This window comes from Cannabis sativa, chromosome 9, assembly GCF_029168945.1.
Source record: "Cannabis sativa cultivar Pink pepper isolate KNU-18-1 chromosome 9, ASM2916894v1, whole genome shotgun sequence".
NCBI lineage: Eukaryota > Viridiplantae > Streptophyta > Magnoliopsida > Rosales > Cannabaceae > Cannabis > Cannabis sativa.
The window spans coordinates 42921279-42993367 of NC_083609.1; the positions used below are offsets into that span (position 1 = coordinate 42921279).

General features: G+C 33.8%; 3 protein-coding genes across 3 annotated transcripts; 1 reads left to right on the top strand and 2 right to left on the bottom strand.

The window, feature by feature from the left end:
* The first annotated feature begins 31029 nt into the window (after window positions 1–31029).
* Window positions 31030–31698, top strand: LOC115722593 (small ribosomal subunit protein eS17). The gene has a single exon (XM_030651836.2). It carries the CDS (start codon window positions 31030–31032, stop codon window positions 31459–31461), a length of 432 nt encoding a protein of 143 aa, XP_030507696.1. The 3' UTR covers window positions 31462–31698.
* A 13134-nt stretch (window positions 31699–44832) lies between these two features.
* Window positions 44833–47824, bottom strand: LOC133031407 (uncharacterized). Its single transcript, XM_061104897.1, has 2 exons — window positions 47588–47824; window positions 44833–45129 (listed from the first exon to the last, which is right to left on the bottom strand). The coding sequence occupies exons 1-2, from the start codon at window positions 47822–47824 to the stop codon at window positions 44833–44835; spliced, it is 534 nt and encodes a 177-aa protein (XP_060960880.1).
* A 2080-nt stretch (window positions 47825–49904) lies between these two features.
* Window positions 49905–50933, bottom strand: LOC115723904 (uncharacterized). Its single transcript, XM_030653366.2, has 2 exons — window positions 50502–50933; window positions 49905–50390 (listed from the first exon to the last, which is right to left on the bottom strand). Exons 1-2 carry the CDS (start codon window positions 50931–50933, stop codon window positions 49905–49907), a joined length of 918 nt encoding a protein of 305 aa, XP_030509226.2.
* Between the last annotated feature and the right edge of the window lie 21156 nt (window positions 50934–72089).

Consider the following 72089-nt stretch of genomic DNA (forward strand, 5'->3'; position numbering starts at 1 on the left):
GTTTTGTGCCCTAAATAAAACCCATTTCAATATAATCAGATTTACTTATTAATAAAGATCAGAAATAACATTTTATGTTGCATGGTTCACATGATTTATTTCATGATTATATATATAATGTATGAATTCCATTTAAGTCGAGAACATATGAATTTGTTAAAGATTATAGTATTGTCAGCACAGTGGAATATAATCTTAATTATATGTTCAAAAGTTTATTCCCTGATTTGTCAGAACACTAGATTTAGACTGACATGGTATAATCAGCGATAGGTATTCTTACACCTTGGAAAGGTGTTATGTCCTTTCCAGGACATTGGCAAAGTTTACCAGTATCGGATGTATGGAGTATACATCGAAAAGGACGGATATTGAACTTTGATTAGATATATTAAAACTTACCGTAATATCTATTCAATTCAATATCACCTGTTTATCCTAGATCAAATGACCTTAATCTTGATATGGTTAGGTTCAATCTCAACAGTACTATACATGTTCTTTGATTTGTTAGTTAAGCCTACTTTTGGGTCAGGGTGATACGTACATTTTGGGAACATGATAGTATAATTGAGTGGGAGCGCTACCATAAATATGGAATCTATAACTTCTATAGGAATTTAGAAGTGAAACGATGATATCTTTCGAGCTTGGCTAAACAGAGATAAATGGTGGAGATCTCATTTCACTTTGCTGAAATATCATTTATACGGAGCTAAGTGTTTTAAGGATAAAATACATTGAAGGTGTAACGGTAACTTAGTGCCTTTTCAATGTAGATCATCTATTAGAGGGTCATTGATCACATTAGATTTATACCAATGGATAACTAATGACGTGTCTATATCATGGAACATATAAAGCATTCTATATGACTGAGAGTGCAATTCCAAGTTCTAAGAGTGGATTCAATAAGGAATTAATAAGTTAGGGAATTTACTTGGTAAATTCGGTTCGACTTATTGGAAGCTCGGTTATATAGACCCATAGTCCCCATACTAGTTGAGACCATACTGCTTGTAAGACTCGGTTAATTGATTTTAATTAATCAATTATAATTCTCAAAGTTAGACTATGTCTACTTTGTGAATTTTCACTAAGCAAGGGTAAAACAGTAAATAGAGAGTTTAAAGGGTATATTTATTAATTGGGAAACTTTGATTAGTTTTTATTAATAAATAAAATAAATGACAATATATTATTTAATAATTAATTATAGTTATTAAATAATTAGATTTGACATTTATGTAGTTGAAAGAGAGAATTGGCAATCTTTGAGAAAATGGAAACTAGAAATGATGAAATAGGAAAGTTGGAAAAGTGGAAGGCTTGTTTCCTCAATGTATGGCCGGCCACCTTTGCTTCTATTTCTCATTTTATTTTTCATTTTTAAATGCCAAATAATTCAACTTTAACCCTATGTGGTATTCTATAAATAGAAGGTAAAGGCTTCAGGTTTGCAACACACTTTACTGATTATTTTCTCAAACACTCTGAAGCCGCCACTCTCTCTCTTTTTCTTCTCTGTATTTCGAAATTCCTTGAGTGATGAGTAGTGCCCACACACATCAAGTGGTACCTCAATCATAGTATGTAAGACTATGGAAAATTAGCACCAACAAGAAGGAGAGAAAGAGATCCAGGTTCAGATCTTGATTATGTTCTGCTACAGAAAGGAATCAAGGGCTAGAGATCTGAATGGAAGGAGTCATAATATTCCGCTGCACCCACTGTAAGGTTTTCTTAAACTCTTATGTGTTTATTTCATTGTTTTAGAATTTATATTAGGATGTTAATGAAATATACTTGGTAGTAAATCTAGATCCTGGTAAAATAATTCCAACAATGTGGACCACTAAAAATTTGCCACGTGTACAAGTGTGTTGGAATATTTATTTTACCAGGATCTTAGATCTACTCACAAGTATGTTGTTTAAACACCCTAAATATGAACTTTCTAAAACGATAAATTAAACACATATAAAGTTAAGAAAACCTTACATTGAAGCAGCGGAATTAATGTCTCCTTCCACTCAGATCTCTAACCCTTGTATCCTTTCTCTAGCAGAGTATAATCAAGATCTGAGCCCGAATGTCCTTCTTCTTCAAGTTTGATCCTTCACAGTCTTCCAATCTATGATTGAGTTACTGCTTGCTGTGTGTGGGCACTTACTCTCTCACTAGGGTCACGAAATTGATGAAGGAGAAAAGAGAAAGGGATTTCGGCCAGGTATAGAAAGTGGGGAAGGCTCAGTTTTTCTGAAGAGAGAAATTTCTGTCAGAAGATGATATTCAAAGATGTGTATTTGACTGAGCCATCACTTTCTTTTTATAGGCAACTACTAGGTTTAGGTTAGGAATTATTTGGCATTAAAATAATAAAAATATTAATTTGAAATCCCACATTAAGTGGACGGCCATGGTGTTGTAATGGGCCTCACTTGATTTTGCAGTTTTATCAAATTTTATCTCTATTTTCTCAAAAACACCAATTTTCCAATTCTAACCTTTTAAATGCCAAAACTAATTATTTAATAACTAAAATAGATTATTAAATAATATTGTCATTTAATTTAATTATTAATTAGACATATAAAGTCCATTAATAAATAAATAAACCTAGAATCTCTTTTCTTTACAATTTCACCCCTGCTTAGTGAAAATTCATAAAATTAGACATAGTCTAACTTTAGAATTATAATTGATCAATCACGAATCAATTAATGAGTCTTACAAGCAGAATATTCTCAACTAGAATGGGGACCATGGATCTATATGCTGAGCTTCCAATAAGTGAACCAAATTTACCAAGTAAATTTCTACTTATTAATTCTTCGTTGAATCCACTCTTAGAACTTAGAATTGCACTCTCAGACTTATATAGAGCATATTGTATGTTCCACGATATCAATATACTATCTCATTTAACCATTGTTATAATCTTATTAGGATTTAAAGATCCTCTATATAGATGATCTACATCGAGATGAGATTCTTTACCGTTCTCACCCTCTCAATGTATTTTGCCCCTTAAAACACTTAGCTACCTGTAAATGGTGTTTAGTGATCTAATGATTAGTTAGTTAAACAAGAGCTCATCCATTTACTTCTATTTGCTAAGCTCGAAGGGAATCATCACTTGACTTCTATACACCAGTAGAAGCTATAGATTCCATATTTATGTTCAGCACTCCCACTCAATCATACTATCATGTTCCCAAAATATACGTATCACCCTGACCCAAAAGTAGGCTTAACTAATAAATCTAAGAACATGAATAGCACTCCTGAGTTGAGCCTAAGCATATCAGGATTTAGATTCTTTTAATCTTAAGATCAACTACTGATATTGACTTGGAAAGATATGTATAACGGTAAGTTTGTAATATCTTAACTTAGTTGCAATATCGGTCCAGTCCAATGTATACTCCATACATTCGAAACTAGTATACTTTACTAATGTCCTGGAAAGAACATAACACTTAATCCAAGTGTAAGTACACATCATCGCTGATTATCATATTAGTGTAAATCCAATAACACTGATGAAACAGGGACCAAAATTTTTGATTCATATGATCACAATCACATTCCACTGTGTTGACAATACTGTAATTGTGAATAAACATATGATCTGGATTTAACTGATTTTGTGTGTATAAATAAACATATCAAACATGTTAAACATATTAAACCATTAGCATGTAAAATTCATGCAAACATCAATCACTTCAAATTTCTTATATTGATAACTAATCAGATTGTAAAGAGTTTTATTTAGGGCATAAAACCCAACAAACTCCCACTTGCACTAATATAACACAAACTGTGCAAATAGGTCAATCTGATGTCTTGATCTTCAGATCAAGTGTAGTATATTTGAATCCACCCAAACTTCTGGAAACTGGTTCATAAATACACTTATGAAACATCCTTTACTATATGCTTTACTCATCAAGGGATACTGAAATCTTTACTGTTTTAAAAGTACATCTGAATTAACAGAAGACATATCTCTCATATTTTAAAATATGTAATTGAGATAATACAGTGTAGACTTTTCTTCAGTGATATAACTTTCTGGTATTTTCGAATAGACCAAGTTACAATTCTTCTCTGGTAGAGCTTGAATTATTATTCAATAATTCCTCCACCCCTAAAGTAAGCACCATCTTATAGAAATCGAAATTAGATGGTGAGATACAAGGATAACTGATACACAGTTCCTTAATATCTAACATATAGATCACTTTCATAAATCTTTCTTGAATATCTTCTAATGTTCCCTATTTGATTACATCTCAGATAGCTCCCACTCAATAGCAGATGTCTGGTTAAATAATACTTTTAACCTCTGATTGTTTAGAGAGTTACCTAGTTGTGACTTTTGTATTAGTCTAAAACATTAAGTTAAGACTAAGTCATCAACATAGCAGACTTAGTATTTTGAAGTGAAAAATACATGCCAGAGATAAAGTAATCAAAATTAAGATACCATCAAATTTTATGAGGATTAAGAATTATTGGTTCAAGTCATTCGAATGGACTGAACTAGAGTTCTTTATCTTATTCTCATAATTCTGATAAGCTATACCTATCCATATGAATGGTTAGATTTGCTTTTCAGTAGTGTTCTTAAGTACCTATCACAATTATCAACCTAATGAAGATGGGTATAGAACTTTAAAATTCTCCCACTCAATTAAGGTAGTGTGAAACTTTAACAAAGAACTTTCAAAGGTATCAAACTTTTACTTACAACAGTAAAAACGAAATGGAACATACAATCAAGATCAAGAATTTATATTGACAATAACTGACTCATTATATTACTTCCATGTTTAAACAAGATATGTGTTTCATAGGGAATTGTGGAATGGACTTCACCCTTATGAATATACATATAGGGTACTATGGATAACCTCCACCCCTAAGTATATAGAGATTATGATCTACCCTTAAAGGTTGTAAAGATCATGATTCTCATAGTGTGATAGAGTTTATGTGGAGTTGAATACTATCCAGAGTTCATTAGATATAAAAGATCGTTGAACTGCATAGTTTTCTTAACTTTTCTCCACCCCTATCAGATCAAAAGATCCTTTTATTAAACAAATTCTTAATAATTGTATGAGAATTAACAATTATTGATAAACATAGAAATAATTCTAGTGTTTATTTAATATAACTCTATGAAGAGTTGTAAATATTATAGAATTTGCATCAATAATAAAAACACTTACACATACGAACATACAAATATAATGTGGTAATAGTTGATGAAGATAAAATAAATGAAGCTCAATCTCATAAATTGCAATATTGATTTCGAAAATAAAAGAAACTTTATTAATAATAAAAAAGGTATTGCAACAATATGAGAAAAATAGGGATAAATATCTTTAAACTAAAATTTGAAATCCAAATTGTCTTTAAACTAAAACAATTAATTCAAAAATAATTGAAGAGCTTCATCTTCATCTGGACGATTTCACCCTTTGGTCCAGCTTTCTGATCCAACTCAATTGAGTTCTTGGTCTATAAGAAGAAGAGAACAAATAAACAAAGTTAGTCTAGAATCATAAATCCAATTGGATAATAATTCACTAAAACTCTTAAAGTTTATTAATGGAAATACCTTGTTTCTTTGCAAGAAGTTTAGGACACTGGGGTTTCCAATGACCTTTTTTATTGCAGAAGAAACACTTTCCTTTAAGTGTAGCATCACCAGAAGGAACAGCCTTTTTATTCTTCATGGCTTTTGTTCGCTTCTTGGTGTTCTTCCACTTCCTCTTCGATTTGGGCTTTGAAGCAGAGGCAACATTTGCTTCAGGTTTCATCGTCCCATTACCATTTCCAGGATTATGAGGTTTACTCCCTTTCTTCTTGGGTCCTCCAATCAAATTTTCATAAGTTTGAAGGTCATTGACTAATTCATGAAAGTCAATTTCCTTCTTATTCATGACATAATTTGATGTGTATGGTAGAAATGCTGGAGTCAGGCTATTCAAGATAAGACTTACTTGAGTAGCACTGTCCATTTCAGCACCATGATCCTGGGCTTCTTGGAAATAACTTGACATTAGGAGAACATGGTCACGCACGTTTTGATGAGGTTCTATCCGTGCATTAATGTACTTCTTAGTCGCGTCAAAGCGTGACTGAAGTGATGCCTTACCGAATAGCTCATTTAACTTCGTCATAACTTCAGCAGCCTTCTCGGTTTTAGAAAACCGAGTTTTGAGGGTGTCAACCATGCTAGAAAGCATAAAGTATAGAGCTTTGTCATTTGCTTTCTGCCAACGCTCATACTTTTCTTTCACAGCTTTGGATGCATTATCCCCAGGCACTTCAGGTGACGGCTCAGTTAAAATAAACAAGGCACTTTCTCCTATGAGAGCAATATTAATGTTCTCATTCCACTTATTAAAGTTAGATCCATTCAGCTTGTTTTCAGTCAACAGTGATAACATGGGATTCATTTTGACAAAACAGGATACTACAAAATAATAGAAATCAACAAATAGAAATAAATAATGGTTTAACACAAAATCAATTCAGAAATTATAAGCACATAGCAGGTAGGAATGATATGAGAAATACTTAAAAATTCAATCCTAAATAATTTCCAAGGTTTTTCAACAAACTGATATCAGTGTCCCGTTTAGGCGAGAGTCAAAGCTACCATCCATTGAATAGAGTTGTCAACTCTTCTAAAATGTTAAATATCTAGCAACCTTTTATTCGATCAAGATTGGAATCCAGCGTTGTCCCGTTTAGGCGAGAGTCAAGGCTATTCTATCTCATGAGCTTCTACCATTGTTTCGCAATTTGCAAGTCAAATATGGTCGCCACCATTAGGGTGATCTATACCATATAAAACACTTACAAACCACTTATCGTGCGAGATTAAACGGTGCGAAATTGCTAATGAACGTTCCTCCATTAGGCAGGATTACTCACTAAAACAAACGCGGTGTAAAATGTTGGAAATTATTTTACCAGGATCTTAGATCTACTCACAAGTATGTTTATTAACATCCTAAATATGAACTTTCTAAAACGATAAATTAAACACATATAAAGTTTAAGAAACCTTACATTGGGTGCAGCGGAATAATATGACTCCTTCCGTTCAGATATCTAGCCCTTGATTCCTTTCTGTAGCAGAGCATTATCAATATCTGAACCTGGATCTCTTTCTCTGAATCTTTGATGCTGAAACTCCTTTGTTGATGATCTTTCTTCACGATCTTCCTCACTATGATTGAGGTATCATTTGCTGTGTGTGGGCACTACTCATACACTAAGGATTTCGAAATATTGAAGAAGAAGAGAGGGAGTGGTCAGCCAGATAGGGAGAGAGAAGGCTCAGGTTTTTCTGATTCAGAAAGTGTCAGGAAAAAGTCTTATTTTTCTGAAGCCTTCACTATCTATTTATACCATTCCACTAGGGTTAGGTTTGAATTATATGGCATTAAAATAATGAAAAAATCAACTTAAAATACCTACAATAGGTGGCCGGCCATACACTTAGTGGATTGGGCCTTGCTTTTTGCAATTTTGTAATTTTAACACCTTTTGTATCTGATTTTCTCAAAAATATCAATTTCCTAATTCAACCATTTAAATGCCAATTCTAACTATTTAATAACTATAAATAATTATTAAATAATATTGTCATTTATCATATTTATTAATTGAACCATACAAAGTATCATAATTAACAAATATGCCCCTATAAACTCTTTCTTTACAATTTTGCCCTTACTTAGTGAAAATTTCACAAATAGACATAGTCTAATTTGAGAATTATAATTGATTAATCAAAACCAATTACATGAGTCTTACAAGCAATATCATCTCAACTAGTGGGGGGACCATGGGTCTATATAACCGAGCTTCCAATAAGTAGATCAAGAATTTAGCACTAAAATTCACTAACTTAGTAATTCTTCGTTGAATCCACGCATAGAACTTAGAATTGCACTCTCAGTATATAGAATGCTCTATATGTTCCACCATATAGACACATCATTAGTTATCCATTGTTATAATCCTAATTTGATCAATTATCCTCTATATGAATGATCTACACAGTAAAGGGATTAAATTACCGTAACACCCTACTATGTATTTTATCCTTAAAACACTTGACCCCGTATAAATGATATTTCAGCTTATGTGAAATGAGATCTCCACCATTTATTTTCGTTTGGTCAAGCTCGAAGGAAATCATCCTTTGCTTACTATTTGCCAGATAGAAGCTATAGATTCCATGTTTATGCTAGCGCTCCCACTCAATTGCACTACCGTGTTCCCAAAAAGTACGTATCACCCTGACCTAAAAGTAGGCTTAACTAACAATTCAAGGAACACGAATAGCCTTTCAAGATTGAGCCTAATCATAACAGGATTAAGATCATTTGATCTAGGATCAACTAGGCGATATTGACTTGAATAGATTTTATGGTAAGTTTAATTAAATCTAAGTCAAAGTTCAATATCGGTCGCTTCCGATGCATACTCCATGCATCCAACCTGAGCTTTACTTTAACCAATGCTCTGGAAAGAACATAGTATTTCTCCAAATACAAGTAAACTCTTGTTGTAGATTATCATATCAGTAAAACCCTGTGTCTGATAAATCTAGGAAACTTTATTCACATAGTCATGTTTACTTTCCAATGTGTTGACGGCACAATAAACAGGATCAAGTATGTGAAAAGGGTTTCAGATGAATCTATACATTATGTACATATAATCATGAAATAAATCATGTGAACCATGCAACATTAAATGTTATTTCTGATCTATATTAATAAGTAAATCTGATTATATTGAAATGAGTTTTATTTAGGGCATAAAACCCAACATAAAACCCACAATGGAGATCGAATATCTTAATAATAATAAAGCTCATTCTTTAAAATGTATTTTCTTTATTATTCTAATAAATAAATTCTCATTAAATTCGAAATTAAGAATTGAAATTCAAAAAATAAGAATTTAATATAATATTTATAAAATTATACTTAGATGGTGATTGAAATAAAATAAATTATTTCCATCTTAGTAATAATCTTAAATATAAATATTAAGGAAATTAATTTAAGTTGAATTAAATTAAATAATTAGCAACTTAAAAATTTCCTTTGAGAATATATTTATTGAGTTCGAAAATTTAAAGTATATAAAAAATACAATTTTCGAAACTAATAAAAATAGAAAAGAAATACTTCAAGCAAAAATATCACCTATCTTGATTTTCTTTTGACTAGTTAATTCAATTTCTAATAATATATATATTTTAAATTCATTTATTTTAAATTAATCAATTAAATGAAAAAATCATTGATTGAAGTTGGCCCAAGAATTAATTAAAATAAATAATTAATTTACAACTCAATCTATTTTTCAAAATAAAAAATTCGAAAAATATTGCATAATTAAAATGTAATTTTCGAAATTGATTAAGAAAATAAAGAAAAATATATATTGAAAATTATTTAAATTTAAGTTGAAAAATTAAATTTCAACCTAAAAAATAATTTTCTATTTAATTAAGTGTCATGAAAAATCAATAAATATTTAAGTATCATAATGAAAATCAATTTAGATATTTAAATTTTTCAAGTTAATTAAATGTATTAAATTCAAGAAATAAATAATTAAGTGTAGAGAAGACTTAATTATTAATTTCTATTTAATACTAGGAAAAATATACTTAATAAAATTGTACCGAAATTAATTATTTAAATAATTAATTTCACAAAGTATAATATTTTCCTATTTAAATATTAGAAATAATAAGTAGTCTAGAAATTACTATCTAGAAAATATCTTATTTGACTAAGTATCTTTTCAAAAATTTGAAAAATATCTAATTTAAGTTATATAGAAAAAATCTAAAACTTAAATAATTTCAAATTTAGATTTAATTAAATATTAAAAATTAAGTTATAACCACTTAATTTGAAGATATCTTTTTAAGTTAATATTCGAAAAGATATTAACCTAAAAAATATCTAAAATATTCCATTTTAAGTTAATATTCGAAAAGATATTAACTTAAAAAATATCTTAAGAATCTTTAATAACTAATGTCTAGGATTCCTCAACTTGATTTAAAGTTAAATAAAATATTCAAATTTAAGTTAGATAAGAAAAATCACTTGGTACAACTAATTTATAACTTAAATAGGAATATTTAATTAAATAAGCTCCAGAAAGAATCTAGTTAGTTAAAATTCTATATTTAATTAAAGACAAGAAAAATACAAATAGTTTGTCTAGAATTAATATCTAAACTAAAAGTGTTTTTCTTAAAATTAACTTTAAAATATTAAAATGAAAATAAATTTTCATATATTTTAAAAGTTAATTATGTTGCTAATTCAATTTTATTAGGTCAAACTAATATAATTAACCTAGTACAGTTATTTAAATCAGGCAAATGAGCCTTCACAATTGGGGTAGTTCATGTGAGGGGGTGCTGGGTTCAGTATGTCGTACCCACTTCTATGGCTCCCAACTCTCACACAAGGCCCAAAAGAGAGGAATTTAACCTTAAAATAAATAACTGTTATTAATTGAATAGGTCCAATAACTAGATAGACTTAAATAAAATCTATCATGGTGTGACATTTTATTTAGCAACAACCTATATGCATCTATATCAAAACAAAATAAACATATAGGCTCACACAGGCACACTTTGGATGGATCCTATCATGTTGCTAGGTCATACACAGATGAAAGAAGATTGTAAAATATACCTGTTACAAATTATTAACTTGACCAAGGGAGCCATCAGATCATTAGATCTGGCAAAAAGTAACCATGGCTATTTGCAATCAAGTAATAATAGGTTTTGAAAACTTAACACAAGCTAAAACCACATACTCCTGCAACAAGGTTAGCTGGATAGTTGGAAGTAGGATTTATTTAATTTTAAATAAATAATTTCGAAAAATAAATAATTAAATAAATAAAAAAATATATTTTAATTTTCGAAAAAATAAATTTTTTTTTAAAAAATATATTTAATTTCGAAAAATAAAAAAAATAAATTTAAATTTCAAAATTATTTAAAAAAATATTTAAAATTAAACCTACTATTTTGAAAAATTAGGTTTCAACCAACCTAAATATCATTTCAAAATTTGCTAACTACTTTTAAAAATTAAATATTATTTTAAAAATAAAAATTAAATAAAAATTAGAAAAGATAAATGAAATATCTTTTCAGATTTTAAATTTAATTTAAATAAATAAAATAACAAAATTTAAAAGTTAGCAAAATATCTTACATCTATTTAAAATTACATGATTATAGTTATCTTATTTTAAATTTAAATAAAGTCAAATTATTTAAAAAAAGATTTAATTTAAAAAAATATATAAAATCTGACCTTAAATTTAAAAAATAAGATAAGATATAATCAAATTTAAAAATAAGATAGATAATTAAGCAATAAGATAGATATTTACTAATTTCAAAATTCAAATTACACTAATATCTTAAATTAAATTTAAAAAATATTAAATTAATTCATAATGATAATTAGAATTGAATTAGGAATAGTAAATCTATTAATACAAAACTACACAAAAAATCGGAAGTTAATTCCATGAAAAAGCATGAAAAATCGAAGAAAAACGAAAAAATTGTGAGTTGTACGGACAGTTTTCGCGATCGCAGGAAAATTTCAGCACAACTCCGATTTTGTCGAATCTTCGAAAAATCATAACTAATTTAAATTAAATCGAAATTGAGTTCTGTAAAAAAGTAACTTGCTTAATTTTTTCCATACTATCCAATAAAAATAATTCCAGAAACAGAATCGCAATTATTTTTCACGAAAATTTACAAACATCAATCAATCATCAAATAACACTCAATACAACATGATACCATCCAAAAACAAACAAACAATCGTTTTAAAGTCCAAATTTCTTGCAAGTAAATCAATTACCATGGCTCTGAGGCCAGTTGTTGGAATATTTATTTTACCAGGATCTTAGATCTACTCACAAGTATGTTGTTTAAACACCGTAAATATGAACTTTCTAAAACGATAAATTAAACACATATAAAGTTAAGAAAACCTTACATTGATGCAGCGGAATTAATTTCTCCTTCCACTCAGATCTCTAACCCTTGTATCCTTTCTGTAGCAGAGTATAATCAAGATCTGAGCCCGGATGTCCTTCTTCTTCAAGTTTGATCCTTCAGAGTCTTCCAATCTATGATTGAGTTACTGCTTGCTGTGTGTGGGCACTTACTCTCTCACTAGGGTCACGAAATTGATGAAGGAGAAAAGAGAAAGGGATTTCTACTGCATAGAAAGTGGGGAAGGCTCAGTTTTTCTGAAGAGAGAAATTTCTGTCAGAAGATGATATTCAAAGATGTGTATTTGACTGAGCCATCACTTTCTATTTATAGGCAACTACTAGGTTTAGGTTAGGAATTATTTGGCATTAAAATAATGAAAATATTAATTTGAAATCCCACATTAAGTGGCCGGCCATGGTGTTATAATGGGCCTCACTTGATTTTGCAGTTTTATCAAATTTTATCTCTATTTTCTCAAAAACGCCAATTTTCCAATTCTAACCTTTTAAATGCCAAAACTAATTATTAATAACTAAAATAGATTATTAAATAATATTGTCATTTAATTTAATTATTAATTAGACATATAAAGTCCATTAATAAATAAATAAACCTAGAATCTCTTTTCTTTACAATTTCACCCCTGCTTAGTGAAAATTCATAAAATTAGACATAGTCTAACTTTAGAATTATAATTGATCAATCACGAATCAATTAATGAGTCTTACAAGCAGAATATTCTCAACTAGAATGGGGACCATAAATCTATATGCTGAGCTTCCAATAAGTGAACCAAATTTACCAAGTAAATTTCTACTTATTAATTCTTCGTTGAATCCACTCTTAGAACTTAGAATTGCACTCTCAGACTTATATAGAGCATATTGTATGTTCCACGATATCAATATACTATCTCATTTAACCATTGTTATAATCTTATTGTGATTTAAAGATCCTCTATATAGATGATCTACATCGAGATGGGATTCTTTACCGTTCTCACCCCCTCAATGTATTTTGCCCCTTAAAACACTTAGCTACCTATAAATGGTGTTTAGTGATCTAATGATTAGTTAGTTAAACAAGAGCTCATCCATTTACTTCTATTTGCTAAGCTCGAAGGGAATCATCACTTGACTTCTATACACCAGTAGAAGCTATAGATTCCATATTTATGTTCAGCACTCCCACTCAATCATACTATCATGTTCCCAAAATATACGTATCACCCTGACCCAAAAGTAGGCTTAACTAATAAATCTAAGAACATGAATAGCACTCCTGAGTTGAGCCTAAGCATATCAGGATTTAGATTCTTTTAATCTTAAGATCAACTACTGATATTGACTTGGAAAGATATGTATAACGGTAAGTTTGTAACATCTTAACTTAGTTGCAATATCGGTCCAGTCCAATGTATACTCCATACATTCGAAACTAGTATACTTTACTAATGTCCTGGAAAGAACATAACACTTACTCCAAGTGTAAGTACACATCATCGCTGATTATCACATTAGTGTAAATCCAATAACACTGATGAAACAGGGACCAAAACTTTTGATTCATATGATCACAATCACATTCCACTGTGTTGACGATACTGTAATTGTGAATAAACATATGATCTGGATTTAACTGATTTTGTGTGTATAAATAAACATATCAAACATGTTAAACATATTAAACCATTAGCATGTAAAATTCATGCAAACATCAATCACTTCAAATTTCTTATATTGATAACTAATCAGATTGTAAAGAGTTTTATCTAGGGCATAAAACCCAACAAAGTGTGTACACGTGGACAGTCCACCGTGACACTTAACTATGATTTTTGGACGGAGGTGTGCAGAGCAAAACGAAACCAGGGTTTAGGTAGTTTAGCCGCCAAAAATTCGGTTTTTGTGGTTAAGTGTTACAAACCATAAAGTTCAGGTGGTTTAGCCGCCAATATCCCAATTATAATTGATTGATTAAAATCAATTAATTGAGTCTGCAAGCAGTATTATCTCTATTAGTGAGGGGACCATGGGCCTATATAACCGAGCTTTCAATAAGTAGATCTAGAATTCACCAAGTAAATTCTCAACTTATTAATTCCTCCATGCGCCACTATAGATTTGGAATTGAATAGTACTCTCAGTTATATAGAACGCTCTATATATACCATGATATAGATACGTTATGATTATCCATTATTACAATCCTAATAGTCAAAGATCCTCTATAGATGATCTACACTGAATAGGGACAAATTTACCGTTCTTCCCTTTAATGTATTTTATCCTTAAAACACTTAGCTACCTATAAATGATACTTCAGTAAACTGATATAATTACTGAAATGAGGCCTCGATCATTTATCTCCATTCAGCCAAGCTCGAAGGAGATCATTGTTTCACTTCTGAATACTTATAGAAGCTATAGATTGTTGGATATTTTACCAGGATCTAGATTTACTAACAAGTATGTTATTAACATCCTAAACATGAACTTCTAAAACGATATGAAAAACACATATAAAGTTTCAGGAACCTTACAGTGGTTGCAGCGGAATATAATGTCTCCTTTCACTCAGATCTCTAACCCTTGTATCCTTTTTGTAGCAGGGTATCACCAAGATCTGAGTCCGAATCTCCTTCTCTTGAAACTGGTGAAGCCTTACACACTATGATTGAGTACCACTTGATGTGTGTGGGCGCTCACTCTTTTCACTATAGGGCTTCGGTTTTGAAGAGAGGAAGAGAGAGAGAAGGTTTCGAATAGGAGGGTGAAGGTGGCTCAAAATTTTACTGAAGGAATGAGTTGCATCATCTTTTCCTTTGAAGCCATCACTACCTATTTATAGGAAACCACTTAGGGTTAGGTTAGATTTAATTAGCATTAAAATAATGGAAAATAAAGTGGCAAATTGCTTCCCTAGTAGGCAACCATGAATATGTTGGGTTTTATGCCCTAAATAAAACTCATTTCAATATAATCAGATTTACTTATTAATATAGATCAGAAATAACATTTAATGTTGCATGGTTTACATGATTTATTTCATGATTATATGTACATAATGTATGAATTCATCTGAAACCCTTTTCACATACTTGATCCTGTTTATTATGCTGTCAACACATTGGAAAGTAAACATGACTATGTGAATAAAGTTTCCTAGATTTATCAGGCACAGGGTTTTACTGATATGATAATCTACAACAGAGTTTACTTGCATTTGGAGAAGTGCTATGTTCTTTCCAGAGCATTGGTTAAAGTAAAGCTCAGGTTGGATGCATGGAGTATGCATCGGAAGGGACCGATATTGAACTTTGACTTAGATTTATTAAACTTACCGTAAATCTATTCAAGTCAATATCGCCTAGTTGATCCTAGATCAAATGATCTTAATCCTGTTATGATTAGGCTCAATCTCAAGAGGCTATTCGTGTTCTTTGATTTGTTAGTTAAGCCTACTTTTAGGTCAGGGTGATACGTACATTTTGGGAACACGGTAGTGCAATTGAGTGGGAGCGCTAACATAAACATGGAATCTATAGCTTCTATCTGGCGAATAGTAAGTAAAGGATGATCTCCTTCGAGCTTGACCAAACGAAAATAAATGGTGGAGATCTCATTTCACATAAGCTGAAATATCATTTATACGGGGTTAAGTATTTTAGGGTTTAAATACATTGTAGGGTGTAACGGTAATCTAATCCCTTTACAGTGTAGATCATTCATATAGAGGATCATTGATCAAATTAGGATTATAACAATAGATAACTAATGATGTGTCTATATGGTGGAACATATAGAGCATTCTATATACTGAGAGTGCAATTCTAAGTTATATGCGTGGATTCAACGAAGAATTAATAAGTCAGTGAATTTAGGTTATAAATTCTTGATCTGCTTATTGGAAGCTCGGTTATATAGACCCATGATCCCCGCACTAGTTGAGATAATATTGCTTGTAAGACTCATATAATTGGTTTTGATTAATCAATTATAATTCTCAAATTAGACTATGTCTATTTGTGAATTTTTCACTAAGTAAGGGCGAAATTGTAAAGAAAGAGTTTTAGGGGCATATTTGTTAATTATGATACTTTGTATGGTTCAATTAATAAATATGATAAATGAAAATATTATTTATAGTTATTAAATAGTTAGAATTGGCATTTAAATGGTTGAATTTGAAAATTGGCGTTTTTGAGAAAATGAGATGCAGAAAAGATAAAACTGCAAAATTGCAAAAAGTGAGGCCCAAATCCACTTGTATAGGGCCGTCCACTTTTGTAGGGAATTTAAACTGATATTTTCATTATTTTAATGCCAAATAATTCAAACCTAACTGTAATACCCGGAATTAAGAAAAGGATTAGCAAAACCCTAACTAGATAATTATGAGTTAATTGAGGAATTATATTATTATATAGTTCAACATATGTGAAATTATATGAATTTAACATGTTAAGACCCCGTTGGTGAGCCAGGGGCATTTTGGTAATTATGACCCGAGAAGGGTAAATTGTTGAGATTAATTTAATTACGTGCTTAATAGAACTATTATTATATAGTATGCATGTGTTGTCTTTTCAGGTGTGTTCTGACAGGTTAGCACGGTATAGTCACACCCGGGAATTTCAGGCCGAACCGGGTTCGGGCCCGAAATATAAATTGAATTGATTATTTGGCATTTTATTTGACATGTGATAATCTGGAATTTATTTGGCAATATTTGAGTGTGATTTGGCATTTATGCCCTTGAAAATGAATATGTTGGTTTTATAGCCTTAGGGGCAAAATGGTCATTTGATCATAAATGATTTACATTGGATTAATTGGATTTTTTTTTGGGAAAATGAATTTATTTCTGGGTTCTCTTTTCTCTCACCCTCTCCCTCTCCCTCTCTTACTATATTGAGTTTTTGCAACTTGGAAATTGAGGAAAAGCTTGGGATTTTGGGCTTGAAACTTGGAATTTCCTTGAATTGGCTTGGATTTGGAAGTGAGGTAGATTCTTTACTGAGTTTTAATTGATTTGCTTGCTGAAAATTCTTTTGAGATGAGCATGATTTTTAGGTCAAGTTTGGAGCTTGAAAGTTGTATATGGTTAAATCTGATTTTGGTTGTGGATTTATGCATGAATTTTGTGTTTTTATCCTCTGTTTTGGTTGAGGTTCGAAGTTATGGAAAATTAGCATGTTTAAGACCTTAAAAATGGAGTTTTGGGGTGTTCTAAACCCAGTCGTCGCGACGGGATTTTCGGCCGTCGCGACTGGATCTGGCAGTGAGAAATTCTGCTTTTCTCAATTTTGTTTTGGCCATAACTTTTGACTCGGGACTCCGTTTGGGATGTTCTTTATACCGTTGGAAAGCTCTTTTCGAGCTCTATGTGATTATCTGTATTTGAAATGCCATGAATTTATTTTATGAATGTGAAATCAGGGGTTAACCCTATTTGTGAAAATCCCGGATTGTGTGTGACTAGGATTACCGGCACCTGGTCAGGAGCACCCGGGGATTTGGAATCTCTACTATTGCGGGACAACAGGTAAGACAGTGATTAGCACGTAGAGTATGCGCAGTGGCGCTTATGTTGAGAATGATATGCATGAATGTTTAAGTAACCGGGATTAGGGTTATTACCCTAATAGGAACGGTCTAATAGCCTAGGGTTATTACCCTAGTGATATATGTGTATAAATGCCATGCCATGTTAATTGAAATGAGATTTAAGGATTATGTGCTCAAGGCATAATCAGGTTGGACTCGGTACTCATAACCGAGATGAACCGCTTCTAAGGCCTTAATGTATTTAGACGTGTGAGAGTAACACGTGGGTCTACGTCATGTAGATTTAATTAGATGTGTGAGCGCAACACATAGGTCTATGCCACGTAGACATAAATGGGCATGATGAAATAATGATCAGGTCTGTGCTATACAGACATATGTGAATGAGCATAATATATTTGTTATGATTTATACTGTCTTGCTGGGCTTGGCTCACGGGTGCTCTATTGTGCAGGAAAGGGTAAGGCATTAGCTGATCGGCCTATGAGTTTCGGGAGTGTGGCGAAGAATGTACATGTTCATGCCACTTCAGACCAAGCGGGTTATGGGTCTAACAGTGTTGACTTTTGTATTCTGTTTTGCCGCTTAGGTCGGCTAGTAAGAAAGAACTTGTAATAATTTTGTAAATATTTTTGGGATCCCAACTATGTTTGAAAAAGTTTAAATATATTACAAGTTTATTTTCGTACCGTTTAATATAAAAGTTTAAATTCTGTGTTGTTTTTAATTAGTAATCCCGGTTAGGGGATTAGGGTTTCATAATCATTTTGGGTAGCGTGCCTAATTATTTAGGGCGTTACAATTTGGTATCAGAGCGCCAAGGTTTTTAAACTTCCTGTAGACCGGCTGAACATGTACATTCGTCGTCAGAGATAAGCTCGACTCATGGTGCAGTAAGTATTGAGAGTAAATACTTGACTGTATGTGTGATCATCTATTTACCGCTTTCCATTTTAGGCAGTATGCAAGCATCTAGAGTATGTATGTGTTATGTGATGCCATGCTATAAATGCTAATTGTTTATGTAGATATGTATGAGGTAAATAGATGAGTTAGGGTTTAAGGCAATAAGTGCGTAAGTGTGGTATCGGTGCTTAACTCGCTGGGGTTGTTGATTACAGGGGTACTAGTAATGGACCCTCCGCAATCATCCAGACCACAGGGCGAGCAAGTAGAGCCCGGGGTTACCCGAACCGATCCACCAAACATCAAGCCCACCTCCGCAAAATCCGGGGGATAATGCGGAGGCTGTTAATGCTAATCCTCCTGCTGACTGGCAGCAGATGTTTCATGAAATGCAGAGTGTCATACTTCGTCAAGAAGAAGAGTTGCAACGTTTGAGGCAACAAGCTGTCCCAGCTAACCAAGGGTTACCACCAGCTCCTGTGCTGCAATTGCCGGTGGTGGGTAACCAAGGGTATATTATGCCGCACCGGGACTCTGTGTTCGAGCGGTTTGTGAAGCTACAACCTCCGGCTTTTCTGGGAGGCATTGATATTATTAAGGCCGATCAGTGGATGAGCACTGTTACCCGTATCCTCGATAATATGGGGGTGACGGGAACTGAGAGGGTGAATTGTGCGGCCTTTATGTTTCAAGATCATGCCCGCGTCTGGTGGGACATAGTGAATCAGACTCGAGATATCAGTGTGATGACATGGGATGAGTTTAAGAAACTTTTTGAAGAAAAGTTTTATAATGTGGCTGTACGGACTTCACACCAGGAAGACTTTGTGAAGTTGACTCAAGGGAAGATGTCGGTGGCTGAATATACTCTGGAATTTGACCGATTATCCAAATTTGCTGGTGATTTGGTGCCTACCGATTTTACCAGAAAACAGAAGTATGTTCGAGGACTGAATGCTACAATCAGTCGAGACTTGAAAATTACCACATCCCATGACACTCTGTATAAGAGAGTGGTAGACTTGGCCTTAATTGCTGAAGAGGCCGAGCAGCAAGTGATGAAAGAGCAGGCTGTAAAGGATGCCGCCATGGCATCAAACCCTCCTGCTGGTGGTAATTTCAGTAAGGGGATCGACAGTAGCAACCCTGAGCACAAGCGGAAGGCTGAGGCTTCCGGAGCTTCAGGAGGAAATAGAAAGTTTCGGGGAAACAGAGGTGGCCGTCAAGGCCGCGGGTCCTCATTCCGGTCATACCCTGAGTGTCCTAAATGCAAGAAGCATCATCCTGGTGAGTGCCGAGCCAAGGCATGTTTCCAGTGTGGCATGGTGGGCCACTTTATCAGAGACTGTCCCCAAGCCAAGAAAGAAGAGCCTAAGAAGAATGTTGCTCAGAACCCGGGGCGACTTTTCACTATAACTCAGGCAGATGCTGATGCTAGTCCGTCAGTTGTGACAGGTCAGTTATCTATTAATGGTTGTGCTTATACTGTGTTATTTGATTCGGGAGCTACTCATTCATATGTATCGAGTAGAGTGATAGAAAGTTTACATAAGCCATGTGATATTTATGCTTCGGGGTTTGGAACCCTGTTACCTTCGGGAGACCTGATAGTATCCACAAGGTGGATTCGGTCCTTGTCTTTTTGGATTGACAGTTGTGAATTGACCGCCAATCTAATTGAACTGCAATTATGTGATTTTGACATAATCCTGGGAATGGATTTTTTGTCTAAATATGGAGCAATGATTGATTGTAAGCGAAAGATGGTGGTGTTAGCCCGATAGTGCTAACCCAGCAGTGTTCGTGGGTAAAGTTCAGGGGCACGCATACCGAGAATATCGTTGTTGAAAGCTAAAGACCTGATGGGTAGAGGTTGTCTAGGGTTCATAGTTACTACAGTGGACACTAGCCAACCTGTGACATCAGGGCCTGAGCATACGAGATTGGTATGTGAGTTCCTTGATGTCTTTCCAGAAGATTTGCCGGGATTGCCACCTGTTCGGGAAATTGAATTTGTTATTGAACTGGCTCCGGGAGTGGATCCAGTGTCTAAGGCACCGTACCGAATGGCTCCAGCTGAGTTGAAGGAATTGAAGAAACAGTTGCAAGAATTATTGAATCTGGGATTCATTAGACCGAGCTACTCACCTTGGGGTGCTCCGGTTTTGTTTGTGAAGAAGAAAGACGGAACCCTGCGAATGTGTATTGACTACCGGGAGTTGAACAAGCTTACCATTAAGAACAAGTATCCTTTACCTCGAATTGATGATCTGTTTGATCAACTGAAGGGGAAGACGGTCTTTTCCAAGATCGATCTTCGTTCAGGCTATCATCGACTCGAGAATTCGAGAGGAAGATATCCCAAAAACTGCGTTTCGTACTCGGTATGGACACTATGAATTTCTTGTGATGTCTTTTGGACTCACTAATGCCCCGGCGGCATTCATGGATTTGATGAACCGAGTGTTTAAGGATTACCTGGATAGGTTCGTGATTGTGTTTATCGATGACATTTTGGTGTACTCTGAGACAAAAAAAGATCATGAGTTGCATCTCAGAGCGGTTTTGCAAAGATTACGGGATCACAAGCTTTATGCTAAGTTCAAAAAGTGTGAATTCTGGTTATCCCGTGTCTCATTTCTGGGGCACATAGTGGATAAAGATGGGATCATGGTGGATCCGGCCAAAATTGAAGCTGTTCGGGATTGGCCAGCACCGAAGTCAGCTACAGAGGTCAGAAGTTTTCTGGGTTTGGCTGGTTATTATCGTCGGTTCGTTGAGGGTTTTTCAAAGATTGTTGTACCCTTAACGGAGCTGACCCGAAAGAACCAGAAGTTTGTTTGGACTGATCGGTGTGAGAAAAGTTTCCTGGAGTTAAAGCAACGCTTGATTACCGCTCCTGTACTAACTCTTCCTTCAGATAAGGAAAAGTTTGTGGTATATTGTGATGCCTCGAGACAGGGTCTCGGCTGTGTGCTTATGCAGGCTGGGAGGGTAATAGCTTATGCTTCTCGGCAGTTAAAGGAGTACGAGCAGAGGTACCCTACTCACGATTTAGAACTCGCAGCAGTGGTATTTGCGCTAAAGATTTGGCGGCATTACCTTTATGGCGAGAAATGTGAGATATACACTAATCACAAAAGTCTGAAGTATTTCTTTACCCAGAAAGATTTGAATATGAGACAGAGGCGTTGGCTAGAACTGGTGAAAGATTATGATTGTGAGATTCTTTATCACCCTGGTAAAGCCAATGTAGTTGCTGATGCCCTGAGTAGAAAAGGTCAGAGTCAGCTAAGTTCTATGAAGCAAATCTCTCAACAACTGGCAAATGAAATGACTCGAGCTCAAATTGAGTTGGTTGTGGGGCAATTGGCTAATATTACCCTGCAATCCACTCTTCTCGAGAGAATTAAAGAAGCACAAAAGCAAGATTCAGAATTGATAAAAACCCGAGCTAGGGTTTCTACGGGAAGGCTAGTGATTTTTCAGTAGATGAAACGGGAATGTTGAGATTTGGGAATCGAGTTTGTGTGCCTATGGATGAGAACATCAAGAAAGAGATCATGGATGAGTCTCACACGACTCCTTATTCAGTTCATCCAGGGTCGACAAAGATGTACCAAGACCTGAAAGCCATGTTTTGGTGGCCAAGCATAAAGAATGACATCGCTGAGTATGTTGCAAAGTGCCTTACGTGTCAGCAAGTAAAAGCTGAACACCAGCGACCTGCAGGGTTGCTGCAGCCACTGAAAATACCAGAATGGAAATGGGAAGATATAGCTATGGACTTCGTGGTAGGTATGCCTAGAACCACGGGACAATTTGACTCTGTGTGGGTCATAGTGGACAGGTTTACAAAGTCTGCTCACTTTTTACCTGTTCGGACGAACTTCTCCATTGATCAGTATGCTGAGTTATATGTCAGAGAAATTGTTCGTCTGCATGGTGTCCCAAAGTCCATTGTATCGGATAGAGATCCGAAGTTTACATCAAGATTCTGGGAAAGTCTGCATCGAGCTATGGGAACTCGCTAAAGTTCAAAGATGCTTTTCATCCTCAGACGGATGGACAATCCGAGAGGACCATTCAGATTTTAGAAGACATGCTACGGGCATGTGTGCTTGACTTTGAGGGATCATGGGTAAAGTACCTTCCCCTGATCGAGTTTTCTTATAATAACAGCTATCAGGCAACAATCGGGATGGCTCCTTATGAACTTTTGTATGGAAGAAAATGTAGATCGCCCATTCACTGGGATGAAGTGGGTGAAAGAAAGTTCTTGGGACCCGAAGCTGTTCAGAAAACAAGTGAGGCAGTTGATAAGATTAGAGCGCGAATGCTCGCGGCTCAGAGTAGGCAAAAGAGTTATGCCGATCCAAAGCGTCGAGATATTGATTTTCAAGTCGGGGACATGGTATTTCTCCGAATATCTCCGATGAAAGGCATAAAACGCTTTGGGAAGAAAGGAAAGCTTAGCCCGAGGTTCATTGGACCTTTTGAAATCCTAGAAAGGATAGGGCAAGTAGCGTACAGGTTGGCTATGCCCCCAGCGCTGGCAGCTGTACATAATGTGTTTCATGTTTCAATGCTTCGGAAGTATGTCTCAGACTCGTCCCATGTTCTGAGTTATGAAGCATTGGAACTTCAACCGGACTTATCATACGAGGAACAACCAGTGCAGATACTTGATAGAAGAGAAAAAGTCTTGAGAAGCAAGACTGTGGCACTGGTGAAAGTACTGTGGAGGAACAGTAAAATAGAAGAGGCAACCTGGGAGCTCGAGACGGATATGCAGCAGAAATATCCGGAGTTGTTCAGGTAAATTTCGGGACGAAATTTCTATAAGGAGGGGGTAATTGTAATACCCGGGATTAAGAAAAGGATTAGCAAAACCCTAACTAGATAATTATGAGTTAATTGAGGAATTATATTATTATATAGTTCAACATATGTGAAATTATATGAATTTAACATGTTAAGACCCCGTTGGTGAGCCAGGGGCATTTTGGTAATTATGACCCGAGAAGGGTAAATTGTTGAGATTAATTTAATTACGTGCTTAATAGAACTATATTATTATATAGTATGCATGTGTTGTCTTTTCAGGTGTGTTCTGACAGGTTAGCACGGTATAGTCACACCCGGGAATTTCGGGCCGAACCGGGTTCGGGCCCGAAATGTAAATTGAATTGATTATTTGGCATTTTATTTGACATGTGATAATCTGGAATTTATTTGGCAATATTTGAGTGTGATTTGGCATTTATGCCCTTGAAAATGAATATGTTGGTTTTATAGCCTTAGGGGCAAAATGGTCATTTAACCATAAATGATTTACATTGGATTAATTGGATTTTTTTTTTGGGAAAATGAATTTATTTCTGGGTTCTCTTTTCTCTCACCCGAACCCTCTCCCTCTCTTACTATATTGAGTTTTTGCAACTTGGAAATTGAGGAAAAGCTTGGGATTTTGGGCTTGAAACTTGGAATTTCCTTGAATTGGCTTGGATTTGGAAGTGAGGTAGATTCTTTACTGAGTTTTAATTGATTTGCTTGCTGAAAATTCTTTTGAGATGAGCATGATTTTTAGGTCAAGTTTGGAGCTTGAAAGTTGTATATGGTTAAATCTGATTTTGGTTGTGGATTTATGCATGAATTTTGTGTTTTTATCCTCTGTTTTGGTTGAGGTTCGAAGTTATGGAAAATTAGCATGTTTAAGACCTTAAAAATGGAGTTTTGGGGTGTTCTAAACCCAGTCGTCGCGACGGGATTTTCGGCCGTCGCGACCGGATCCGGGCAAAGGAGAAATTCTGCTTTTCTCAATTTTGTTTTGGCCATAACTTTTGACTCGGGACTCCGTTTGGGACGTTCTTTATACCGTTGGAAAGCTCTTTTCGAGCTCTATGTGATTATCTGTATTTGAAATGCTATGAATTTATTTTATGAATGTGAAATCAGGGGTTAACCCTATTTGTGAAAATCCCGGATTGTGTGTGACTAGGATTACCGGCACCTGGTCAGGAGCACCCGGGGATTTGGAATCTCTACTATTGCGGGACAACAGGTAAGACAGTGATTAGCACGTAGAGTATGCGCAGTGGCGCTTATGTTGAGAATGATATGCATGAATGTTTAAGTAACCGGGATTAGGGTTATTACCCTAATAGGAACGGTCTAATAGCCTAGGGTTATTACCCTAGTGATATATGTGTATAAATGCCATGCCATCTTAATTGAAATGAGATTTAAGGATTATGTGCTCAAGGCATAATCAGGTTGGACTCGGTACTCATAACCGAGATGAACTGCTTCTAAGGCCTTAATGTATTTAGACGTGTGAGAGTAACACGTGGGTCTACGTCATGTAGATTTAATTAGATGTGTGAGCGCAACACATAGGTCTATGCCACGTAGACATAAATGGGCATGATGAAATAATGATCAGGTCTGTGCTATACAGACATATGTGAATGAGCATAATATATTTGTTATGATTTATACTGTCTTGCTGGGCTTGGCTCACGGGTGCTCTACTGTGCAGGAAAGGGTAAGGCATTAGCCGATCGCCTATGAGTTTCGTGAGCAGGGCGAAGAATGTACATGTTCATGCCACTCGTACCAAGCGGGTTATGGGTCTAACAGTGTTGACTTTTGTATTCTGTTTTGCCGCTTAGGTCGGCTAGTAAGAAAGAACTTGTAATAATTTTGTAAATATTTTTGGGATCCCAACTATGTTTGAAAAAGTTTAAATATATTACAAGTTTATTTTCAGTCTGTTTAATATAAAAGTTTAAATTCTGCGCTGTTTTTAATTAGTAATCCCGGTTAGGGGATTAGGGTTTCATAATCATTTTGGGTAGCGTGCCTAATTATTTAGGGCGTTACACTAACCGTAGTGGAATGCTATAAATAGATAGTGAAGGCTTCAAGAAAATTACACTTCTGATTCAGAAAAAACTGAGCCTCTCTCTCTCTCCCTACCTTTGGCCGACCTCTTCTCCTCTTTCTTCTTTCTTGAATTTCGAAATTCTTAGTGTGAGAGTTGTGCCCACACACAGCAAGTGATACCTCAATCATAGTGAGGAAGATCGTGAAGAAAGACTTTCAGCAAGAAGGAGTTTCAGCACTAAAGAATCAGAGAAAGAGATCCAAGTTCAGATATTGATAATGCTCTGCTACAGAAAGGAATCAAGGGCTAGATATCTGAACGGAAGGAGTCATTATATTCCGCTACACCCAATGTAAAGGTTTACTAAACTTTATATGTGTTTATTTCATCGTTTTAGAAAGTTCATATTTACGGTGTTAATCAACATACTTGTGAGTAGATCTAAGATCCTGGTAAAATAATTTCCAACAGGATAGTGGGCCCCCACTTTGCAATTTTGCCATTTTTCTAATTTTTCATCTTATTTTCTCAAAAATGTCATTTTTCCAATTTAACCACTTAAATGCCAAATCTAATTATTTATTAACTAAAATTAATTATTAAATAATATTGCCATTTAATATATTCATTAATTAGACTTAACAAAGTCTCTTAATTAACAAATAAACCCTAGAATCTTTTTTCTTCACAATTAAACCCTAGCTTAGTGAAAATTCATAAACTAGACATAGTCTAATTTTAGAATTATAATTGATTAATTAAAATCAATTAACTGAGTCTTACAAGTAGTATTGTCTCAACTAGTATAGGAATCATGGGCCTATATTCATGTTCTCAAGGTTAACTAACAAATCAAAGAACATGAATAATACTCTTGAGATCGAACATAACCATGTCAGGATTAAGATCATTTGATCTAGGATCAACTAGGTGATATTGAATTGAATAGATATTACGGTAAATTTATCATATCTAATCCAAGTTCAATATCGATCCCTTCCAATGCATACTCCATGCATCCAACCCAAGTTTTACTTTAACTAATGCCCTGGAAAGGACATAGCACTTATCCAAGGTGCAAGTAAACTATGTTGTAGATTATCATATCAGTTAAACCCTGTGTACTGATAAATCTGGGAATATATATTCAATCACACAATCTTGATTACTTTCCACTGTGCTGATGACACAATAAACAAGAATATCAATGTGATAAGGGTTTGGATGAATTTATAAATAAATTAAACATATAAATGATAACATGAACCAAATGACACACTAAATAAGTGATGAAAATACTTCTGTCTCTTTATTGATAATTAAATGATAAAGATTACAATGAAATAGAGTTTTATTTAGGGCACAAAGCCCGATATAGATTTCATATCTATGATTAGCGCTCCCACTCAATTGAACTACCATGTTCCCAAGATGTAAATTGTTGGGGATTATTTTATCAGGATCTAGATTTACTACCTTGTATGTTGTTTAACATCCTAAATATGAATTTATAAAACAATAGAATTTAAACACATATAAAGTTCAAGAAACCTTACATTGGTTGCATCAGAATTAAATGACTCCTTCCGCTCAAATCTCTAACCCTTGTATCCTTTTGTAGCAGAGTATCACCAAGATCTAAGTCCGATTCTCCTTCAATTGAATGGATTCTTCACAGTCTTACACACTATGATTGAGTACCAACTTGCTATGCGTGGGCATGTACTCTATCACTATAGAGTTCGAAAATTGAAGAGAGAAAGAGAGAGGAGGGATTCAAAATAGAGAGAGAAGAGAAGGCTCAAAATTTGACTGAAGGCTAGTGAATGCTTAAGCTGTCAATTTTGAGTTCATCACTATCTATTTATAGGAATCCTTCTAGGTTTAGGTTTGAATTATTTGACATTAAAAAGTGATAAATAAATGGTAAAATAGAGCATTAGTCGCCAGCCATAGGATGTGGGCCCACCACTTGCAATTTTGCCATTTTTCAACTATTTATCCTAATATTTCACAAATGCCATATTTTTGTAAAAAAAAAAATGTAGAAATTCCATATTTATAAAACAATAATAAGTTTCACCAAAAAAGTCACCAGCACCGAAAAAGTCACTGGTACCAGAACAGTCACCAAAAAAGTTATCGCAAAAGTCATCGTTGCGCGGAAAAGTCATCGTCGCCATAAAAGTCACCAGAAGTAGATGTCTCAGATATAAATAAAAATAGAACTAATTTTATAACATAATGAATAAAAACAAATATGGTTAATTGTGGCAAACCCCTAATAGTTTCATTTTACTTGCAATTAACCCCCAAAACCCAAATTTTGGCGGTAAAACTCCCAAAACCAGCATTCTGTTAGCAAAAACACACTTCCTTTCCCTTGACTCCGTTATTTCCCAACGTGGCTCAGTTCAGTTCAGCCAACGTGGACACGATGTACACGTGGCACAATATTATTGGTCCACGTAAATATATATTTTTTTTTAAAAATTAAAATATAAATACAAAATTAATTTACAATTAAAAATAAATTATTTTTTAAAAAAAATTAAAAGGAAAACAATTTTTTTTATTCTACTCTTTTTTTTCCAGTTCTCATCTCTTCTTCTTCATTCCTTCAACCAACAACACTGCCACCACCAAAACAACCACCACCCTACCATCGCAACCACTGCAACCAACACCACAACCAAACCATTGTGTTTATTAGATCCAAATCAACGTAAAAACACAAAATAAAAATTAAATTCATAAGCAATCTCAAATCCATAAAACAATTTTGATTTTACATGATTCTCTCTCCTCAGTTCTTAGATCCAGAAAAAAATTCCCAAGAAAATCAATAAACAAAAAAAGAAAAAGAAAGAAATGAAAAACATCTTACCAAAGCCAAATAAAATACCAAAACGAGATCTAGGAGCTCCGCATCGAGGTTGGTTTTTGGAGTTCGGTGGCTTCGGATGAACGAGATTTGAGATTTTGAATCTCCTTCTAGCACCGGCGTGTGCGCAGACGAGAGAGAGAGAGATAAAAAGAGTGAGGATGGAGTTTTTGGGCCATGTTCTCATCGTGGCAAGCAAACGGATGCCGATGAGTCTTCTCCTAACGCTGCTCCATCGTGGTACTGGTTCGAGAATGGCGCAGGCGAGAGAGAATAGAGAGAATTGTATGGGAATCAATACCATACTATTAATTTCCAAAATAACTTTACTAAAACATAATAGCAGACCACTCTTTTATATGGTAGTTAATAGATTAATAAAGTATTGAATTAATAAGAAAATTTTAAATAAATAATATACATATACATAAAATATTAAAATAAACGTATATATTACTCTTTTAGTAATTAGATAAATAATAGTAATTAAATTTAGGAATTTTTTTTTTAAAAATTACAAAATTAAGGTTGTACAAAATTTTAAATATTTTTATAATTTTATTTACAAAAAATATGGTATTTTAATATATTTTTATATTGTAATATTATTAATTTGTTGTTGATTTTTTGTTATTTGTATGTTATTTTTTAGTGTTAATTTAATATTATTTGGATGTTATTTTTCTATTAGCTCTTTTTTTGTTATTTTTCGTGTTTTTTTGCTTAAATAAAAAAGAAATACAAAAATAACAAAAAAAAAAAGAACTAGGGACTAGGATTAGGGTAAATTATCTCAATCCTATGTTTGGTGGTAATAGTTGACTGAAAAAAAAAAATCTTTTGACTAAAAAATAATCCAACTCTTATGGGATAAATAGTCCTAACAAATACATGGGATTAAGTAGGATAAAGCTCACTGATCACTCCTCTTCTTCCAAAACCCAACAACCTCAATGCCATATTTGGATGGGTTCTTTCTTTTTTTATATTTTTTCTCTTGTAAGGGGTGGTTTTTTAAATATGTGTGATGTTTTTATTAATATATACAAGTAAATTATTTAAATAAATTTATTAAATGATAATAACTATTTTTTCTTGCATATAAAAAATATTTTAATATTTTTTTCCTTTCAAAACAAATATTTTAATGTATAGATAATACAAAGAAAAAAAAATAATAAAATGATAAACCCATTTTTCTTTAAAAAATATATGTATATTTTATATGTTAATTGTAAAATTTAATTAGTTTAAGAAAAAATTATAATTCAAATTTTTTTAATTTGTTATTTTCTTAAAAAAATTTATCTTTTTTAATTTTATATTTTTACTAATAAAATATAAATTTTATTCAATTAAATTTTTTAATTTCTTTTTTTTTTAATACAAAAAAAAAATTAATCCAACTCATAACCAAACACATTACTGGATTCAGCATAATCTTATCGAGTCCAATCCAATCCAATCCAATCCTTTCTAATCCAATCCAATTCAATCCTGTGTACCAAACGGACCCTAATAGAAAAATAACATGTAATGAATTATCCATTTAATTTATCAAAAAAAATTATAACACAATTACACAAATTAGTTAAAAAAAAGATAAAAAAAAGTAAGCTTTTCATTTTGATTGTGTGGGCTTTCACATTGGATCCAGCCCAGAGACTTGGCCCAAAGTGGTGGTGAGCGGGCTACCGAAAAGTGATGATAGTGTGTGTTCGTGGAGCCCTCCTTACGGAAACCCTAATAAGTCTTCATATTTAACGCATCCCTCTCTCCCAATTCTTCACCTTCAGTCCGGCGCTCCCATTCTGCGATTTCATCTCTTCCCTCGTTTGCTTGTAAGCTCTCTTCCTTCCTTACCTGTTGACGCTCCACACTTTTCTTTTCTTTCACAATACATTCTCTCGGTAATCAAACTAGTCGAATAGGTTGCATCTTATTTTATATGTTTTCATCTCGTGAAGCGACTCATTTATGCGTTTTATTATTTGGCATGTTCGTCTTCGTTTGCTGAACACTTTCACTTGTGCTTTTTAGGTTTTCAGGTTGTTCTTTTTGATTTTGTAGATGTTTCAGATTTTTGCTTGGATCTATTGTTAAATGTTTGGTTTTGTTTAATTTGTCCATTCTGAAATAAGTTGAAAAAGAATTGAAGTTGTGAATAAAATGTGTATCTTGTAATTAGTGGTTCTATATAGTTTGTAGAATAATGTTTTCTGAGTTCATATATATATATATGCTTTTTGATGAAGTCACTATGTGAAATTTTTTTTCCTAATTATGTTGTTAAGAACTGTACTTATAATACATATTGCATCCTGTGAGAGTTGTTTTTCCTTGGCTTCAAATTATCTCTGTAGTTTTGGGAATATTGCTCACTGATAATGTTGTATGCTGATATCCTCTTGTTTCATCGCTAAATACTTATCGAAAATTTTGGTATATATAATACATTACTTCATTAGTTGTAGTATTTTGAGATCATGATCTTATTTTTGAAATAAGTTGTTTGAATATAGAAAAGTACACTTGTTTCTCAGTTTTGTTTAAACTCTTGCCTTTTTTTTTTCTGTTGATCGATCCTATGTAACATAATTCCTTATTCACTTTTTTTTTTCCATTGTAATTTAGCTGCAGAGGTTGCTTGTAATTCTCTAAAATGGGTCGTGTTCGTACTAAGACTGTGAAGAAGTCCTCTCGCCAGGTGATCGAGAGATACTACTCTCGCATGACCTTGGATTTTCACACAAATAAAAAGATCTTGGAAGAGGTTGCCCTTATCCCCACAAAGAGGCTGAGGAATAAGATTGCCGGGTTCTCCACTCACTTAATGAAGAGGATCCAGAAGGGTCCAGTCAGGGGCATCTCACTGAAGCTTCAAGAAGAGGAGCGTGAGAGGCGTATGGACTTTGTCCCCGACGAGTCAGCTATCAAGACTGATGAAATCAAGGTTGACAAAGAGACCATTGATATGCTTGCCGCTCTTGGTATGTCAGACCTTCCTGGGCTTACTGAAGTTGAGCCACAGGTTGTCATTCCCACCCAAGGTTTTGGCCGAGGTGGTGGTGGCGGCCCTGGAAGGAAATACTGAAATGGTATTTGAGTTTTTTGTTTGCATTTTTAAAGTGTACTTGAAGATTGTTTGTTTGCAATTCGGTAGTTTTCCTTTTGATATCTGCTCTAGTAATATGTTAAGTGGAACTTTTTTTTTTCGTTTAGTTTGGATGTTTGATTTGAAGACAGTAGATTATTAAATCGATCCTCCTACAGATATTAAAGTTTTGTCATTTAATTAACTTTTGTTATTATCAACTTAAATCTTTTCGTCTAATTCTTCTAGTATGCAATCTAGATTAATGGTGCTTCTGTCCTAGTTTTTGTCATAATTATTTTAAACTTTGGTGCAAGGACAGTGGTATTTGGTTTCAATATAAATGCTCAAAACGAGAGAAGTCGATTTGAAAGTCGATTGAGTATGCCAATCAGAACAATCTTACATGTATTTGGGCATATTTTACCAAAATGAAATATCGTTTTCTAGGAAAGAAATAACTACAATTCCTTTACCATTTCTATTAATCTAATTTTGGATTAGATTGGAAAATATAAATTCATTAGGAACATAGCTCTTAATGAAAAATATATTTTAACGAATAGCTCTTAATTTCATTAGGAACATTAAAGTAGAGAGAGACATATAGTAAAAAGTGAGATATACTTGCACTTTATTAAATATGTAAATGTCTGTTAGATCGGCCTGACTCATATTTTCAAAAGCATAATATGGGTTGTGTCGAGTTTGGACTGTGCTTTATTTGATCGGTCCATTTGTCACAAATAGGTCAGCCACTTTTTTATACAGGCTCGAAATTTCATTTTTGGGATCTTTTCAATAATATACTTAAAATATAAATTATTTACAAAAATACCTTAATAAATCTCAATTACAATAATACCTTGCCACGTCATTAAAAAAATACCTTAATTCTAAAATAATATGCCTAAAACGAAATTAATCTCAAATTCCATTTTTTTTTTATTATTTTCCTGAATTTTCAAAATTAACCTTTTGGTTACTTATGATACTGATAAGAAACTAATCAGTTACTTTTAAATTATATAATTTAAAATACAATTTGGTTACATTTAAAATCTTATTTGTAAACATCTTAATAATCAATAGCTATTTTTAAGTTATATTGTGCTATCTTATTATTTAAAATACATTTGGGTAACTTTAAAATTTATTTTCGAAACTAATGAGTTTGTCATATAATATAATAAGCTACTATTTTTATTTATCAATTATTTTATATACCTTTTTTAAAATAGTAAACATATATATGAAATAGTTTTTTTAGTATACTTCATAGTAATATTCAATTAAAACAATGTAATATACATTTAGTCACTCATATTTTTTTTTTATTATATAAGTATTTTGAATTTTAAAAATAAATTTGATTTGTTAACTAAATAGTATATAATTTGAGATACATTTTTGGTTTCTTCTAAAATTTATTTGTATGTATCTTAATATTAAGTTAGTTATTTTTATGTAATATTATAATATTTTATTATTTAAAATACATTTGAATAACCTTCAAGTTTATTTTATTGTAGAAAGAGTAGAAACTAATTACAAATTAAATTTTCTTTAATATATAATATAATTTAATAGTAACCAATCAGTATATGATTGGTATCATGGCCACCTCAATAGTTTTTTTTTTTTTTTTGAAATAATAAAAAATTATATGTTCTCATATCTTAAAATAATCACATTAAAGAGTAGATCACGATAATATTTTTTTTTAATTTAAGTGAGCAATGATATGGTCGAAAAAATAGTTTTAAAAATCTAGTTACTTTTTGATTAACTAAATGAAAAAAGAAAGGGATTTTTTAAAAAAATATACGTAAAATGTAATCTAATTACAAAAATAATAACTTAACAAATCTCAATTACTTACCTTACTTTTAAACTAATATATCTGAAATGAAACTAATCTCGAAATTTATTTTTTTTGTTTTCCTGCGTTTCAAAAGTAACATTTTGGTTACTTATGATGTTGATAAGAAACCAATAAGTTAATTTTCATAAAAAGTTATTATTTTTATATTACATAATTTGAGATACATTTTGGCTAGCCCTAAAACTTATATTTATACACCTTAATAATCAATTAATTATTTAGGTTATATTAATACATTTGAGTAACCTTCAAGTTTATTTTCGAAAATATAATAAGTTGTCATGGAGTAAACTACCATTTTAGTAAAACGTATTTAAAAAAAAATATCATATATGTTTAAGCTACCCATATTTTTTAAATGTAAATTATATATGCATTTTGATTAATTAAATAAATAATGAAGTTACAAATAACTTTTAAAACATTACAAACAAGACACATTATTCTGGACCAATTGATTATTATTTCGATAAGATACTAATTGGTTACTTTTCATAAAATGATCTATTTTAAAATAAAAATATCTCATATAGATAACTTTTGATTTTTAGATTAGTTACTTTTAAAACTATATGTTATTATTAGTTTATATTATATTATTTAAAAGATATATACTTTTAGGTTACTTTAGTGTAACATTTATGTTACCTTTAATCTTATTGAAGAAACTAACGTGTTACAATATTATTTAAGATACATTTTGATAACCTTAAATTTATTGTAGAAACTAATTAGTTATCATATAATAACTTTTGAATATGAATAACAAAGTATATTTTAGTAACCCATGAATTTAGTTTGCATATTAAATTTTGTTTATTTATAAAATTTGGTTACTTTTTGGTTAATTAAATAGAAAAAGAAACTATTGTTTATTGTGGTTAATTTAATACGTAATTCCATCGTTACTATAGTAAAAAGTAACTATTTAGTTAATTATGATACCTAAAATGTAAAGTAACTAGGAAGTTACCTTTCCACACACAACACAAAAATAATTCATTCATTTATTAATATGCACTTCTTTATCAGGAATAAAAATAATAATAATTATTTACGATGCTAATAAAAAGCGTTGTAATGTTAGATTTTTAGTGGCGACTCATGATATTTTAATTAGTAAACTAACGCAATACCAATAGGTTAATTGTTTAAAAAATTTATATTTTTATAATTATATATTGTTGAAATGTAACTAATGAGTATATAATTGATATGGTAAACAACTAAATAGTTACTTTGATTTTAAAAAGGTGAAAAAACATATGCTTCCCATATTTTGAAATGATCACATTGAAAAGTACGTCGCAATAATATTATTTTTGAGGCCAAACAACTAGCAATGTGGTTGAAATTTTATTTTAAAGTTGAAAATAAGAGAAAAAATATATATTTTTTTTATTTTAACTTTCTCTATATAATTGTAAAACCTACGTTCAAATAAAAAAAAAAGACAAAAAAAAAAAAAAAAGTATTTGTCAATTTATCAATTAAAAAACGGTACAATAACATTAATAACGGTACAAAAAATATTGCTACGTTATTATTAATAATAAAATACAATTTACCTTTGTAAATGTAAATTTTCACTATTTTTTTTAGGGTAAGTAACAAAAATACTGGATTTTGATTCTATTTTTACAAAAATACTGCCATGCGGCCAAAATAATTTTTATAATGTCTTAGGATTTTTTTTTTCTTTTATACTGTAAACACCGAAAATAAAAACGAGATCTTAATCTTCTACACCTAGACAGAACTATCACAGCAACACCAAAACAGTCGAAAAATAACCATTAAAATTTGGTGAGATGAATCAGAAACATTAAAACTATTAATATTGGGGCTGTCATGGTCTTTCTAATGTTATTTTTGGGTTGTTCTACTATTGTTTTGTATGTTTAACAAATATTGGTTTTAAATCACACATATTAAACCAACTACTAAATATTTGTTTGAGATAACCATATTTGTTTGAGGTAACCAACAGTAATAGTCTTATCTTCCATTAAAGTGGTGAAATTTAGAAGACCAAAAAAAATAAAAAAAGAGGATGGAAGCTGGTTGGAAAAAAAAACAACATAACAAATACAACAAATGTAGAAAGCTAGGGCACAACAAGAGAACATACAAGAGACGACATCAAAAATGAAAAGAAGGAGAACAACTAAAAAACAACAGTAAAACAACAAAGGAAAATTGAACCTTTATTGGAGTATATGATATTGAAGAAAATATACAAGATTCATTATTTTCCTATTGCTATTAAAAATAGAGTAATACAATAATATTTAGAAAAAATGTGATAAAAAAATTAAAGAAAATAATAACAAAATAAGCCATAAAAGCCATCAAACGATACAAACCACTCACAAAATCAGAGCTCACTATGACCCCAAAAAAGAAAAAAAAAACATAATTAGTAAAAACAACAAAAACACAGTAAAGTTTATGTCGTTTTTAAAAAAATAAATAAAGAAAAAAAGAGATTTTTTTACTTAAAAAATTTGAGTTGTTTGCTGTTCTTCTTCTTCCTCTGTATTGTTCTTTTTGAAGATATTCCCACGGGATGGACCCTCTGTCTACTGGTCTCTCTCTCTCTCTCTCTCTCTCTCTCTCTCTCTCTCTCTCTCTCTCTCTCTCTCTCTCTCTCTCTCTCTCTCTCTCTCTCTCTCTCTCTCTCTCTCTCTCATCAAGCACATCTTCAGGGCTAAAGTCTAAACAAGTGCATGGATTTGTAAACAAAAAAATAAATAAAATAAAGAAGAACATGAAGAAGAAGATGAACATGAGAGAGAGATGAATAGCTTAAGAATAAAGATAATGATGAAAAAATATGAAATGATGAAATGTGAAATGAGGGGTAACGCGTGATTGCAAAACAAATATAATATATTAATTTTTTTTTCTTTAATTTGTTACTCTTTTTTTTTTTTTAAAAAAAATGTGAGCTGCCATGATTTGATCATGAATATCACATTAGATTTTTTTTTATAAAAATTAATTAATAAAAAAATAGAGAAGGACATGCAAAATAACACGTGGCATGCAAAAGACAGTATAAACCGTACAATATTTTTGTAATTTCTGCCGTGTGGCAGTATAAAAGTAATAAAATATCAAAATATAATATACCATGTAAAAATTCCTTTTTTTTTATGAGAAATTACACTTACTATGTGATTTTAAAAGTTCTTATGTTAAATATACTTTTAAGTTTGACCAATTTATATGGTATTTTTTTGTTTTTAGATCTTTTTATGATATTTGATATGTCATATATATGTAAATTAGGCTTTCAAATTCCATATTTAATGTTTTATTTGTTTAGATAGTTTTATTTGTCACTGATGCCGGAAAAATCGTCGGAGTTTGCTGCCGGTGCCGGAACAATCATCTGAGTAGCTGTCTGTGACGGAAAAATCGTCGAAGTTGCTGTCGATGTGGAAAACTCGTCGGATCATCATTGTCGCCAGAAAAATCACTAAAAATTTCACCAAGAACTAATTTCTTGATGAAGAAATTAGTTTCTTGATGAAGAAATCACTTTCTTGGTGATTTTTCCGGTGACAATGCCAATTTTGACTAGGGGTGTACATCAAACTGCTCAAACTGCCCGCAAAGCAAAAAAATACGATTTGAAATTCTTCGCGGTGCGGTTTACGGTTTGAATTTTTTCCAAACCGCACAGTGCGGTGCGGTTTGCGGTTTTGAATTATTAAACCGCGATTCAAACTGCACCGCACCACATGTTTTAAAATTTTAATTTTTATATTTATTTTATTAAGCCCATACATATGAGCCCAACCCAAGGCTATAAATCTTAGGGCAAAATCCATAACTCTTCACAAACCCTCTCTTCTTAACAACAAACCCAATCCCATACATGTGTATTAAAATTTGGAGTTGGAAATTTGTGTTTGTTTTATTTTTAATCTATTGCTGAAAGTATGTTAGTTTTACATTTATATTGTTGTTGGAATTTAATTAGTTTCAAGTTTGTTATTTTGATTTAGGTGTCTTGTTGAAACTTTAAAAAGATTATTGACTTATTGTTGTTGTTATTATTTTTATTAGTCTCAAGTTTGTTGTATTATCTTAAGTGTTTTGGAATAATTATATTAATGATAGTTTAATAATTTTATGATGATTTTAAAAAAAAATTGTGATAGTTCAAACCACATAAATCGCAGAAACCGCACCGCACCGCATCATTTTTTGCGGTGCAGTTTTTGCGGTATTTTAGTATCGCGGTGCGGGTGCGGTTTAGAAAATTGGAAAAACTGCATGTGTGGGTTGGTTTGAAAAAATGGTTAAAAACCGCACCACCCGCACCGCGAACACCCCTAATTCTGACAACTTTTCTGACAGTGGTAGTTACTCTGACGACTTTTTCGACACCAGCAGCTACTCCAGCGACTTTTTCGGTACCGACATCAAACTCTAAAAAATTCGTCGGAATTGGTATTGTCGCTAGAAAAATTATCGAAAAAATCACCAAGAAAGTGATTTTTTGGTAATTTTTTTGACGATGATGCCAATTAAGATGAATTTTCCAGTGCTGGCAGCAACTCCAACGACTGCCCAGTGCCGGCACCAACTCCGACGACTTTTTCGGCGCCGACAGCAAACTTTGGTGCCTTTTCCAGCATTGGTGACAACTCCGGTGATCACTGTAATTTCATTTGTTTTATTTTTTTCAAAAAAATATGAAGGAAATTTTAATATCTTTTATGGTAATTCAATCCCATGTATGTTAAGTTTTTATTTTAAATGCTATATTTTTTCCTATTAAGTTTCCTTACCATATTTATCAAAACTTGCTTTATTTTTTCTATATTTATGGAATTACCCCTTTTTTATTGGGATAATTATATTTTTACGGGTTTTTATAAAAACAATAAAAAAATAACATAAACGTAACACGAAAATAACATCTAAATAACATCAAAACAACAACAAAAAATAACATACAAATAATAAAAAATCAACAACAAATTAACAAGAGTACAACAAAGACAGAGACGAGGAAATTATATTATATGTCCACTTTATTTTACTTGTTTTAATTTTTATTTATATTCTTTAAGATATACTCACTTAGACTTAAGTAGAGAGTAAGAGTATATTTTGTAACCTACTCATAAGAGTATGTATATTTCAATAACATATAATATAAGGGTACTTTTGATTAATATATACAAAAAAGAGGTATTTCTCAACTTATCCAAAGACCGTATTTTCTGTAAATAAAATAAAAAAAATTATAAAATATTTAAAATTCCGTGAAACTGTATTTTTCTATTGTTTTTGTGTATTTGTGAAATAATTCTTTTTTACTGATAATTTATTAATTATTAAATTATATGTATTTTTCATAATTTTAATTATCTTTATATAATTTTTCAATAATCATATAATTTTTTTTTTTGATTAAAATGATTAAAATTTGAATATTTATAAGGAAATTATTATTATTATTATAAGAATAATGTCTCTGTACACGATTTAGAGAAAGTAAAAAAATTTAGGAAAATTTACATTTTGGAGCCTCTCTTTTTTGATCTAATTTCCTTTTTTGCCATAATCTTTTATTTTGGTTAAGTTTATCGTTTTTACATATCATATTTATTTTAATTGATTTTTTTTTGATCCACGCATTTGCAGGTGACGTCATCCCTAGTCTTGTCATGTATTGTCCATCTTCCCACATCTTATACCTCACACGCGTTAGGTTTGTCACGTTTTTTGCTACTTTTGATAATTGCTCCAAAGTTTGTAGACTTCTCAGTATATTATATAGTTAGAGGGAGCGAGCGATTTATAGTGGTTTTAGTGAGTTTCATTGTTTTCAAGTTCAGAAGTTTCTAGTGTGAGAGTATTTTAGAGAGAGTTTTGAAATTCAAATTTTCTCTCCTAGGTTTCATAGAGGGTTTTTCATTTCAAAATTTCTCAAGTAAAAACATATTGTAAATGGTTAAAACTCGTTCTTCGCTTTCTCCCTCTGGTTCCTCGAAGCTTCTTCTTGACAAGAAGAAAATGAAGAAAATAATTTTTGAAGATGAGAACGAAAATCTTTCTAGTGGTTCCGATGGTTCTGGTGATGTATCTGTTAAGGAAGTTAAGAGGAAGCAATATAATCGTGGAAACAAGAAGATTACTGAGAATCAACCTTTGAAAAAGTTAAAACAAGTTGTGGAATATGATGAAGATTTGTACGACAGTGATGATCTACAAGTTGAGAACAATGAATCAATAAAGGTATGTGTTATTTTCTAGTTTATTTTTAATTTTTATTTTTCAATTTTTTTTTTTCTGTGATTTTCTTGATTAGGTATTCTTTTTAATTTTTCAATTTTTATTTTATTAATTTCCTTATGTTTGTTATTTATTACTTTTTCTTTATTTTCTTTATTTTTCTTTTTATTTTGTAGGTTTTTTCTTTTCTTTTTATTTTTTGTTTTTACTTGTCTGAGATTTCAATCTTGTTTACATTAGGATTTGTTTCTTTTACATTTACATTTTTGTTTACATAAGGGTTTGTTTCTTTAAGATCTAATTTTTTCATTATACTTTTTGTATTTTTAGTTTTTTTATTTAATTTCTTTTAGGTGTGTAATCTGTTTAAATATATTTTTGTATATGATTTAGTTTACTTATTTTTTTTGTTTTTTTTTTAAATTTTTTTAAAAATATTTGTAACTTTTTTTTTTCTTTATTTATTGTCTTATTTTTTCAGTTTTATGTTATTTTCTTATTATATACTTTACTATTTTTAAGTTTAAATTTGCAAGAAATTATTTGTTTGTATATTTTTGTTGTAGTTTATGTATGTGTGTTGTTAATCTGATTTCTATATAGTATTGTTTTTTTTTAATTTTATTTTTGTTGATGATTTTGTTTATGTTAATATGTTTATTGTTATCATTTATTGATTCATTTACAATAAACAGTGATGTTCTGTTTTATTCAATATTTTTGACATGGTAAACTGGTTTTTACATTATTGTTTATTTGTAATATTATTTTATTTTTGTATGTCAATAATGTTTCTCATTTTTAAGAGTGGGAGTTATATTTCAAGCATGAGGATAGGGTTGGTGGAAGAATAATGTTTTTCCTAATCATGAAAATCATGTTATTGCCAATATCAATAGTAAATTGACTCATTCTCAAGCAAAACTATTTTGGAAGACATGTTTTGGACATGAATCCAATTGCAATGCAAACTCAGTTGATTCACAATGCTTTGCATAGGGAGGTGCACTAGAAAAATCCTTCTGAAATGTGGTTCAAATTTGGTTCTCAAAATTTCAGGTTCAGTTTGGCTAAGTTTGCTGTTGTGACCGGTTTATTATGTGTTGGTGATTATGATATGAGTGCTTATGCAAAGAAGGAGAATGCATTTGTGGACAAGTATTTTAGTGATCAGCAAGTAACAGTTAGCTGTTGAGGAGAGGTTTAGGTATAGTTATTTTAAGTTGGATGAATATGCTGTTAAGATGGCGGTATTGTATTTTGTTTCTAATTGCTTGTTTAGCAGCTCTAATTCCAAGAAGGTTCCTAATGAAATACTCAATATTGTTGGGATTGGTGATTATGAGAGTTTTCCTTGGGGGAAATTAGTTTTTAAGAAAACTTTACACAACTTGAGGATTGGTTTGAGGGGTGTACCAAAGAAAAAAACAGGGAAAGATATTGGTTCCAATCTTATTGATAAGTGTAAAGGGAAAGTGAAGGTTATTGATAAAGATTCTTTGAGGACTTATAAGTTGCCTTGTTTTCCTTATGCATTTCTTGTTTGGATTTATAAAACTATTCCTCTTTGTCAGAAGGCTAGTTTTTGTGAATATGATAGTGACCCAGAATATAGGATTTATAGATGGTTGAATATGGGTCTTCCCAATAATAGTGCTGTTGAGAAGAAAGTTTTTTCATCTCCTAAGGTACATTTTTTATTAATTTTTTTTTTATATTTTGTTGTTTACATTTTAGTTTATTTTTTTTTTTAATTTACTGATTACTAATTGTGTTTACACTTTTTGTTGTTTTTTGATAGCTGAAAGGTGAATATATATTTCTGTTAACGCAGATTTTCGTTAACCAAAATTTGAGCCTAACAGTGATAATTTCACATAGAAAAATTAAAAGTAGTAAAGTAAGAGGTATGAACACAAGGGATTTTTTACGTGGTTTTGCAGTTAAAATTCTGCATAGTCCATGAGTCAATCTTATTAGATTTATGATAGCTTTTCAAGGCCTTTTTTGTATGATTTTTTTGTCCCGTTTTTGATCTAACCTACCACTATTTATAATCACATAGTAGGCAGTTAATTGCAAAGTTGACTGTGATCTTTACAACGCTTCTCCCCTAAAATCATGGGGTTTGATTACATAACACGTAGTATAAATGCGTTTATTATTTAAAAATCACACAGCTGCGATTCTCCCGCTTTTACTGGGTCAAAATGATCGTGTGTTTAAACACATCTTTAATTGTAGCATTTTGGGATGTCTCGACAAGAACTTGGTTCTAGTGACCTTGATAGTGAGCTGGAGCCTTTTTTCCTATCTTTCCGAGGTCGATAATGTACGCCTCGTTTCTTCTTCGTTTGAAAGCTTAATGCTTCCTTGTGACAATGGCAGTTCTTATTAATAGAGAGTTTTTCAAGGCTCATTTGAATGTTATCTTCTTACTCGTCAAGATTATAAGTCTCACTGAAAAGATGTCTGAAGTTAATTGGTTAAAGAAACAAAGATGCGCCTTCCTATAGCGAATTTCGGGTATAACAATTGCCCTTTAAAAAGTTCTTTTTTTAATAAAAAGTGCTTTTTAATAATTACAGGTGGCATTTTCGTCATAATCTCTTTTTGGAAAAACGCGTTCTTTGATTCTGGCGGTTGTACAGTTTTGAGGGTCATTATAAATCGTCTTTTCATCTTCTGCCCCACTCCCAACCGTTAGATTTCCCAACCTTTGGCCTTCTTGTCACTGGACTTTGAGTATAAAATGGTGGCTTAAGCTTGACATATTCCACAAACTTCTGGTTTTTTGGTGAGATTCATCTTGAGATTAGATTGTCATTTTCTTGTTAAAATGTCCCATCTGAGTTCAGAAACTTACCCCTCAAAATTCATAACACCAAAATGCACCAACCAATTTTCTTCTCTGTACATTCCCAAGAACTTCAAACCTCAATTTGAATTGGAAACGAAGGATTCCAAGGCTGAGGAGCTTCCGATCAATCCAAACCAATGGGACCTCGTTGATCCTTATGGGTAGGGGTGTGCATAAATTGATCCAATCCAATGAGAACCGACCGATCGAATTACAACCGACCGCCAAATATTGGATATTCAATTGTGATTGGATCAGATTGGATGCTATTTTTAAATATCCAATTGGACCAGATCGGATGGTGGATGGGGTGTCTAAAAATCCAATACATTAAACATCCAATCGAACTAATTAGTCTTTTCATTTAGTTTGGATGAGTAATTAGATTTTATATTGTTATACGTCAAATCTACATGTATATATGAAAATTAACATTAAAATTTTACTTTTTTTTTTCTTGGATTGGATGGATCCAGTCCAATCCAATACATACTGGACCTATAATATTGGATGGATCCAATCCGATCCAAAAAATTCTAGGTTTAAAATATTGGATAAACCAAAATTAAACCAATTAACATATATGAAATACATCCAATGGATAGAACCGATCCAATCCAACATCCAGTGGATGTTGGATCAATTGGATGACTGAAATTAATTGGATCGGATCAGATGGTAAAATCTAATATCCAATATATGATTGGATCGGATTTGGATAGGCCTAAAAACATTGGATGTGATCCAATGAATACCCCTAATTATGGGCGATCCTCACAAGTGATTTTCGAGGGTAAGTATTATCCCTTGTAAATGGTGGTTTGATCTGGATTATACATGTTATTATTTTTTGTTGCTCCATTGACCTTTTATCTCTGTCTCCACCGAAATAGACATAGATTTTGCAAGCGATCTTAGAGGTCCTCCTCAGGCTGACAAGGAATCCAAGAAGAAAGTAGTCCTGGTTGGCGTGGTCTCGGATTGTGCTAAAGAACCCAACCAGCCAAAGACCCAAGCTTGCACAAGAAGACCTTTGTGCCAACCTCTCTCTGTTATCGAGAAATTTCTTGAGGCTGGGAATGAGGTCTCGGCTGTAGGAAATGGGATCTTTTGATGTGGAGAATGAGGTCTACGAGACCTTCTATAGGTAGACGGTCTTTCTCAAGCTATGTGTAGCCAATCTTTCTCCAAGCTATGTGTATATGGTCTTTCTCGAGTTTATTAACCCCCCTTGTATTCTTTGTTTAGGAAGATGACTTAATGGTTTGCCCCTAGTGACATTTTTGTAAAGATAAGTTTGTAAACCAACTTGGGTTTTCTCTTATCTTAAATGCCTCGTACTCTTTTCATTCGAACTTAATATAATTGTGTTCGCTTGCGTTTATATTCACAATGTAAACAAATATATTTTGATTAAATGTAAAGTACTTTTTAGTTTTTCCATTGCTCGTAATCTTCCTGTTTATGTATTAGTTATCTACCAAACTTTTTGATTTTTGAGCAGTTGTCAATTCTGCCTCGCTATGGAAGTTATAATTTGCCTTAAGCAAACTTGAATATAATTTTAATTATTTTATCACTTTGTATATTTTAGATTTGCTCGTATGAATAGTTTGGTTATCTATCTATTTTCTAGGTTCAAATACTTTTATCAAGACGTCTTGATGTCTCATTTAGCACTTTCCTTGTTTGCGGGAACCGTTAATATTTAGCTTTATATGCGAGTTATGAGTTATATCTCATTTATAAATTTTGATTTTCCTTTCCCGTCAGATAGGTTTTTAATAAAAAATTATAGTTGTTTGATCCCTTCTTCGTCAAAAAGGTTTGATTAGGATGTTATAACAATTTGACCCCTCTCTTGTCAAAAAGGTTTGGTCAGGAAGTTATAACAGTTCAACCCCTCTTTCGTCAAAGAGGTTTAGTCGAGAACCTTTAAATTTCATTTTTTTTATTTTTGAAATGGTGGGTTTGCATTATACCATATATTTCCAGATGAATTCTGGTTAATCATACATAAATGCCCCTTAAGTAATTTTTAAGAGTAAAACTTTGTAATTACTTAAATAATAGAAATGATTCTCTTTATTCATAACTGAAGTTAAAATTTTACATCAGCAATGTGAGTTACATCATTTATTTATTGGTAGTAGGGTCGCAAATGTTCCACGTTCCAATAGTTCTTCATTAGCGAGCCATTGAGTCGAGCCAATTTGTAAACCCCAATTCCAACTACTGCTTCAATGACATATGGACCCTCCTAGTTTGAGTTGAACACTCCTGCAGATGCATCTCTCGTATTTGCAAATATTCTCCTTAGCACCAAGTCTCCAACATTGAATAGTCTTTTCTTGACTCTTTAGTTGAATTATCTTGTAACTCGGTGTTGATATGCTGCGTTGGTGATTTGCGACTCAGCTCGTTTTTCATCAAGTAGATCCAAGGACAATTTTAGAAGTTCCTGGTTTTCTTCTTGATTATAAAATTCTCTTCTGTGAGTCGATATGTTCACTTTAACAGGCAGCATTTCTTCCGAGCCAAATGCTAGTGAGAAAGGAGTGTGTCCCGTTATCGTCTTCTCAGTAGTTCTGTGAGCCCAGAGTACTTGAGGTAGCTCGTCAACCCACTTGCCTTTGGCAGCATCTAACTTCTTCTTGATAGTATCCTTTAAGGTTTTATTAATAGTTCCACTTGTCCATTCGCCTGAGGCTTGGATATTGACGAAAAGCTCTTGATAATTTTGTTCCTCTCGCAGAACTCAGTGAACAAGTCGCCATCAAATTGGGTTCCATTATCGGACACTATCTTCATGGGAATTCCAAACTTACAAACAATGTTCTTGACAAAAAAGTCGAGGACTTTCTTCCAGGTTATGGAAACGAGAGGCTCGACCTCAGTCCATTTGGTGAATAAGTCGACTGCTACTACCACATATTTAGCTCCTCCTCGCCCAGTGGGTAATGCCCCAATTAGGTCAATTCCCCATATAACAAATGGGTAGGGTGAGGTCATCATTCTTAGTTTTGTTGGCGGTACGGAGGTATATGTGAAAACTGTTAGGTTTTATGCCCTAAATAAAACTCCATCTCAATGTAATCTATTTTATTCAACATCAATAAAGAAACAGAAGTATTTTTCATTCATTTTGTGTATGTTTTGGCTCACTTTATCAATTGTTTTTCTAATTGATTTATAAATTCATCTTAAACCCTTTTCACATACTTGATCATGTTTATTGTGCTGTCATCACATTGGAAAGTAAACATGACTATGTGAATAAAGTTTCCTAGATTTATCAGACACAGGATTTTACTGATATGATAATCTACAATAAGAGTTTACTTGTATTTGGAGAAATACTATGTTCTTTCCAGAACATTGGTTAAAGTAAAGCTCAGGTTGGATGCATGGAGTATGCATCGGAAGGGACCGATATTGAACTTTGAATTAGATTTAATTAAACTTACCGTAAAATCTATTCAAGTCAATATCGCCAAGTTGATCCTAGATCAAATGATCTTAAATCCTGTTATGATTAGGCTCAATCTTGAAAGGCTATTCGTGTTCCTTTGAATTGTTAGTTAAGCCTACTTTTAGGTCAGGGTGATACATGCTTTTTGGGAACACGGTAGTGCAATTGAGTAGGAGCGCTAGCATAAACATGGAATCTATAGCTTCTACCTGGCGAATAGTAAGCAAAGGATGATCTCCTTCGAGCTTGACCAAACGAAAATAAATGGTGGAGATCTCATTTCACATAAGCTGAAATATCATTTATACGGGGTCAAGTGTTTTAAGGATAAAATACATAGTAGGGTGTTACGGTAATTTAATCCCTTTACTGTGTAGATCATTCATATAGAGGATCATTGATCACATTAGGATTATAAGAATGGATAACTTATGATGTGTCTATATGGTGGAACATATAGAGCATTCTATATACTGAGAGTGCAATTCTAAGTTCTATGCGTGGATTCAACGAAAAATTAATAAGTTAGTGAATTTTAGTACTAAATTCTTGATCTACTTATTGGAAGCTCGGTTATATAGACCCATGGTCACCCCACTAGTTGAGATAATATTGTTTGTAAGACTCATGTAATTGGTTTTGATTAATCAATTATAATTCACGAATTAGACTATGTCTATTTGTGAAATTTTCACTAAGTAAGGGCGAAATTGCAAAGAAAGAGTTAATAGGGGCATATTTGTTAATTATGATACTTTGTATGGTTCAATTAATAAATATGATAAATGAAAATATTATTTAATAATTATTTATAGTTATTAAATAGTTAGAATTGGCATTTAAATGATTGAATTAGGAAATTGGCATTTTTGAGAAAATCAGATACAAAAGGTGTTAAAATTGCAAAATTGCAAAAATCAAGGCCCAGTCCACCTAAGCCATGACCGGCCACCTTTATAGGTATTTTAAGTTTATTTTTTCATTATTTTAATGCCATATAATTCAAATCTAACCCTAGTGGAATGCTATAAATAGATAGTGAAGGCTTCAGGAAAATTACACTTTCTGAATCAGAAAAAACCTGAGCCTCCACTCTCTTCTCTAGCCGCCACTCTCTCTCTCTCTCTCTCTCTCTCTCTCTCTCTCTCTCTCTCTCTCTCTCTCTCTCTCTCTCTCTCTCTCTCTCTCTCTATTCTTCCTTCATATTTCGAACCTCTCTTAGTGATTAGAGTAGTGCCCACACACATCAAGCAATACCTCAATCATAGTGAGGAAGATCGTGAAGAAAGACATCAGCAAAGGAGATTCAGCATCAAGGATTCAGAGAAGAAGATCCAGGTTCAGATCTTGATAATACTCTGCTACAGAAAGGATTCAAGGGTTAGAGATCTGAACGGAAGGAGTCAATTAATTCCGCTGCACCCAATGTAAGGTTTCTTAAACTTTATATGTGTTTAATTTATCGTTTTAGAAAGTTCATATTTAGGATGTTAATAAACATACTTGTGAGTAGATCTAAGATCCTGGTAAAATAATATCCAACAACACCTCTGACACTTATCACATTTCCTGACAAACTCATGGGTGTCCTTATTGATTGTTGGCCAGTAATATCCTTGTCTAATGATCTTTTTAGATAGACTTTACCAACCTGCATGGTCCCCACAAAAGCCTTCATGAATTTCTTTGATGATTTCATTCGCTTCTGTAGGGAGAACACACCGAAGTAGAGGCATCGAGTACCCTCTTTATATAGCTTGCCTTCAATTATTGTGTAGCGAGGCACTGAATACAATAGTTTTTGCGCCTCATTTTTGTCATTTGGAAGTTGTCCGTTGAGTAAATAATTGATAATAGGAGTCATCCATGTAGGAGAGCTATCTATCATCTCTACGTCTTCCGTTTCACATATACTTGGCTCGCTTAGCATCTCCACCAGAACTAAGTTCAATTCATCCAAGTCTCTTTGCGAGGCCAGTTTTGCTAAGGCATCGACGTTGGAGTTTTGGTCTCTCACAATTTGTTCGATTTTAAAGTAATCGAATCTTTCCAAGTTCTTCCGAACCTTTTATAAATACTTCACCATTTTTAAGCCTTTGGCCTGGTATTCCCCGAGGACCTGGTTCACAATTAGCTGCGAATCACTATGGCAAATGAGGTTTTTCACTTTCAATACTTCGACTATCTTTAACTCAGCAATTAAGGCTTCATACTCAGCCTCGTTATTTGATGTGTCGAATTGAAATCTCAAAGCATAGTGAAACTTAAAGCCTTATGGTGATATTAATATTACCCCTCCACCCGAACCTTGCTCGTTGGACACACCATCCACGTATAACTTCCAAGTTTCCGCTTCTCGGTGTACATGCAGAATATCTTATGGAGTTATACCTTCTATTAAGAAGTCATCCCAGGCTTGGCCCTTGATGGATGTTCATGGGTGGTATGTTATGTCAAACTACCCCAGTTCGATTGACCATTTTATCAATCTTCCAGAAGCATCTGGTTTTGATAAAACTAGTCTCAAAGGCTGATCGGTTAACACTTTTATGGGATGTGCGTGGAAGTACGACCGTAGCTTATGAGACGGGTGGACTAGGCATAAAGCGAGTTATTTCTAGAGGGGGATATATAGATTCTTCCCCTAGTAACCTTTTACTTACGTAGTAAATAGGTTGCTGGTGCCTACCCTCTTGTCGTACTATAGCTACACTAATCACATCTTCCGAGATAGCCAAATAGAGAAGTAGCGTCTCTCTAGTTATTGGTTTTACCAAAACTAGAGGCATTGATAGATGCCTTTTTATGTTTTGAAAGGCCTCTTCACAATCTTTTGTCCACTTGAACCTCTTGTTGCATTGCAATACATTGAAGAATGGAAAGCACTTATTAGTTGACTTTGAAATGAATCTGTTAAGTTCAGCCATCCTTCCTGTCAGGGTTTGCACTTCCTTAGGCTTTGTCGGTGATGGCATGTCTATTAATGCCTTGATTTTCTTGGGATTCGCTTCGATACCCCTCGTGTTGACTATGAATCCCCAAAAATTTTCCTAAGGAAACTCCAAAGGAACATTTTTTTTGGGTTTAACTTCATGTTATACTTCTTTAATATTTTGAAGCATTCTGCGAGGTCTGCGGTATGATCCTCACTTTTTATTGATTAAACCAAACATATCATCGACGTAAACCTCCATATTCCACCCGAACTGGTTTGCAAACATTTCGTTCACCAGTCGCTGATATGTTGCCCCAGCATTCTTCAGCCCAAACAGCATGACTTTATAACAATAGAGTCCCATGTTGGTTACGAAGCTTCTATGCTCTTGATCTGGGACGCATTTTTATCTGGTTATATCCAGGATATGCATCCATAAATGACATAAGCTCGTGCCCAGCAGTTGCATCCACTAACCGGTCGATCCTGGGTAGTGGAAAACAATCTTTTAGGCACACCTTATTCAGATCAAAAAAATTAATACAAGTTCTCCAAGTTCTGTTAGGCTTTGGGACGAGAACAAGATTGGCTATTCACGAGGAGGGATAAAACACCTCGCGAATAAAGTCATGAACTAATAACTTGTCCACATCCTGTTTTAGTGCCCCATGTCTCTCAGAATCCAAGGGTCCCCTTTTTTGCCTCTTTGCTTGGTAGTTTGGATCAACATTTAAATGATGGCAGATAATGTTAGGGTCGATCCCTATCATATCTCCATGGCTCTAGGCGAATCGATCCTAGTTTGCCTTTAAGAAACTTATTAGCTGCTATTTTAGGTGCTCTTCCAGGTTCTTCCCAATGTAAACACACTTTGTGGGATTTATTGGGTCGAGGATAACTTCTTCCAATTCTTCAATTAGTTTTAAATAGTTTCTTTCATCTTGAACCCGGGGGTCAAGATCCTCGTCCTTCTTTTCACTTTCTTCTGCCAAGATCGCCATTAACTGATGATCGACTTTCCTATTTAGCAACTCTATGTGATAGCAATCGCGAGCCAGCATGTGGTCACCCGCACCACTCCCACACCTTCTGGTGTTTGGAACTTCAAGGATAGGTGCTTGATTGAACTAACTGCCCCTAGTTCGATCAATGCTGGACAACCTAACAATATGTTGTAAGCCGATGGCAGGTCGACAACTAGGAAATCTTGCATAACAGTGGCCAATAGGCGTGCCTCGCCCGAGGTTAATCCAAGCTCGATTATGCCCAGATTGGAAATGCTGTCTCCAGTGAAGCCGCAAAGATTTACCATACAAGGCTTCAATTTGGCCTTTTTGAGCCCCATTTTCCTCAACATTTCCTTATAAAGGATGTTTACTGAGCTTCCGTTGTCTATTAAAACCCTCTTTATTCTTTTATTGGCGAGTTGAATGGTAATCGTCAATGGATCGACGTGAGGATATCTCACATTTTTCTCGTCTTCCCACGTGAATATGATTGAAGGTTCCTCAGTTTTCACCTTCTTAGAAGGTTATGGGGCAAATGTCGAATGCTCGTTCTTTATCTCTTTCACACATCTTTTTTGGGCGTTATTGCTCTCCCCCACGATATGTGGCCCTCCCGAAATAACCAGGATGTCCTCTCCTTCAACAGGAAGAGGTTGTAATCCCTGGTTGTTTGGGTTATTGGGCAGACTGGGCTGGTCGTGTCCATTGCCCTGTCTCTTTACATACTGTTTAAAGTGGCCTCGAGCGATGAGACTTTCTATCTCATCTTTCAATTGGCGACATTCATCGGTCGTGTGCCCAATATCCTTATGGAATTTACAATACCTGTTAGGATCTCGTTTGTTCCTTGCATGCCTCATGGGCTCAGGCTTGCCAAAGGCAACCTTTTGCTCATGCGCGAGGTAAATATTCTCCCGAGTTTCATTAAGCTCGGTATAAATAGTATACACTGGCACATACTTATCATGCTTCTTCTGTTTCTTTTTATCCTTTGATGGTTCCTTAGAACCGTCCTTTCTCTTTGAGCCAGAAGCCCCCGAGTTATCGATTCTCATTGAGACAATACTTGTCGAAACGTTGATGGGTTTGCCTCCCGAGCCTGTTTTCAACAAATTCAATTCTTTTCGGGCTTCTCTTTTCGAATGAATTCCTGAGCCCTTTCATTGAACTCAGTGATGTTGCTTATTGGACGACCTTGTAAGTCGTCCCACAGCTCACCCCCAGCGATTGATGGATCAGTTGAGATCCCCGCCTGAAGGGTTGTAAGTTGTGTACTATCATCCAAATTTCTAACCTTAGCAGCAGCCATGCTAAATCAACTTAAGTATGCCTTAAGTGTCTCGCCGGGCTATTGCTTTACATTGGTTAGCGAGGCCGCTTCAGGTCGTCTATCCCTAGCAGCATGGAACTGTTTCTTGAAATCCCTAGACAACTATTCCGAGGAAGTTATTGAATGGTGAGTAAACTTGTTAAACCAACTGCTTGCTGCTCCAACAAGTGAGGTGGGGAACAAGATACAACGTAAATTGTTCGTTACATTACTTGCTCGCATTATTGTATTAAAGTTGTTCAAATGTGCGACCGGATCAGTGGTTCCATCATACAATTAGACATGCAGGTTTTAAATCCCGAAGGAAAAGGGGTATTCATGATATATAGGTGATACGGCTCAAGTTCCTCGTCTGAGTCGTATCAAGATCGTCTCCTTAGTTCCCCCACTTGATATCTCTTGAACTTGTCCTCCAACTCGTCTATTCGCAATTGGATGGGATCCTCTTGCTTTGGACCGAGTTGTTGGCGAAGGTCAGGTTTCTTTCGATTCAAGTGCTCTCGCAGATCTGGTTCGGAGTAGCTCCTGACAGACATCGTTTTACTCGTAGATTGTGTCTTACTCATGGACCTTGTTCTGCTCATGGACTTCGTCCTTCAGTGGCTCACGGATTTTCTGGTTCCCATACATTCTGGATCATTAGCTCGTCGAGTATTTTCTCCTCTTCGAGTTGATCGACTGTGGGTCCTTGACCGTTCTGAGGTCACACTTGCTTCTTCACGCTTTGTTCTTTCCCCCTGAGTGTGGTTTGTCGTATTTCCCCCATTAGAGTTTGTACGTGCCCTCTCTCTATGGGTTTGGGAAGAATGCTGGTGAGTTCTCGCAGGTGACCTGCATTCTCCAGGTTGAGTCCCAAGATCTTCCTCATCTTCATGGGAAATTTCTCGTTCATTAGTTTCTAGTTGCCTCCCATTTTCATTTCTGTGAGAGGGTTCTGGCTGGTCATTCTGATTTTTAGGGGAAATCTCATTTTCCCTAGGTTATTCTTCCTGGGCATTTTCCTGTCTCCTGGTTCGTGAGCCACGAGGTCTGCCTCATGGTCTTCTCACGCTAGGTTCAGGTTGATTTTGAGTGTTAGCCCCTGCGCCGCCCTAGCTGCGGCTGCATCGCGTTTTAACTTAGCGTCCCGTCGTTGTGCCTCCTCCAGGCAGCGTCTAAGGCGACGGGTGTCCATTTCATAAGTGCCTTCTCCCATAGGCTGGGTACCTCCACGAATGGGCTTCTCATCTCTAGTTCTAGGATTTTGGCCATTCTCACGCTGAGTTCTCCTCGAGCGTGTTGTTCGCGTACTGGGACCAACGTCAGGTTGGGTCCTCTCGGAATGTGTGGTCCGAGTGCTAGGGCCACCCTCAGGTTGAGCCATTCTGGAGTGGGTGGTCCATGTGGACTGTGGATCGGAAGACCTTCTGGTGCCCATGGGCTCTTTCCCAGAACGGTGATGAGTTTCCTCATGTGGTGTATTAACATCTTTTGGGTTTTCAGCCATGAAGGAGATGGTTTTTCTTCAAAAGAAAGGAGAGTTTTTTCAGAGTTTTTTCACAAAGGCTCTCAATGAAAGCACCAAACTATTAATGCAGATTTTTGTCAACCAAAATTTGAGCCTAACAGTGATAATTTCTCACTGAAAAAAATGAAAGCAGTAAAGTAAGAGGTATGAACACAAAGGGATTTTTTACGTGGTTTTGCAGTTAAAATTCTGCATAGTCCATGAGTCAATCTTATTATATTTCTGATAGCATTTAAGCACCTTTTTTGCATGATTTTTTGTCTCTATTTTGATCTAACCTGCCACTATTTATAATCACATAGTGGGCAGTTTATTACAAAGTTAACTTTGATCTTTACAACATTTCTCCCCTGAAAGCATGGGGTTTGATTACATAACACGTAGTATAAATGCGATTATTATTTGAAAATCACACAGTTGTGATTCTCCCGCTTTTACTAGGTCAAAATGATCGTGTGTTTAAACACGTCTTTAATTGTAGCGTTTTGGGATGTCTCGAAAGGAACTTGGTTTTGTTGGAAATATTTTACCAAGATCTAGATTTACTACCAAGTATGTTTCATTAACATCCTAATATGAATTCTAAAACAATGAAATAAACACATATAAAGTTTAGTAAACCTTACATTGGGTGCAGCAGAATATAATGACTCCTTCCATTCAGATCTCTAGCCCTTGATTCCTTTCTGTAGCAGAGCATCACAAGGATCTGAACCTGGATCTCTTTCTCTCCTTCCTTTGATGCTAATTCTCCTTCTTGTTGTTTGGATTCTCCTACAACCTTACACACTATGATTGAGATACCACTTGATGTGTGTGGGCACTACTCTATCACTCAAGGAATTTCGAAATTTGAAGAGAGGAAAAGAGAGAGAGGGGCAGCTATGGTTTTTTCTGAAAGAAACAATGTGCAAGTCATGAGTTTCCTGAAGCCAACACTTTCTATTTATAGAATGCCATCTAGGTTTAGGTTAGAATTGTATGACATTAAAATAATGGAAAAATAAAATGGTAAAAGCTTGCATAGTGGCCGACCATATAAGGAAATTGGGCCTCACTTTGCAACTTTCCCATTTTGTTATTTTTCAATCCCATTTTCTCAAAAATGCCAATTTTCCAGTTTAACCATTTAAATGCTAATTCTAATTATTTAATAACTAAAAATTAATTATTATATAATATTTCCATTTAATATATTTATTAATTTAGACATGTAAAGTCTCTTAATTAATAAATAAACCTAGAATCTCTTTTCTTTACAATTTTGCCCTTACTTAGTGAAAATTCATAAGATAGACATAGTCTAACTTTAGAATTATAATTGATTAATTAAAATCAATTAACTGAGTCTTACAAGCAGTATGGTCTCAACTAGTATGGGGACCATGGGCCTATATAACCGAGCTTCCAATAAGTCGAACCGAATTTACCAAGTAAATTCCCTAACTTATTAATTCCTTATTGAATCCACACTTAGAACTTGGAATTGCACTCTCAGTCATATAGAACGCTCTATATGTTCCACGATATAGATACACTATTAGTTATCCATTGTTATAATCCTAATTTGATCAATGACCCTCTAATTGATGATCTACATTGAATATGCACTAAATTACCGTTACACCTTCAATGTATTTTATCCTTAAAACACTTAGCTCCGTATAAATGATATTTCAGCGAAGTGAAATGAGATCTCCACCATTTATCTCTGTTTAGCCAAGCTCGAAGGATATCATCATTTCACCTCTAAATTCCTAAAGAAGTTATAGACTCCATATTTATGTTAGCGCTCCCACTCAATTATACTATCATGTTCCCAAAATGTACGTATCACCCTGACCTAAAAGTAGGCTTAACTAACAAATCAAAGAACATGTATAATACTCTTGAGATCGAACATAATCATATCAGGATTAAGATCATTTGATCTAGGATCAACGGGTGATATTGAATTGAATATATATTATGGTAAATTTTAATATATCTAATCAAAGTTCAATATTGGTCCCTTTCGATGTATACTCCATACATCCGATACTGGTATACTTTTCCAATGCCCTGTAAAGGACATAACACTTATCCAAGGTGTAAGAATACCTATCGCTGATTATCATGTCAGTCTAAATCAGTGAACTGACAAATCAGGGAATAAACTTTCGAACATATAATTAAGATTATATTCCACTGTGCTGACAACACTATAATCATTAACAAATTCATATGTTCTAGACTTAAATAGAATTCATACATTATATACATATAATCATGAAATAAATCATGTGAACCATGCAACATAAAATGTTATTTCTGTTCTTTATTAATAAGTAAATCTGATTATATTGAAATGGGTTTTATTTAGGTAAAACCCAAAAAACTCCAACTTGCACTAATATAAAACAAAATGTGCATTTCAAATAATCTCAACACCTTGATATATAAATCAAGTGTAGTAGTAGTAAACTTCTCGTAATAGGATCTGACAGGTTGAATTAAACACAACCTCTTCTCCACCATTACTCTTCCTTAATCACAAAATCCTTAATAATGTGAAATTCCTCTCTATATGTCTACTCTCTTGGGATACTGGATTCTATACTTTTGGCAACTACTTTTTGGTTATTCAGGAAGTAACACTAGTAGTTAAGATAAGTTGGAATGGTGCCACAAATGTATAGAACTTTCCTTAGACTGAATAAGTACCTTTCATGCATCTTTAACATTCAGTCTCTCTCTGGTAGACTTAGAGACTTCAGATAGGTTTTTACACTTCTCCAAAATCACTACTCCACCCCAGAGTAATCACCATCTTATCAGCAAACTTTCTAGCATAAAGGCAAGTCTCGAAATCTGATGTGGTGTAGTCTAAGAGTCTTAAACACACCCTTATCGACTAACATATAGTTTCTCTTCTTAATCTTAAGATTTATTTGATTGTCTTCCAATGTTCCTCTCCTGGATTAATCTGATACCTACTCATTACTCCCACTCAACAACAGGTGTCTGGTCTAAGGCATACTAAAGCATATTTGAGACCTGTCACTGTTGATTTAAGAAATTCTTTCATGATTTTATCTTTTCTGGAATAGTTGAGACTTTTCCTTAGGTAAATAAAATCTATGTCTAGAAGTTGTGAAGCTTCTATAGATTGTCATTAGAAAGAAAATGCTTCAGCGTCTTACTTAAAGTAAACTGTTTGCACTAGAGTAAGTAATTAACCAGGTATACCATGAGCCATAGGTTTAGATAAACTCAAACCTATAATACTAGGACCAGGAAGTTTTGTTAAGTCCATTGAATAGACTTATTAACGAAAATTTTCTTTCATGTCCTTGTAATATAAAACTTTAGGTTATTCCATGTGAATGGATTAAATCATAGTTCTCTTGGCTTTTCTTCTTAGTTTCTTATTTTGACAATCCATTACTTGTTTAAACTCACAATGGATTTTAATCACTAGTGTCTTCCAAGTCATAATAAGTGAAGTTCCTTGAAACTCTCCCACTACGACAAGGTACCGTGAATTATGTCTAAGAAAACTAAATGGTATTGACCTCTTCGGTTGTGTCAAGACAATAGAGGTTGTGGGATCATCTTGTAGAATAAGATGATAGAACACTTTTGGAATCAAGAAAAATTATCGCCTTTATTTGCTACTTTATTTTCAGACTTAGTCATTCTCTTAGAAAATTGGTTTTTGTTTAAACAAACACTTTCTTATCTAATGACTATGGGATGGTCCACCCCTAATCACTTAGAATAGCTAACAAACATGCAAACAGTTCTAGCTTTTCTTAAGATTTCGATTAGGTCATCCATGAATCTAGTCATGATTTACATTAAGTATACAACCATTGCATCATTCTGAAATTGTATTACCATAGAAGGATTTAGGCAACGACTAGTAACTAATCATCAATATGCAAATCGAATTTCTGGGGAGGTAAGTTTGGATATAATTCAAAAAATCAATTTAATTATCTTTGAACTGCATATCTACTAACTATTTCTCCACCCCTATCAGTTCGCAAGATCTTTAACCACTTACCTTAATGGTTTTTCACCATTGCTAGAAATTCATGAAATTTTTTAAACATTTCAAATTTCTTTTGCTTAAGGTAAAATCTAGAGTGATCGTTTTAAGAATACAACGATAACTCATATCCACCCATGAATGTACATCCATCTGCGAATGAGATGAACTACTTTCAGTGGATATAGGCATATTAACTCTTCGCAGAGAATGATCTTGTCAAAACCACTATGAACAAGATAAAAATGCCATAGATTTATAAAATATGGTTGTGTCTTTTGATGACTTAGGTTTAGTTACATCAAAGAGTTCTTAGAATAGTGCAAGTGGATTATGGTCACAAAATACTAAACTCATACAGATTGAATCCATTGAAAGAAAATGGTTATGAAACACTTGTGAACGTGTAACTGTATAATGAGTAATTCTTTCTTGGACCACCACTACATTTAATATTAAGTGTGATTTTCCCATACAAGTAGAAGATTTCTAAGATTGAGGATTGATATCATTTTGGGATAGAATTTCGGGAATATAATCATATGCGTCATTTAATTTCTTAAGAGAAAATATAGAATGACATGAAATGATTTATAGACCATTCATCCAATGATATGTTATTGAGCTAATTCAAAATGAATAAGCTAAGAGGAATTAGGATAATTTCGTATTTAAATAAGAATCCAACAATGCTTCGAGAGTCAAAGTAATCTTTTTTATACAATCTTGTTTCATATTGTAAATACTAGTCTAAGGTGTCATCAATTGATGAACCGCTAGATGTTGCATTTACAATATTTATCTTCCGAGATCTAACACTATTATGTTTGTCTAATGGTGACAATCCATTAGGGATTTATCCCATTAGAACAACAAACCAAGTTAGACCAATAATGAAGATTTGAAATTAAACTACAATTTAATAACAGAAAATAACATGGTTCAATATAAATTCATACACAATTTAGAAATTATTAATCACATAGCAAGTAGGAATGACAAGTGAAAATACTAAAACATACAATCCTAAATAATTTCCAAGGTCTTCAACAAACTGATATCAGTGTCCCGTTTAGGCGAGAGTCAGTGATACCATCCATTGAATAGAGTTGTCAGCTCATCTAAAATGATAAACATTCTAGCAACCTTTTATTCGATCAAGATTGGAATCCAGCGTTGTTTCGTTTAGGCGAGAGTCAAGGCTATTCTATCTTATGAGCTTCCACCATTGTTTCATACTTTTGTAAGTCAAATACAGTCGCCACCATTAGGGTGATCAATACTATATAAAACACTTACAAATAATATTATCTTTCGAGATTCTACGACGTTAAATTGCTAATGAACGTTCCTCCATTAGGGAGGATTACTCACTAAAACAAGAACTATGTAAAACTAACAATGGAGATTGAATATCCTAATAATAATAAAGCTCATTATTTAAAGTGTATTTTCTTCTAATATTTACTTTAATCAATTTATTTTAAATATATATTTATTTAATTAAAATTTCCAATTTAGAATGAAAAATTCTAAATATAAATTTTAATTTAATATTTATAAATTATACTTAGATGGATATGAAAATAACATGAATTATTTCCATCTTAGTAATAATTTCCAATAAATATTTAGAAAAATATTCAATTTAAGTTGTTTCAAAATTAATTTAAATTAACTTACAACTGAAATTTAATTTTCTATAAATATATATTGCATTTCAAAAATTGAAGTATTTAAGAATACAATTTTCAAAAAAATTCTTTAAAATAAAATAAAAATAAATCTTGGAAAAATTATCTTAATTTTATGTTGGCCCAAAATTAATTTATAAAATTAATTTACAACAAAAATATATTTTTCCTATTTAATTAAATATTTAAGAAAAATTTCAAATATTTAAGTATCATGATGAATAATGAACTTAAATATTAATTTTCTACTTAATTAAATATCACTAGAGAAATACTTCAAGCAAAACAGATAATATCTATCTAGACTTTCATTGAGTAATTAATTCAATTTCTAATTATAATATATTTTAGTTCATTTATTTTAATTAATCATTAAATGAAAAAAATCATTGATTTAAGTTGGTCCAAAATTAAAATAAATAATTTTCAACTTTAATCTATTTTTCAAATTAAAATTCAAAATTTCTACATTAAAGAAATGCAATTTCGAAATTGTGGGAAAAAGATTAATAAAATAAAATAAATATATTTTTAAAATTATTCAGATTTAAGTTATTCTGAAATAAGATTCCAAACTTAAGATAATTTTCAACTTTAATTAAATAACATGAAAATAACAATATTTAAGTATCATGATGAAAATCAACTTAGATATTGAAATTTTTAATTTAATTAAATGTATTAAATGCAAGAAATAAATAATTAAGTATAGAGGAAACTTAATTATTAATTCTAGTTTAATACTAGGAAAATATTCTAAACTTAGATTGTACCAAAATTAATTATTAAACAATTAATTTCACAATCAATGACATTTTTCCTATTTAATATTAGAAATAATAACTAGTATAGAAATAACTACCTAGAATATATATCATTAACTAAGTGTTTTTTCTAAAATTAACTTTAAAATATTAAAATGAAAAATAAATTTCATATATTTTAAAAGTTAATTATGTTGCTAATTCAATTTTAATTAGGTTAGACTAATATAATTAACCTAATACAATTATTTAAATAAGGCAGATGGGCCTTCACAATTGGGGTAGTTCATGTGAGGGGGAGCTGGGTTCAGTATGTCGTACCCACTTCTATTGGCCCCCAACTCTCACAAAAGGCCCAAAAGAGAGGAATTTAACCTTTAAATAAACAACTGTTATTCATTGAATAAGCCCAAATCTAATTGGGTCTAAATAAAATTACTTATGTCAAATTTTATTTTAGCAACCTAGTCCATTTATGTAACGCCCTAAATAATTAGGCACGCTACCCAAAATGCTTATGAAACCCTAATCCCCTAATCGGGATTACTAATTAAAATAGCGCAGAATTTAAACTTTTATATTAAACTGACTGAAAATAAACTTGTAATATATTTAAACTTTTCAAAATAGTTGGGATCCCAAAAATATTTACAAACTTATTACAAGTTCTTTCTTTCTAGCCGACCTAAGCGGAAAAATAGAATACAAAAGTCAACACTGTTAGACCCATAACCCGCTTGGTCTGAAGTGGCATGAACATGTAGTTTCTTCCCCCTGCTCCTGAAACTCATGGCTGATCAGCTAATGCCTTACCCTTTCCTGCACAGTAGAGCACCCGTGAGCCAAGCCCAGCAAGAAAGTATAAATCATAACAAATATAATATGCTCATTTACATATGTCTGTATAGCACAGACCTGATCACTATATCAACATGCCCATTTATGTCTACGTGGCGTAGACCTATGTGTTGCGCTCACACATCTAATTAAATCTACGTGACATAGACCCACGTGTTGCTCTCACACGTCTAAATACATTAAGGCCTTAGAAGTGGTTCATCTCGGTTATGTGTACCGAGTCCAACCTGATTATGCCTTGAGCGCATAATCCCTAAATTTCATTTCAATTTACATGGCATGGCATTTATACACATATTTCACTAGGGTAATAACCCTAGGCTAACAAACCATTCCTATTAGGGTAATAACCCTAATTCCGGTTACAATAATTCACATATATCATATTCAACATAAGCGCCACTGCGCATACTCTACGTGCAAACTACTGTCTTACCTGTTGTCTAGCAAATTGAAAGAGATCCCGAATCCCCGAGTGCTCCTGATCAAGTGCCGGTAATCCTAGTCACACAAATCCGAGATAATTCACACTTAGGGTTAACCCCTGACTTTTAACTCAATAAAATTCAAGCATGGCATTTACAATTCAGATAATCATACAGAGCTCGGAACGAGCTTTCCAACGATATAAAGAACTCCCAAATCGAAGTTCGAAATCAAAAGTTACGAACTTTCGAAAATCAACTCAAAACTGCCAAAAAACACGAGGGCGGGCCGCGGCATGCCTAGACCATGCTGCGACACCTGGGACAAATTCCCAGGTCCACTCAAAGGAGTGGGCCGCGGCATGCTCAGAGCATGCCGCGACATCTGGGTGCAGAACCCAGAAAACCAGCAGCCCTTCATCGAATTTTCAGCCCAAAACCCAACCTTTTCATTCCAATTTCACAACCAAACCACAAATTAACCAAATATTGATGCTAACAATCAACAAGGATTTAAAACTCATACATCAAACATTAACTTCCAGCAGTAGCTAAGAATTTCAGATAGCATGATATCACAAAGAAATCAAGTTAAACTAAGCCATCATCAAGCTCAAAAGCTTGAGCTTAACTCACTCAATTCAAATACTTTTCAACAGCAACAACACTAAAAATACCTCCAAAATCTCAGCCCATGCTCAATTACAATACTAAGCATCAAACATACAAAGGTTTATTCAATATCATGCTCAAATTAATCTCAAGAACACAACATGCAATTATAAGACCAAATCATTTTTTTCCAAGTTTTTCCAACATAAAATTCAGCAAGAGAATCACCAACAATTTCTACATAAACTCAGCAACAAATTACCTAATTCCAAGCTCAAGAATCCACAATTCCAAAGCTTCAATCCACACCCAACTTCAAGCAATTTCTCAACAATTAACTTAGAAAATCAAAAGGGTTTTAGGGGAAAAGAGGGTTCGGGTGAGAGAGAGATAGAACCAAAAAAATAAATCCTTTTCCTTTCAAAAATCATTTAATTCAAAGTAAATCACTTATGGTCAAATGACCATTTTGCCCTTAGGGCTATAAAACAAACATAAGCATTTTCAAGGGCATAAATGCCATTTCACACTCAATTATATCCAAATAAATTTCAGATTATCACATGTCAGATAAAATGCCAAATAATCAATTCAATTTACATTTCGGGGCCGAACCCGGTCCGGCCCGAAATTCCCGGTCGTGACTATACCGCGCTAACCTGTCAGAACACACATGAAAAGACAACACAGGTATACTATATAATAATATAATTCTATTAAGCACGTAATTAAATTAACTTCATCAATTTACCCCTCTCGGGTCATAATGACCAAAATGCCCCTGGCTCACCAATGGGGTCTTTAACATATTAAAATTCATAAAATTTCACATATATTGAACTATATAATAATATAATTTCACAATTATTCATAATTATCTAATTAGGGTTTTGCTAATCCTTTTCTATATTCCGGGTATTACAATTTACTTAGTAAAACTTAAATGGGCTTCCTATATGCATCTAAGCCCAATAGCAAACATATAGGCTCATACAGGTCAAATGATTTGGATGGGCCCTATCATGTTACTAGGTTTACACAGATGAAAGAAGTACAAAATTTACCTGTTACAAATTTTTCATAAGATCTTTTGACAATTGAACTATGATTAAAATCAGATCATTGGATCTGTCAACAAGTTAATCATAGCAATTTAGATCAAATAAATAATAGATTTGTTAATTTTTTTTTAATAAACAATATAAATAAATAAAAAAATATTGTCCATGTAACAAATGTGAAATAAGATATTAATATAATTAAATTATTATTCTTAAACTAACCAACTAAATTTTGGAAGAATTTAGGGTTGTTAAAAACAAACCTCAAGAAACTCAAAAATTAGAAACTAATTTTAAAATATCTAGGTTTATTTGAATCAAATTAAATTAAATATCAAATAAGATCAATGATTTGAAAGAAAGAATCTTCAATATCACTTTCAAATCTTATTATTTAATTAAAATAAACCAATTTTTAAAATAGATATGGTTAGATAGTTATTATTTTAGGAATAAAATAATAAATAAATAATAATTACCACAATTATATGTCAAAATATCTCAAATTAAGCAATATTCAAATTTCTACAAAAAATATCTAAGTTATTTAAATATTTAAAATATAATTCATAAATTTCCAATAAGGAAAAAAATGATATATATAGAAAAATATCATTTTTAAACTTATAATTTATAGATAATTAAATATTTAACAAAATAACAAACTTTTGAATTTGAAAATATTATGGTAAGTGTATCTATAAAGATATCTATGTTAATTTCAAATTTATTAATTATTTAATTTGTCATATAAGATAATTTTAATATAATATTTTAAATAAAAAGACAAAGTTATCTTTTAATTTAAAATATGTTAAATATCAAAATATCTAATCTTATAATTAAATAATATATAAATATTAAAGAAGTTAATAAATTTTTAAATCTTACCATAATTGGAAATATTTAAAATTGGAAATATTTTAAATTGGAAAAATCGAATTTTGGGAAACAATCCCATAAAAAATCAAATTCTGGGGAAAAATCCCACAAAATTCGAGTATTGTGGGTTGGCACCCCAGTAGGCTGCACCTGTAGCCCAGGAGAGGCTGCTAGCAGCCCTTACGCGCGCGGAGTAGGGGAAGCTGGGCGAGAAATCTCGGCGCCAGCAGGGTGATCGTGGGCGGACAACAGGGGTGACATGGGCGTGATGCACGACTCACGCGCGCGCATGGGTTCCATGTCCGAAGCACCTGGTGCACTCGTGCACCTAGCTTCGACAGCCATGATTTCCAATCTTCCAAAATTCATAACTTTCTCAATTTTTATCGGAATCGAGTTCCGTAAAAAACAAAATTGCTTAAATTTTTCACAAGAAATCCAAATAAAATATTTTCAAAAAAAGTAAAAATATTTTTCATGGAAAAATTTCGTACAACACAAACATTCATCACATAAGCACATAAACCAACATGAAACCATCCAAATGAACACAAAACATCGTTTTAATTCATATTTTATGAAAGTAAATCATTACCATGGCTCTGGGGCCAGTTGTTGAAAATATTTTACTAGGATCTAGATTTACTACCAAGTATGTTTCATTAACATCCTAATATGAATTCTAAAACAATGAAATAAACACATATAAAGTTTAGTAAACCTTACATAGGGTGCAGCGGAATATAATGACTCCTTCCATTCAGATCTCTAGCCCTTGATTCCTTTCTGTAGTAGAGCATCACCAAGATCTGAACCTGGATCTCTTTCTCTCCTTCCTTTGATGCTGATTCTCCTTCTTGCTGTTCGGATTCTCCTAACACTATGATTGAGATACCACTTGATGTGTGTGGGCACTACTCTATCACTCAAGGAATTTCAAAATTTGAAGAGAGGAAAAGAGAGAGGGGCGGCTATGGCTTTTTCTGAAAGAAACAATGTGCAAGTCATGAGTTTCCTGAAGCCAACACTTTCTATTTATAGAATGCCATCTAGGTTTAGGTTAGAATTGTATGTCATTAAAATAATGGAAAAATAAAATGGTAAAAGCTTGCATAGTGGCTGGCCATATAAGGAAATTGGGCCTCACTTTGCAACTTTCCCATTTTGTTATTTTTCATTCCCATTTTCTCAAAAATGCCAATTTTCCAATTTAACCATTTAAATGCCAATTCTAATTATTTAATAACTAAAAATTAATTATTAAATAATATTTCCATTTAATATATTTATTAATTTAGACATGTAAAGTCTCTTAATTAATAGATAAACCTAGAATCTCTTTTCTTTACAATTTTGCCCTTACTTAGTGAAAATTCATAAGATAGAAATAGTCTAACTTTAGAATTATAATTGATTAATTAAAATCAATTAACTGAGTCTTACAAGCAGTATGGTCTCAACTAATATGGGGACCATGGGCCTATATAACCAAGCTTCCAATAAGTCGAACCGAATTTACCAAGTAAATTCCCTAACTTATTAATTCCTTATTGAATCCACACTTAGAACTTGGAATTGCACTCTCAGTCATATAGAACGCTCTATATGTTCCACGATATAGATACACTATTAGTTATCCATTGTTATAATCCTAATTTGATCAATGACCCTCTAATAGATGATTTACATTGAATAGGCACTAAATTACCGTTACACCTTCAATATATTTTATCCTTAAGACACTTAGCTCCGTATAAATGATATTTCAGCGAAGTGAAATGAGATATCCACCATTTATCTCTGTTTAGCCAAGCTCAAAGAATATCATCGTTTCACTTCTAAATTCCTATAGAAGTTATAGACTCCATATTTATGTTAGCGCTCCCACTCAATTATACTATCATGTTCCCAAAATGTACGTATCACCCTGACCCAAAAGTAGGCTTAACTAACAAATCAAAGAACATGTATAATACTCTTGAGATCGAACATAATCATATCAGGATTAAGATCATTTGATCTAGGATCAATAGGTGATATTGAATTGAATAGATCTTACGGTAAATTTTAATATATCTAATCAAAGTTCAATATCGGTCCCTTCTGATGTATACTCCATACATCCGATACTGGTAAACTTTGCCAATGCCCTGGAAAGGACATAACACTTATCCAAGGTGTAAGAATACCTATCGCTGATTATCATGTCAGTCTAAATCCAGTGAACTGACAAATCAGGAAATAAACTTTCGAACATATAATTAAGATTATATTCCACTGTGCTGACAACACTATAATCATTAACAAATTCATACGTTCTGGACTTAAATAGAATTCATACATTATATACATATAATCATGAAATAAATCATGTGAACCATGCAACATAAAATATTATTTCTGATCTTTATTAATAACTAAATCTGATTATATTGAAATAGATTTTATTTTGGGCACAAAACCCAACAGGTTCCAGTGACCTTGATAGCGAGCTTGAGCCTTTTTTCCTATCTTTCCAAGGTCGATAATGTACGCCTCGTTTCTTCTTTGTTTGAAAGCTTAACGCTTCCTTGTGACAATGGCAGTTTTTATTAATAGAGAGTTTTTCGAGGCTCATTTGAATGTTAGCTTCTTACTCGTCAAGATTATAAGTCTCACTGAAAAGATGTCTGAAGTTAACTAGTTAAAGAAACAAAGATGTGCCTTCCTATAGCGAGATAGGGGTCTCGCTTACTAGGTCTCGAGCCCACCCGACTGTTATACTTAGTTTGTACATTATATGCTAAGTGTTCTTACGGTTGATATGCGGCGTTGCTTTCATCTTCCCAGATGTAACAGAGTTGATGCCTCGCTTTATGCATTAAATGACATATGGTTTCTCGTTAATACACTAAACAAGAGTCTGTATATCTTTTCCTTGCATAAGATCTTAGAGTCGCCGAGTTACAAGTATACTCTGCTACTTACACAATAAATGAGTTATTCCATTAAAAGTGATTTCATCGATCCATATTTCCTTTATCTTGACACGTGTCCTCCACTAAAATGGTAGCCGAATGTCGGGTATAACACCCGTACTTGAAATCTAATTAATTGTAGATTTAAAAATGTTTAACTAATTATAACCATATATAAATATACCATATATATTTACATACCATATATATTTATATAATTTATTTTTTTTCAAGCCACACGACGACAACAAAAGATGATCCAAAATACAGTAAGACCGAAACCCTCTAGGTTGCACTGCCGCGATATGTACAATCCTTGCTGAGCCCCAACTCACTGCTCCTCCACTTTAGCCTTACCCTTACCTACACATGGTAGCAAACTAATGAGTCGACAGACTCAGTAATATATGCATAAAATATATATAAACAATGCAATAATGGCTTGTACTTAGGCCACCTGAGCCTAAGTGCAAGGCTTACCAAATAGTTAAGAATGTTCTTAATAGAAGTACGACCATTGTACTACATGCACTGAAGTACCATCTTCGTACTAGTGTTGGTAGGGCAAAATTGTACTTTCAGGTGCTACTGGGTGTTGTACCACATGCATTCCGTACCCACTTGTACTCGTGTTGTTAACACTGTAAATTACCCTTAAACACCATACATTATACTAACACACTTAGTTCTACAAATATTCCAGTTTTAGTAGTGTAAACAACAATAACATGCATTCATTCACACACATACATACTTTATGCTATTCTTACCTTGTTTCCGAGTTAAGGTATGCCAGTAAACCTGAGTGGAATAGCATCTCGATGCTTTACAGGGCCCTATATCACAATATTCGTAAATTTGATGAGAGATACACTAACACACTTTTCGGGGACTTAAAATCAAAATTAGAGATTTCCCCATCGATAGATAACATGGCATACCCTAAATATCACAAAAGCAGAAAAAACTAGGGTTCACAAAATTGCCCCAATCGGCAGACCGGTTCCTCAACTAGAAGACCGGTTCTGTGGGGTTTCGTGGGGACCAACTGAATTTTGATTCCTACAGGTCCTTCTAAACTAGTCGACCGGTTCAGTGTAGGAAACACCAAAAACACTCCCAACACCTCAATTCAAGCCCAAACTTCTCGAAAACTTCCAAAACACCTGTATATACCACAATAAACTCAAAACAAGCAATAAACCTCAACAATTATCACAGAAGCCCAAATCACCATTAAAGATCAAAGTTTGAGTTCTTAAACTCAAACCTTGCTCAAACACCACCAAAATCAACAAGCTTCACATAATTCAACTTAAGTCACCTCAATTTAACTTCAGAACACAAATTCAAACATCGATTCCCAACACAGAACGCTAACTCAGAATTCACACACTAAAACCTTGCTTGAACTTAGGAAAATCAAAAGAAGAGAGACTAAGAGGTTATACCTTGAATTAAAGCACTCAAATTCTTCTAGGATTCACTGAAATGAGTTGAAAAATGCACAATCCCTAGCTGGTTTCTTGATGGTTCAAAAGAGAGAGAATTGATGAGAGAGAGTGAATTTTTTAGGTTTTTCCTAACTTTCTCTTTTTCAAAAGATTAATAAAAACTTAATATTCAATAAATAAAATCCTTAAAATCAGAGTACTTATGCCCACTAAAAGACAAGATAAGGACTCTAAAGAAAATGACTATTTTGCCCCTTAACACAAAATCAAAAACATACACGCTATCTAAGGGTAATTTGGTCATTTCCAAAACCCCGACTATTCCCAACATTTCTTGAAGTCTATAAGGATTGCCCCGCTACTATAAAAATACTAAACCATACGAAAATGTGACTCTCTACCGGCCCAACGCTGCGTTCCACTGTTACCAGTTACAAATACGAAAAACAAGAAATTTTACACATAACATAGATAACACATTTTGAATTCAATTAAATCTCCATAAATGCATAAATCATGATTAATAACATAATTTCATAATTACACCCTAATTATCTAATAATCTATCGTATTAAAATTAAGCGGTCTTTACAATTATCCCCACATTAAAAAGATTTTGTGCACAAAATCTAACCTGAATAGCTCTGGATATTGAGTTCTCATGTCAGACTCCAACCCCTAAGTGGCCTCTTCCACTTTAATATTCCTCCAGAGAACTTTAACCAACCCTATGGTTTTGTTTTGAAGAACTTTTTCCTTTCTATTGAGGATTTGCACAGGTTGTTGATCATAAGACAGATCCGGTTGCAACTCCAGGGCTTCATAACTTAAAATATGCGCCAGGTAAGATACATATTTCCTCAACATCGAAACACGGTATAAGTTATGCACAACTGATAGTGTTGGTGGCAAAACCAACCGATATGAAACCTGTCTGATCTTCTCGAGTATTTTGAAGGGCCCTATAAACCTAGGGCTTAGCTTGCCTTTCTTTCCAAAGTGTCTAATGCCCTTCATTGGTGACACTCGCAGGAAAACATGCTGCCTTGATTGAAATGTAACATCTCTACGCTTGGGATTTGCATAACTTTTTTGCCTGCTTTGCAAAGCAAGCATTCAAGCTTTAATCTCATCTATTTCCTCATTTGTCCTCTGAACTAATTCAGGGTCGTTATACTTTTGCTCTCCAATATCGTCCCAATGAATTGGGGAACGATACTTTCTGTCATAAAGCAACTCACAAGGGCTAGTAAGCTTGGGGAGGAAGAGTTTCCCCTCTCGTTACAATGCGTATAAATAGAAAGATCGTGGGATCAATGCTGAATGCAAGGATCGTGGGATTGAGGCTGAATACAGTGATAGTGGGATTGTGTGTATGCCATATCCACGTAGATTGATCCTTGAGTCATAGGGATTGTGCTGATGACTCACGATGCGAAAGCTAAATTCGCTAAGTGTTGGTCGCTCTGCGTGGATTGCTGAATACCTTACTCTGGGCATGCTAGCGAGGCATCCTGCTTGGACTATTCTTCCAGAGCAGATGTTCCAAGTGGATTCCACGTGTCACCATTCATGTGATGCCACGTCAGAGTGCAAAAATTAGGATAACATTTGCCCCCAAGTCTGTGTGTGACTTCTGAAGTTGCGTGTAGACTTTATTCGAGCTGCTTCTGCCTTTGGATGGGCACACGTGTCGAGCGTGACCGTCCGAGACTGGATGTGAGGCTAACTGGGCGTCCCTACGGTTTTTGGCTAATAAATGCTCTGACAATTAATATTTCAAAATCCGATTTTCTCTCTCCACGGCTGACGGCTGCACTTGATTATTTTTGATTTCCCATATTCGCTTTTAAGGAGGGAAACTGAGGCGTTGAGGTTCCTTTGAGATGATTACCTCTTTTCGTGACTTACCTATAAATATCAAACAACATTGGCACATAAACTCATTTTCATCACCCTTCTTTGCTAAGTAAGCTTCAGAGCGAAAAGAGAGATTCTTGGCTTCAAAGTTGCCGAAGTGCCTTCATACAAACTGCTTGTTGGATTGACGTTGCTCGAACCCAGACATCTGACTCTCGAGTAAGTTTCTGATTTCCTTTATGCTTATCTTTGCATGTTTATATGTCAAACGCACTCTCTACTTTGTTGTAGAAAATGTTTAGGAAGCCCTAGGCTCAGAAACCTCTGCGATTCTTCTTTATCATGTCTTCGTGCGATTTTACAGTCATAATGCTTGTTTGTGAACTGCGTAACGTCTGTCTTTCATCTTGCTTATTCTAAGCTTCATGAACTTTTTTGCCCTAACTCAATAAAATTTTTGACTTCTTGAGTTGTGACTTTTCTTCAAACATTATCGTTCTTTAATTTGTTGAGTACTCCTGGTCGGCATATTTTCTTTTTTATCGTTCAATATTCCGACCAAACACTCATCTTCTGTGTTGCCTTTTGTAGATGAACTCAAGTGAGTCTTGGGAAAACGGACATCGGATCGACCAGGACCTGCTTCAACTTCTGCACGTGGATCATCCTCGTCTTTGTTCTACTCCACCTTCCTCTAGCGAAGGACATTCTTCAAACCCTGTACCCAGTCATAAAATGATGGCTCGTACAAAGAAAACCACGCGTCTGGCTGATGCATCTGACCCTCAAGTGGTTCGGCACGCTACTTTGCCCAGCGCCGAACAGGATCCAGTCGTCCAGATGGAGGGGGATCATGAAGGGGACGCTGAGGTCCAAGAGATTGAGGGGCAGGACGATGTACTTCCTGGCAGTTCCTCCGAGGAGGAGGAAGAGGCAGAGGTTGAACCCCCAAACTATGGGGAGTACAACGAGGCTGGGGAGCTAGTTGATGCTGATGGAGATGTCCTGGTTGAGGGCGTGGATTACGTCAGTGAGGAACTTACTGCTGCGGTTCCTCATAGAAGGCAAGGTGCCTTGGGCGCTAGGTGGGTAAGCCCTCCGTCCAAGGTTACTGAGGCGCGCCTTCGATCTCTCGACCAGGATGGATACTTGGGCGACTTGGATTGCCACATTCCCACCTACAATAATCGTGCCACAAACCTTGAAAAGGGGATGGGCGCCTGGTCGGGTGCCCATGGTCAGCAAGGGGCATTGATGCCTTTGCATCAATACTTCAAAAATGTGGCGGACTTCTTCGGCCTCTGCCAGGCCCATTTCACTCCTAAGGGCATCAAGTATCTGTCTGCCCTCTTCGTCCTCTATGCCTCCCAGAAATGGGGTATGCCCTCTCCCCACGAGGTTGCTTGGGTTTTTAATTTGAAGTCCACCCCAAGCAAGGCAGGTCGGGATACTTTTACTTCTCTCAACCAGGCTTCAAGTGGTTGACGGGCACGGACGATACGACCATCAGCAAGATTGGGCGTTTTGCTGATGAGTACTTCATGGTGGATGGCACGGGCATCACTCGCACTCGGTTCCAGCAGATTCTGACATATCACTGCCCTTCCTTCACTCTTTCTCTTCGGGATAGAGCTCAAAAACTTGCCCGACTTCCTGGGGAAGACTGGAATATTATCCAGTTGACCTCTGAGGATAACTTTGTGAGGGACGGGCTCTATCCCAAGGACTTTACTCCTAAGTCTGTGACGGGGAAGAAGAGGAAATCTGGCACTGGCTGGACTGAACGAGCTCATCAGGAGAATGAACTCATTCAACTTAAGCGCGAAGCTAAGTTGAAGGGAGTTGTAAGGGCCAAGCAGTATGCTCAGTGGCCCTTAAATCCTAAAGATGAGGCTGAGGAAGAGCAGGTGACTCCACTGAAAAGGAAGAAGAAACTCCCAGCCCCGCCCAGACCTGTTGAACATGCGATTCGCATAAGGGAGCCCATTTGACCTATTCGACCATCCCCTCCCGTGTTCGGAAAAGGGAAAGCTGTTATGTCTGAAATAAGATCAATGTCAGGTGATGATGGACTTTTGAGTCTTGTTTGGGTAGTCACCTTGCATATTACTTTGTCTTGTTTTTGAGCTTCTTGATTTTCATGACTTATATCTGTTTCTTCTAATCATGTTGTTTTCGTTTTGTACAGACATGTCTCGGCAGATGCTTGGCGCTCTGAGTAAGAGAATATGCGGAAGCTCTAGTGCCTCTCCTCCGGCCAAGAAGTCTAAGGGCGGTGAGGGGTCCTCTTCTAAGGAAAAGAGGCCTATTGGGGAGGTCATTGATCTTTCTGAGGAGCTAACTTCTTCAAACCCCTCTACCCGCAAAGCTGCTAAGTCCAAGGAGTTTGGACCACCGAAGGTTGGGTCTGAACTGGTCAAGAGTGATCCTGAACGGGTGCGGGCACCTACTCCACCTTTGCCGGTGCTTTCGGAGGCCAAGAAGGGCAAGGAGATGTTGGCCCATTACATGAGCCGGCTGGTTCCTGAGGTAAGTGAGCAACTGGCTGGTGCTGACAATGACTCTTCTTTGGAATTGCTGGTGGGCGGAGTCTTGAAGGAGTCCACCAGGGTAAGTCTTTTTGGATACTTCCCTTTAATCTTCCATACTTAGCTGAAATGCTAATTTTTTTTCCTTGTGCAGGCCGGTCTGAAGTTGGCCTACACTTACTCTCAGGCTTAGTTTCCTACTTCCACGAACACAGCTCTGTCCGACACCATGAGGGCAGAGGCGGA

Excerpts from the sequence above, each read along its gene's own strand:
- LOC115722593 (XM_030651836.2), top strand. The coding sequence starts at position 31,030 with ATGGGTCGTGTTCGTACTAAGACTGTGAAGAAGTCCTCTCGCCAGGTG.
- LOC133031407 (XM_061104897.1), bottom strand. The coding sequence starts at position 47,824 with ATGATAGATAGCTCTCCTACATGGATGACTCCTATTATCAATTATTTA. Across the intron at positions 45,130-47,587 it reads CTTTTGTGGGGACCATGCAG|GATACTATCAAGAAGAAGTT; the intron begins GTTGGTAAAGTC and ends AAAACCTTAAAG.
- LOC115723904 (XM_030653366.2), bottom strand. The coding sequence starts at position 50,933 with ATGAGAATCGATAACTCGGGGGCTTCTGGCTCAAAGAGAAAGGACGGT. Across the intron at positions 50,391-50,501 it reads TTGAAGGAGAGGACATCCTG|GTGAAAACTGAGGAACCTTC; the intron begins GTTATTTCGGGA and ends CCTTCTAAGAAG.